This window comes from Schistocerca piceifrons, chromosome 4, assembly GCF_021461385.2.
Source record: "Schistocerca piceifrons isolate TAMUIC-IGC-003096 chromosome 4, iqSchPice1.1, whole genome shotgun sequence".
Taxonomy (NCBI): domain Eukaryota; kingdom Metazoa; phylum Arthropoda; class Insecta; order Orthoptera; family Acrididae; genus Schistocerca; species Schistocerca piceifrons.
This window is the reverse complement of record NC_060141.1, coordinates 748,751,363-748,823,451: the sequence shown is the minus strand read 5'-3', so window position 1 is coordinate 748,823,451 and position 72,089 is coordinate 748,751,363.

The following is a 72,089-nucleotide window of genomic DNA, read 5'->3' as shown; positions in this document are numbered from 1 at the left end:
CTTTACTTGTCATGCTTATTTGCCGAATTCGGCGTTTATACTTCTCTGACGGTGATACGATCCAGGTACGACACAAACTTTCAATGTCATAGATGCATCCAATGTTGCTTGAAGGGTATAGCTGTGTAATAAAGGCAGGAAACAAAGCCATGAATTCAGGGCTCCCAATCATCGACTACATCTCTTCTCTTCCCTAGGAACGGCTACATACGACTCATTCAGTAACACAATATTCAATTTTTACTGCCAATACCGAGGGTTAGCTGAGGCGGAAATGTTAGTCAGACGGCTATAGCGATAGAAAAGTAGTGCAACGGGGCCTTCATGACATACGAAAGTATGAGTCACTTCTGTACCCGAATAGGGATCACCACATAACGTGATCACCGACCATAAGAGCGACCCTAATCCAAAAATCTGTGTCAAGTTATTCCCACCCAACACTGTGTCTTTACTTGTCATGCTTATTTGCCGAATTCGGCGTTTATACCTGTCTGACGGTGATAGGATCCAGGTACGACACAAACATTCAATGTCATAGATGCATCCAATGTTGCTTGAAGGGTAAAGCTTTGTAATAAAGGCAGGAAACAAAGACATGAATTCAGGGCTCCCAATCATTGACTACATCTCTTCTCTTCCCTAGGAACGGCTTCATACGACTCATTCAATAACACAATATGCAGTTTTTACAACCTATAATGAGGGGGGCTAAGGCGGAAATTATAGTCAGACGGCAAAAGCGTTAGGAAAGTAGTGCAACGGGGCCATCATGACATACGAAAGTATGTGTCACTTCTGTACCCGAATAGGGATCCCCACATAACGTGATCACCGACCATAACAGCGACCCTAATCTAAAAGACTGTGTTAGCTTATTCCCGCCCAACCCTGTGTCTTTACTTGTCATGCTTATTTGCCGAATTCGGCGTTTATACCTGTCTGACGGTGATAGGATCCAGGTACGACACAAACTTTCAATGTCATAGATGCATCGAATGTTGCTTGAAGGGTATAGCTGTGTAATTTAGGCAGGAAACAAAGACATGAATTTAGGACTCCCAATCATCGACTACATCTCTTCCCTTCCCTAGGAACGGCTTCATACGACTCATTCAATAACACAATATTCAATTGTTACTGCCAATAATGAGGGGGCCTGAGGCGGAAATGTTATTCAGAAGGCTAAAGCGATAGGAAAGTAGTGCAACGGGGCCATCATGACATACGAAAGTATGTGTCACTTCTGTACCCGAATAGGGATCCCCACATAACGTGATCACCGACCATAACAGCGACCCTAATCTAAAGGACTGTGTCAACTTATTCCCACCCAACCCTGTGTCTTTACTTGTCATGCTTATTTGCCGAATTCGGCGTTTATACCTGTCTGACGGTGATAGGATCCAGGTACGACACAAACTTTCAATGTCATACATGCATCCAATGTTGCTTGAAGGGTAAAGCTGTGTAATAAACGCATGAAACAAAGACATGAATTCAGGGCTCCCAATCATCGACTACATCTCTTCTCTTCCCTAGGAACGGCTTCATACGACTGATTCAGTAACACAATATTCAATTTTTACTGCCAATACCGAGGGTTAGCTGAGGCGGAAATGTTAGTCAGACGGCTAAAGCGATAGAAAAGTAGTGCAACGGGGACTTCATAACATACGAAAGTATGTGTCACTTCTGTACCCGAATAGGGATCCCCACATAACGTGATCACCGACCATAAGAGCGACCCTAATCTAAAAAACTGCGTCAAGTTATTCCCACCCAACCCTGTGTCATAACGTGATCACCGACCATAACAGCGACCCTAATCTAAAAGACTGTGTCAAGTTATTCCCACCCAACCCTGTGTCTTTATTTGTCATGCTTATTTGCCGAATTCGGCGTTTATACCTGTCTAACGGTGATAGGATTCAGGTACGACACAAACATTCAATGTCATAGATGCATCCAATGTTGCTTGAAGGGTAAAGCTGTGTAATGAAGGCAGGAAACAAAGACATGAATTCAGGGCTCAAAAACATCGACTACATCTCTTCTCTTCCCTAGGAACGGCTTCATACCACTCATTCAGTAACACAATATTCAATTTTTACTGCCAATAATGAGAGGGCCTGAGGCGGAAATGTTATTCAGGAGGCAAAGGCGTTAGGAAAGTAGTGCAACGGGGCCATCATGACATACGAAAGTATGTGTCACTTCTGTACCCGAATAGGGATCCCCACATAACGTGATCACCGACCATAACAGCGTTCCTAGTCTAAAATACTGTATCAAGTTATTCCCACTCAACCCTGTGTCTTTACTTTTCATGCTTATTTGCCGAATTCGGCGTTTAATCCTGTCTGACGGTGATAGGATCCAGGTACGACACGAACTTTGAATGTCATAGATGCATCCAATGTTGCTTGAAGGGTAAAGCTGTGTAATGAAGGCAGGAAACAAAGACATGAATTCAGGACTCCCAATCATCGACTACATCTCTTCACTTTCCTAGGAACGGCTACATACGACTCATTCAATAACACAATATTCAATTTTTACTGCCAATAATGAGGGGGGGCTGAGGCGGAAATGTTATTCAGAAGGCTAAAGCGATAGGAAAGTAGTGCAACGGGGCCATCATGACATACGAAAGTATGTGTCACTTCTGTACCCGAATACGGATCCCCACATAACGTGATCACCGACCATAACAGCGACCGTAATCTAAAAGACTGTGTCAACTTATTCCCACCCAACCCTGTGTTTTTACTTGTCATGCTTATTTGCCGAATTCGGCGATTATACCTGTCTGACGGGGATAGGACCCAGGTACGACACAAACTTTCAATCTCATAGATGCATCCAATGTTGCTTGGAGAGTAAAGCTGTGTAATGGAGGCAGGAAAGAAAGACATGAATTCGGGGCTCCCAATCATCGACTACATCTCTTCTCTTCCCTAGGAACGGCTTCATACGACTCATTCAATAATACAATATTCAATTTTTACTGCCAATAATGAGGGGGGCTGAGGCGGAAATTTTAGTCAGAAGGCAAAAGCGTTAGAAAAGTAGTGCAACGGGGCCATCATGACATACGAAAGTATGTTTCATTTCTGTACCCGAATAGGGATCCCCACATAACTTGATCACCGATCATAACAGCGACCGTAATCTAAACTACTGTGTCAACTTATTCCCACCCAACCCTGTGTCTTTACTTGTCATGCTTATTTGCAGAATTTGGCGTTTATACCTGTCTGACGGTGATAGGACCCAGGTACGACACAAACTTTCAATGTCATAGATGCATCCAATGTTGCTTGGAGAGTAAAGCTGTGTAATGGAGGCAGGAAACAAAGACATGAATTCAGGGCTCCCGATCATCGGCTACATCTCTTCTCTTCCCCTAGGAACGGCTTCATACCACTCATTCAATAACACAATATTAAATTTTTACAGCCAATAATGAGTTGGGCTGAGGCGGAAATGTTCGTCAGAAGGCTAAAGTGTTAGGAAAGTAGTGCAACGGGGCCATCATGACATACGAAAGTATGTGTCACTTCTGTACCCGAATAGGGATCCCCACATAACGTGATCACCGACCATAACAGCGACCGTAATCTAAACTACTGTGTCAACTTATTCCCACCCAACCCTGTGTCTTTACTTGTCATGCTTATTTGCAGAATTTGGCGTTTATACCTGTCTGACGGTGATAGGACCCAGGTACGACACAAACTTTCAATGTCATAGATTCATCCAATATTGCTTGAAGAGTAAAGCTTTGTAATGGAGGCAGGAAACAAAGGGGCTCCCAATCATCTACTACATCTCTTCTCTTCCCTAGGAACGGCTTCATACGACTCATTCAGTAACACAATATTCAATTTTTACTGCCAATACCGAGGGTTAGCTGAGGCGGAAATATTAGTCAGACGGCTAAAGCGTTAGGAAAGTAGTGCAATGGGGCCTTCATGACATACGAAAGTATGTGTCACTTCTGTACCCGAATATGGATCCCCAAATAACGTGATCACAGAACCTAATAGCGTCCCTAATCTAAAAACTGTATCAAGTTAGTCCCACCCAACCCTGTGTTTTTACTTGTCATGCTTATTTGCCGAATTCGGCGTTTATACCTGTCTGGCGGTGATAGGATCCAGGTACGACCACAAACATTCAATGTCATAGATGCATCCAATGTTGCTTGAAGGGTAAAGCTGTGTAATGAAGGCAGGAAACAAAGACATGAATTCTGTGCTCCCAATCATCGACTACATCTCTTCTCTTCCCTAGGAACGGCTGCATACGACTCATTCAATAACACAATATTCAATTTTTACTGCCAATAATGAGAGGGGCTGAGGCGGAAATGTTATTCAGGAGGCAAAAGCGTTAGGAAAGTAGTGCAACGGGGCCATCATGACATACGAAAGTATGTGTCACTTCTGTACCCGAATAGGGATCCCCACATAACGTGATCACCGACCATAACAGCGTTCCTAATCTAAAAAACTGTATCAAGTTATTCCCACTCAACCCTGTGTCTTTACTTGTCATGCTTATTTGCCGAATTCGGCGTTTAATCCTGTCTGACGGTGATAGGATCCAGGTACGACACAAACATTCAATGTCATAGATGCATCCAATGTTGCTTGAAGGGTAAAGCTGTGTAATGAAGGCAGGAAACAAAGACATGAATTCAGGACTCCCAATCATCGACTACATCTCTTCACTTCCCTAGGAACGGCTACATACGACTCATTCAATAACACAATATTCAATTTTTACTGCCAATAATGAGGGGGGCTGAGGCGGAAATGTTATTCAGAAGGCTAAAGCGATAGGAAAGTAGTGCAACGGGGCCATCATGACATACGAAAGTATGTGTCACTTCTGTACCCGAATACGGATCCCCACATAACGTGATCACCGACCATAACAGCGACCGTAATCTAAAAGACTGTGTCAACTTATTCCCACCGAACCCTGTGTTTTTACTTGTCATGCTTATTTGCCGAATTCGGCGATTATACCTGTCTGACGGGGATAGGACCCAGGTACGACACAAACATTCAATGTCATAGATGCATCCAATGTTGCTTGAAGGGTAAAGCTGTGTAATGAAGGCAGGAAACAAAGACATGAATTCATGGCTCCCCAATCATCGTGTACATCTCTTCTCTTCCCTAGGAACGGCTTCATACGACTCATTCAATAACACAATATTCAAATTTTACTGCCAATAATGAGAGGGGCTGAGGCGGAAATGTTAGTCCGAAGGCTAAAGCGTTGGGAAAGTAGTGCAACGGGGCCATCATGACATACGAAAGTGTGTGTCACTTCTGTACCCGAATAGGGATCCCCACATAACGCGATCACCGACCATAACAGCGACCCTAATCTAAAAAACTGTGTCAAGTTATTCCCACCCAACCCTGTGTCTTTACTTGTCATGCTTATTTGCCGAATTCGGCGTTTATACCTGTCTGACGGTGATAGGATCCAGGTACGACACAAACATTCAATGTCATAGATGCATCCAATGTTGCTTGAAGGGTAAAGCTGTGTAATGAAGGCAGGAAACAAAGACATGAATTCATGGCTCCCAATCATCGTGTACATCTCTTCTCTTTGCTAGGAGCGGCTTCATACTACTCATTCAGTAACACAGTATTCAATTTTTACTGTCAATAATGAGGGGGGCTGAGGAGCAAATGTTAGTCAGAAGGCTAAAGCGATAGGAAAGTAGTGCAACGGGGCCTTCATGACATACGAAAGTATGTGTCACTTCTGTACCCGAATAGGGATCCCCACATAACGTGATCACCGACCATAACAGCGACCCTAAGCTAAAAGACTGTGTCAACTTATTCCCACCCAACCCTGTGTTTTTACTTGTCATGCTTTTTTGCCGAATTCGGCGTTTATACCTGTCTGACGGTGATAGGATCCAGGTACGACACAAACTTTCAATGTCATAGATGCATCCAATGTTGCTTGAAGGGTAAAGGTGTGTAATGAAGGCAGGAAACAAAGACATGAATTCAGGACTCCCAATCATCGACTACATCTCTTCTCTTCCCTAGGAACGTCTTCATACGACTCATTCAGTAACACAATATTCAATTTTTACAGCCAATAATGAGGGGGGCTGAGGCGCAAATGTTAGTCAGAAGGCTAAAGCGATAGGAAAGTAGTGCAACGGGGGCTTCAAGACATACAAAAGTATGTGTAACTTCTGTACCCGAATAGGGATCCCCACATAACGTGATCACCGACCATAACAGCGACCCTAATCTAAAAGACTGTGTCAACTTATTCCCACCCAACCTTGTGTTTTTACTTGTCATTGTTATTTGCCGAATTCGGTGTTTATACCTGTCTGACGGTGATAGGACCCAGGTACGACACAAACTTTCAATGTCATAGATGCATCCAATGTTGCTTGAAGAGTAAAGCTGTGTAATGGAGGCAGGAAACAAAGACTTGAATTCAGGGCTCCCAATCATCGACTACATCTCTTCTCTTCCCTAGGAGCGGCTTCATACCACTCATTCAATAACACAATATTCAATTTTTACTGCCAATAATGACAGGGGCTGTGGCGGAAATGTTAGTCATAAGGCTAAACCATTAGGAAAGTAGTGCAACGGGGCCATCATGACATACGAAATATGTGTCACTTCTGTACCCGAATAGGGATCCCCACATAACGTGATCATTGACCATAACAGCGACCCTAATCTAAGAAACTGTGTCAAGTTATTCCCTACGAACACTGTGTCTTTACTTGTCATGCTTATTTGCCAAATTCAGCGTTTATACCTGTCTGACGGTGATAGGACCCACGTGCGACACAAACTTTCAATGTCATAGATGCATCCAATGTTGCTTGAAGGGTAAAGCTGTGTAATGAAGGCAGGAAACAAAGACATGAATTCAGGACGCCCAATCATCGACTACATCTCTTCTCTTCCCTAGGAACGGCTACATACGACTCATTCAATAACACAATATTCAATTTTTACTGCCAAAAATGAGGGGGGCTGAGGCCGAAATCTTATTCAGAAAACTAAAGCGATAGGGAAGTAGTGCAACGGGGCCATCATGACATACGAAACTATGTGTCACTTCTGTACCCGAATACGGATCCCCACATAACGTGATCACCGGCCATAACAGTGACCCTAATCTAAAAGACTGTGTCAACTTATTCCCACCCAACCCTGTGTTTTTACTTGTCATGCTTATTTGCCGAATTCGGCGTTTGTACCTGTCTGACGGTGACAGGACCCAGGTACGACACAAACTTTCAATGTCATAGATGCATCCAATGTTGCTTAGAGAGTAAAGCTGTGTAATGGAGGCAGGAAACAAAGACATGAATTCAGGGCTCCCAATCATCGACTACATCTCTTCTCTTCCCTAGGAACGGCTTCATACGACTCATTCAATAACACAATATTCAATTTTTACTGCCAATAATGAGGGGCGCTGAGGCGGAAATGTTAGTCAGAAGGCAAAAGCGTTAGGAAAGTAGTGCAACGGGGCGATCATGACATACGAAAGTATGTGTCACTTCTGTACCCGAATAGGGATCCCCACATAACGTGATCACCGACCATAACAGCGACCCTAGTCTAAACGAATGTGTCAACTTATTCCCACATAACCCTGTGTCGTTACTTGTCATGCTTATTTGCCGAATTCGGCGTTTATACCTGTCTGACGGTGATAGGATACAGGTACGACACAAACTTTCAATTTCATAGATGCATCCAATGTTGCTTGAAGGGTAAAGCTGTGTAATGAAGGCAGGAAACAAAGTCATGAATTCAGGGCTCCCAATCATCGACTACATCTCTTCTCTTCCCTAGGAACGGCTTCATACGACTCATTCAATAACACAATATTAAATTTTTACAGCCAATAATGAGTTGGGCTGAGGCGGAAATGTTCGTCAGAAGGCTAAAGTGTTAGGAAAGTAGTGCAACGGGGCCATCATGACATACGAATGTATGTGTCACTTCTGTAGCCGAGTAGGGATCCCCACATAACGTGATCACCGACCATAACAGCGACCCTAATCTAAAAGACTGTGTCAACTTATTCCCACCCAACCCTGTGTCTTTACTTGTCATGCTTATTTGCCGAATTCGGCGTTTATACCTGCCTGACGGTGATAGGATCCAGGTACGACACAAACATTCAATGTCATAAATGCATCCAATGTTGCTTGAAGGGTAAAGCTGTGTAATGAAGGCAGGAAACAAAGACATGAATTCATGGCTCCCAATCATCGTGTACATCTCTTCTCTTTGCTAGGAGCGGCTTCATACTACTCATTCAGTAACACAGTATTCAATTTTTACTGTCAATAATGAGGGGGGCTGAGGAGCAAATGTTAGTCAGAAGGCTAAAGCGATAGGAAAGTAGTGCAACGGGGCCTTCATGACATACGAAAGTATGTGTCACTTCTGTACCCGAATAGGGATCCCCACATAACGTGATCACCGACCATAACAGCGACCCTAAGCTAAAAGACTGTGTCAACTTATTCCCACCCAACCCTGTGTTTTTACTTGTCATGCTTTTTTGCCGAATTCGGCGTTTATACCTGTCTGACGGTGATAGGATCCAGGTACGACACAAACTTTCAATGTCATAGATGCATCCAATGTTGCTTGAAGGGTAAAGGTGTGTAATGAAGGCAGGAAACAAAGACATGAATTCAGGACTCCCAATCATCGACTACATCTCTTCTCTTCCCTAGGAACGTCTTCATACGACTCATTCAGTAACACAATATTCAATTTTTACAGCCAATAATGAGGGGGGCTGAGGCGCAAATGTTAGTCAGAAGGCTAAAGCGATAGGAAAGTAGTGCAACGGGGCCTTCAAGACATACAAAAGTATGTGTAACTTCTGTACCCGAATAGGGATCCCCACATAACGTGATCACCGACCATAACAGCGACCCTAATCTAAAAGTCTGTGTCAACTTATTCCCACCCAACCCTGTGTCTTTACTTGTCAAGCTTATTTGCCGAATTCGGCGTTTATACTTGTCTGACGGTGATAGGATCCAGGTACGACACAAACATTCAATGTCATAGATGCATCCAATGTTGCTTGAAGGGTAAAGCTGTGTAATTGAGGCAGGAAACAAAGACATGAATTCAGGGCTCCCAATCATCGACTACATCTCTTCTCTTCCCTAGGAACGGCTGCATACGACTCATTCTATAACACAATATTCAATTTTTACTGCCAATACCGAAGGTTAGCTGAGGCGGAATTGTTAGTCAGACGGCTAAAGCGATAGGAAAGTAGTGCAACGGGGCCATCATGACATACGAAAGTATGTGTCACTTCTGTACCCGAATAGGGATCCCCACATAACGTGATCACCGACCATAACCGCGACCCTGATGTAAAAGACATTGTCAACTTATTTCCACCTAACCCTGTGTCTTTACTTGTCATGCTTATTTGCAGAATTCGGCGTTTATACCTGTCTGACGGTGATAGGATCCAGATACGACACAAACATTCAGTGTCAAAGATGCATCCTATGTTGCTTGAAGGGTAAAGCTGTGTAATGAAGGCAGGAAACAAAGACATGAATTCAGTGCCCCCAATCATCGACTACATCTCTTCCCTTCACTAGGAACGGCTTCATGCCACTCATTCAATAACACAAAATTCAATTTTTACTGCCAATAAAGAGAGGGGCTGAGGCGGAAATATTAGTCAGAAGGCTAAAGCGTTAGTAAGTAGTGCAACGGGGCCATCATGACATACGAAAGTATGTGTCACTTCTGTACCCGAATAGGGATCCCCACATAACGTGATAACCGACCATAACAGCGACCCTAATCTAAAAAACTGTGTCAAGTTATTCCCAACTAACCCTGTGTCTTTACTTGTCATGCTTATTTGCCGAATTCGCGTTTATGCCTGTCTGACTGTGACAGGATCCAGGTACGACACAAACTTTCAATGTCATAGATGCATCCAATGTTGCTTGAAGGGTAAAGCTGTGTAATGAAGGCAGGAAACAGAGACATGAATTCATGGCTCCCAATCATTGACTACATCTCTTCTCTTTCCTAGGAACGGCTTCATACGACTCATTCAATAACACAATATTCAATTTTTACTGCCAATACCGAGGGTTAGCTGAGGCGGAAATGTTAGTCAGACGGCTAAAGCGATAGAAAAGTAGTGCAACGTGGCCTTCATGACATACGAAAGTATGTGTCACTTCTGTACCCGAATAGGGATCCCCACATAACGTGATCACCGACCATAACAGCGACCCTAATCTAAAAAACTGAGTCAACTTATTTTCACCCAACCCTGTGTCTTTACTTGTCATGCTTATTTGCCGAATTCGGCGTTTATACCTGTCTGACAGTGATAGGATCCAGGTACGACACAAACTTTCAATGGCATAGATGCATCCAATGTTGCTTGAAGGGTAAAGCTTTGTAATGAAGGCAGGAAACAAAGACATGAATTCTGGGCTCCCAATCATTGACTACATCTCTTCTCTTCCCTAGGAACGGCTTCATACGACTCATTCAATAACACAAAATTCAATTTTTACAGCCAATAATGAGGGGGGCTGAGGCGGAAATGTTAGTCAGAAGGCAAAAGCGTTGGGAAAAAAAGTGCAACATGGCCATCATTACATACGAAAGTGTGTGTCACTTCTGTACCCGAATAGGGATCCCCACATAACGTGATCACCGACCATAACAGCGACCCTAATCTAAAAGACTGTGTCAACTTATTCCAACCCAACCCTGTGTCTTTACTTGTGATGCTTATTTGCCGAATTCGGCGTTTATACCTGTCTGACGGTGATAGGATCCAGGTACGACACAAACTTTAAATGTCATAGATGCATCCAATGTTGCTTGAAGGGTAAAGCTGTGTAATAAAGGCAGGAAACAAAGACATGAATTCAGGGCTCCCAATCATCGTCTAGATCTCTTCTCTTTCCTAGGAACGGCTTCATACGACTCATTCAATAACACAATATTCAATTTTTACTGTCAATAATGAAGGGGGGCTGAGGCGGAAATGTTAGTCAGAAGGCTAAAGTGTTAGGAAAGTAGTGCAACGGGGCCATCATGACATACGAATGTATGTGTCACTTCTGTAGCCGAGTAGGGATCCCCACATAACGTGATCACCGACCATAACAGCGACCCTAACATAAAAGACTGTGTCAACTTATTCCCACCCAACCCTGTGTCTTTACTTGTCATGCTTATTTGCCGAATTCGGCGTTTATACCTGCCTGACGGTGATAGGATCCAGGTACGACACAAACATTCAATGTCATAGATGCATCCAATGTTGCTTGAAGGGTAAAGCTGTGTAATGAAGGCAGGAAACAAAGACATGAATTCATGGCTCCCAATCATCGTGTACATCTCTTCTCTTCCCTAGGAACGTCTTCATGCGACTTATTCAGTAACACAATATTCAATTTTTACTGCCAATAATGAGGGGGGCTGAGGCGGAAATGTTAGTCGGAAGGCTAAAGCGATAGGAAAGTAGTGCAACGGGGCCTTCAAGACATACAAAAGTATGTGTCACTTCTGTACCCGAATAGGGATCCCCACATAACGTGATCACCGACCATAACAGCGACCCTAATCTAAAAGACTGTGTCAACTTATTCCCACCCAACCCTGTGTCTTTACTTGTCATGCTTATTTGCCGAATTCGGCCTTTATACGTGTCTGACGGTGATAGGATCCAGGTACGACACAAACTTACGAAGGCATAGATGCATCCAATGTTGCTTGAAGGGTAAAGATGTGTAATGAAGGCAGGAAACAAAGACATGAATTCATGGCTCCCAATCATCATCTACATCTCTTCTCTTTCCTAGGAACGGCTTCATACGACTCATTCAATAACACAATATTCAATTTTTACTGTCAATAATGAGTGGGGCCGAGGCGGAAATGTTAGTCAGACGGCTAAAGTGATAGGAAAGTAGTGCAACGGGGCCTTCATGGCATACGAAAGTATGTGTCACTTCTGTACCCGAATAGGCATGCCCACATAACGTGATCACCGACCATAACAGCGACCCTAATCTAAAAGACTGTGTCAAGTTATTCCCACCCAACCCTGTGTTTTTACTTGTCATTGTTATTTGCCGAATTCGGCGTTTATACCTGTCTGACGGTGATAGGATCCAGGTACGACACAAACTTTCAATGTCATAGATGCATCCAATGTTGCTTGAAGGGTAAAGCTGTGTAATGAAGGCAGGAAACAAAGACATGAATTCAGGACTCCCAATCATCGACTACATCTCTTCTCTTCCCTAGGAACGGCTTCATACGACTCATTCAATAACACAATATCCAATTTTTACTGCCAATAATGAGGGGGGCTGAGGCGGAAATGTTAGTCAGAAGGCTAAAGCGATAGGAAAGTAGTGCATCGGGGCCATCACGACATACGAAAGTATGTGTCATTTCTGTACCCCAATACGGATCCCCACATAACGTGATCACCGACCACAAAAGCTACCCTAATCTAAAAGACTGTGTTAACTTATTCCCACCCAACCCTGTGTCGATACTTGTCATGCTAATTTGCCGAATTCGGCGTTTATACCTGTCTGACGGTGATAGGATCCAGGTACGACACAAACTTTCAATGTCATAGATGCATCCAATTTTGCTTGAAGAGTAAAGCTGTGTAATGGAGGCAGGAAACAAAGACATGAATTCATGGCTCCCAATCATCGTGTACATCTCTTCTCTTCCCTAGGAACGGCTTCATACGACTCATTCAATAACACAATATTCAAATTTTACTGCCAATAATGAGAGGGGCTGAGGCGGAAATGTTAGTCCGAAGGCTAAAGCGTTGGGAAAGTAGTGCAACGGGGCCATCATGACATACGAAAGTGTGTGTCACTTCTGTACCCGAATAGGGATCCCCACATAACGCGATCACCGACCATAACAGCGACCCTAATCTAAAAAACTGTGTCAAGTTATTCCCACCCAACCCTGTGTCTTTACTTGTCATGCTTATTTGCCGAATTCGGCGTTTATACCTGTCTGACGGTGATAGGATCCAGGTACGACACAAACATTCAATGTCATAGATGCATCCAATGTTGCTTGAAGGGTAAAGCTGTGTAATGAAGGCAGGAAACAAAGACATGAATTCATGGCTCCCAATCATCGTGTACATCTCTTCTCTTTGCTAGGAGCGGCTTCATACTACTCATTCAGTAACACAGTATTCAATTTTTACTGTCAATAATGAGGGGGGCTGAGGAGCAAATGTTAGTCAGAAGGCTAAAGCGATATGAAAGTAGTGCAACGGGGCCTTCATGACATACGAAAGTATGTGTCACTTCTGTACCCGAATAGGGATCCCCACATAACGTGGTCACCGACCATAACAGCGACCCTAAGCTAAAAGACTGTGTCAACTTATTCCCACCCAACCCTGTGTTTTTACTTGTCATGCTTTTTTGCCGAATTCGGCGTTTATACCTGTCTGACGGTGATAGGATCCAGGTACGACACAAACTTTCAATGTCATAGATGCATCCAATGTTGCTTGAAGGGTAAAGGTGTGTAATGAAGGCAGGAAACAAAGACATGAATTCAGGACTCCCAATCATCGACTACATCTCTTCTCTTCCCTAGGAACGTCTTCATACGACTCATTCAGTAACATAATATTCAATTTTTACAGCCAATAATGAGGGGGGCTGAGGCGCAAATGTTAGTCAGAAGGCTAAAGCGATAGGAAAGTAGTGCAACGGGGCCTTCAAGACATACAAAAGTATGTGTAACTTCTGTACCCGAATAGGGATCCCCACATAACGTGATCACCGACCATAACAGCGACCCTAATCTAAAAGTCTGTGTCAACTTATTCCCACCCAACCCTGTGTCTTTACTTGTCAAGCTTATTTGCCGAATTCGGCGTTTATACTTGTCTGACGGTGATAGGATCCAGGTACGACACAAACATTCAATGTCATAGATGCATCCAATGTTGCTTGAAGGGTAAAGCTGTGTAATTGAGGCAGGAAACAAAGACATGAATTCAGGGCTCCCAATCATCGACTACATCTCTTCTCTTCCCTAGGAACGGCTGCATACGACTCATTCTATAACACAATATTCAATTTTTACTGCCAATACCGAAGGTTAGCTGAGGCGGAATTGTTAGTCAGACGGCTAAAGCGATAGGAAAGTAGTGCAACGGGGCCATCATGTCATACGAAAGTATGTGTCACTTCTGTACCCGAATAGGGATCCCCACATAACGTGATCACCGACCATAACCGCGACCCTGATGTAAAAGACATTGTCAACTTATTTCCACCTAACCCTGTGTCTTTACTTGTCATGCTTATTTGCAGAATTCGGCGTTTATACCTGTCTGACGGTGATAGGATCCAGATACGACACAAACATTCAGTGTCAAAGATGCATCCTATGTTGCTTGAAGGGTAAAGCTGTGTAATGAAGGCAGGAAACAAAGACATGAATTCAGTGCCCCCAATCATCGACTGCATCTCTTCCCTTCACTAGGAACGGCTTCATGCCACTCATTCAATAACACAAAATTCAATTTTTACTGCCAATAAAGAGAGGGGCTGAGGCGGAAATATTAGTCAGAAGGCTAAAGCGTTAGTAAGTAGTGCAACGGGGCCATCATGACATACGAAAGTATGTGTCACTTCTGTACCCGAATAGGGATCCCCACATAACGTGATAACCGACCATAACAGCGACCCTAATCTAAAAAACTGTGTCAAGTTATTCCCAACTAACCCTGTGTCTTTACTTGTCATGCTTATTTGCCGAATTCGCGTTTATGCCTGTCTGACTGTGACAGGATCCAGGTACGACACAAACTTTCAATGTCATAGATGCATCCAATGTTGCTTGAAGGGTAAAGCTGTGTAATGAAGGCAGGAAACCGAGACATGAATTCATGGCTCCCAATCATTGACTACATCTCTTCTCTTTCCTAGGAACGGCTTCATACGACTCATTCAATAACACAATATTCAATTTTTACTGCCAATACCGAGGGTTAGCTGAGGCGGAAATGTTAGTCAGACGGCTAAAGCGATAGAAAAGTAGTGCAACGTGGCCTTCATGACATACGAAAGTATGTGTCACTTCTGTACCCGAATAGGGATCCCCACATAACGTGATCACCGACCATAACAGCGACCCTAATCTAAAAAACTGTGTCAACTTATTTTCACCCAACCCTGTGTCTTTACTTGTCATGCTTATTTGCCGAATTCGGCGTTTATACCTGTCTGACAGTGATAGGATCCAGGTACGACACAAACTTTCAATGGCATAGATGCATCCAATGTTGCTTGAAGGGTAAAGCTTTGTAATGAAGGCAGGAAACAAAGACATGAATTCTGGGCTCCCAATCATTGACTACATCTCTTCTCTTCCCTAGGAACGGCTTCATACGACTCATTCAATAACACAAAATTCAATTTTTACAGCCAATAATGAGGGGGGCTGAGGCGGAAATGTTAGTCAGAAGGCAAAAGCGTTGGGAAAAAAAGTGCAACATGGCCATCATTACATACGAAAGTGTGTGTCACTTCTGTACCCGAATAGGGATCCCCACATATCGTGATCACCGACCATAACAGCGACCCTAATCTAAAAGACTGTGTCAACTTATTCCAACCCAACCCTGTGTCTTTACTTGTGATGCTTATTTGCCGAATTCGGCGTTTATACCTGTCTGACGGTGATAGGATCCAGGTACGACACAAACTTTAAATGTCATAGATGCATCCAATGTTGCTTGAAGGGTAAAGCTGTGTAATAAAGGCAGGAAACAAAGACATGAATTCAGGGCTCCCAATCATCGTCTAGATCTCTTCTCTTTCCTAGGAACGGCTTCATACGACTCATTCAATAACACAATATTCAATTTTTACTGTCAATAATGAAGGGGGGCTGAGGCGGAAATGTTAGTCAGAAGGCTAAAGTGTTAGGAAAGTAGTGCAACGGGGCCATCATGACATACGAATGTATGTGTCACTTCTGTAGCCGAGTAGGGATCCCCACATAACGTGATCACCGACCATAACAGCGACCCTAATCTAAAAGACTGTGTCAACTTATTCCCACCCAACCCTGTGTCTTTACTTGTCATGCTTATTTGCCGAATTCGGCGTTTATACCTGCCTGACGGTGATAGGATCCAGGTACGACACAAACATTCAATGTCATAGATGCATCCAATGTTGCTTGAAGGGTAAAGCTGTGTAATGAAGGCAGGAAACAAAGACATGAATTCATGGCTCCCAATCATCGTGTACATCTCTTCTCTTCCCTAGGAACGTCTTCATGCGACTTATTCAGTAACACAATATTCAATTTTTACTGCCAATAATGAGGGGGGCTGAGGCGGAAATGTTAGTCGGAAGGCTAAAGCGATAGGAAAGTAGTGCAACGGGGCCTTCAAGACATACAAAAGTGTGTGTCACTTCTGTACCCGATTAGGGATTCCCACATAACGTGATCACCGACCATAACAGCGACCCTAATCTAAAAGATTGTGTCAACTTATTCCCACCCAACCCTGTGTCTTTACTTGTCATGCTTATTTGCCGAATTCGGCCTTTATACGTGTCTGACGGTGATAGGATCCAGGTACGACACAAACTTACGAAGGCATAGATGCATCCAATGTTGCTTGAAGGGTAAAGATGTGTAATGAAGGCAGGAAACAAAGACATGAATTCATGGCTCCCAATCATCATCTACATCTCTTCTCTTTCCTAGGAACGGCTTCATACGACTCATTCAATAACACAATATTCAATTTTTACTGTCAATAATGAGTGGGGCCGAGGCGGAAATGTTAGTCAGACGGCTAAAGTGATAGGAAAGTAGTGCAACGGGGCCTTCATGGCATACGAAAGTATGTGTCACTTCTGTACCCGAATAGGCATGCCCACATAACGTGATCACCGACCATAACAGCGACCCTAATCTAAAAGACTGTGTCAAGTTATTCCCACCCAACCCTGTGTTTTTACTTGTCATTGTTATTTGCCGAATTCGGCGTTTATACCTGTCTGACGGTGATAGGATCCAGGTACGACACAAACTTTCAATGTCATAGATGCATCCAATGTTGCTTGAAGGGTAAAGCTGTGTAATGAAGGCAGGAAACAAAGACATGAATTCAGGACTCCCAATCATCGACTACATCTCTTCTCTTCCCTAGGAACGGCTTCATACGACTCATTCAATAACACAATATCCAATTTTTACTGCCAATAATGAGGGGGGCTGAGGCGGAAATGTTAGTCAGAAGGCTAAAGCGATAGGAAAGTATTGCATCGGGGCCATCACGACATACGAAAGTATGTGTCATTTCTGTACCCCAATACGGATCCCCACATAACGTGATCACCGACCATAAAAGCTACCCTAATCTAAAAGACTGTGTTAACTTATTCCCACCCAACCCTGTGTCGATACTTGTCATGCTAATTTGCCGAATTCGGCGTTTATACCTGTCTGACGGTGATAGGATCCAGTTACGACACAAACTTTCAATGTCATAGATGCATCCAATTTTGCTTGAAGAGTAAAGCTGTGTAATGGAGGCAGGAAACAAAGACATGAATTCATGGCTCCCAATCATCGTGTACATCTCTTCTCTTCCCTAGGAACGGCTTCATACGACTCATTCAATAACACAATATTCAAATTTTACTGCCAATAATGAGAGGGGCTGAGGCGGAAATGTTAGTCAGAAGGCTAAAGCGATAGGAAAGTAGTGCAACGGGGCCTTCATGACATACGAAAGTATGTGTCACTTCTGTACCCGAATAGGGATCCCCACATAACGTGATCACCGACCATAACAGCGACCCTAAGCTAAAAGACTGTGTCAACTTATTCCCACCCAACCCTGTGTTTTTACTTGTCATGCTTTTTTGCCGAATTCGGCGTTTATACCTGTCTGACGGTGATAGGATCTAGGTACGACACAAACTTTCGATGTCATAGATGCATCCAATGTTGCTTGAAGGGTAAAGGTGTGTAATGAAGACAGGAAACAAAGACATGAATTCAGGACTCCCAATCATCGACTACATCTCTTCTCTTCCCTAGGAACGTCTTCATACGACTCATTCAGTAACACAATATTCAATTTTTACAGCCAATAAAGAGGGGGGCTGAGGCGCAAATGTTAGTCAGAAGGCTAAAGCGATAGGAAAGTAGTGCAACGGGGCCTTCAAGACATACAAAAGTATGTGTAACTTCTGTACCCGAATAGGGATCCCCACATAACGTGATCACCGACCATAACAGCGACCCTAATCTAAAAGTCTGTGTCAACTTATTCCCACCCAACCCTGTGTCTTTACTTGTCAAGCTTATTTGCCGAATTCGGCGTTTATACTTGTCTGACGGTGGTAGGATCCAGGTACGACACAAACATTCAATGTCAAAGATGCATCCAATGTTGCTTGAAGGGTAAAGGTGTGTAATGAAGGCAGGAAACAAAGACATGAATTCATGGCTCCCAATCATCGTCTACATCTCTTCTCTTTCCTAGGAACGGCTTCATACGACTCATTCAATAACACAATATTCAATTTTTACAGCCAATAAAGAGGGGGGCTGAGGCGGAAATGTTAGTCAGAAGGCAAAGGCGTTAGGAAAGTAGTGCAACGGGAGATCATGACATACGAAAGTGTCACTTCTGTACCCGAATAGGGATCCCCACATAACGTGATCACCGACCATAACCGCGACCCTAATCTAAAAGACATTGTCAACTTATTTCCATCCAACCCTGTGTCTTTACTTGTCATGCTTATTTGCCGAATTCGGCGTTTATACCTGTCTGACGGTGATAGGATCCAGGTACGACACAAACATTCAATGTCATAGATGCATCCAATGTTGCTTGAAGGGTAAAGCTGTGTAATTGAGGCAGGAAACAAAGACATGAATTCAGGGCTCCCAATCATCGACTACATCTCTTCTCTTCCCTAGGAACGGCTGCATACGACTCATTCTATAACACAATATTCAATTTTTACTGCCAATACCGAAGGTTAGCTGAGGCGGAATTGTTAGTCAGACGGCTAAAGCGATAGGAAAGTAGTGCAACGGGGCCTTCATGACATACGAACGTATGTGTCACTTCTGTACCCGAATAGGGATCCCCACATAACGTGATCACCGACCATAACAGCGACCCTAATCTAAAAAACTGCGTCACGTTATTCCCTTCCAACCCTGTGTCTTTACTTGTCATGCTTATTTGCCGAATTCGGCGTTTATACCTGTTTGACAGTGATAGGATCCAGGTACGACACAAACTTTCAATGGCATAGATGCATCCAATGTTGCTTGAAGGGTAAAGCTTTGTAATGAAGGCAGGAAACAAAGACATGAATTCAGGGCTCCCAATAATTGACTACATCTCTTCTCTTCCCTAGGAACGGCTTCATACGACTCATTCAATAACACAAATTTCAATTTTTACAGCCAATAATGAGGGGGGCTGAGGCGGAAATGTTAGTCAGAAGGCAAAAGCGTTGGGAAAGTAGTGCAACATGGCCATCATTACATACGAAAGTGTGTGTCACTTCTGTACCCGAATAGGGATCCCCACATAACGTGATCACCGACCATAACAGCGACCCTAATCTAAAAGACTGTGTCAACTTATTCCAACCCAACCCTGTGTCTTTACTTGTGATGCTTATTTGCCGAATTCGGCGTTTATACCTGTCTGACGGTGATAGGATCCAGGTACGACACAAACTTTAAATGTCATAGATGCATCCAATGTTGCTTGAAGGGTAAAGCTGTGTAATAAAGGCAGGAAACAAAGCCATGAATTCAGGGCTCCCAATCATCGTCTAGATCTCTTCTCTTTCCTAGGAACGGCTTCATACGACTCATTCAATAACACAATATTCAATTTTTACTGTCAATAATGAAGGGGGGCTGAGGCGCAAATGTTAGTCAGAAGGCTAAAGCGATAGGAAAGTAGTGCAACGGGGCCATCATGACATACGAAAGTATGTGTCACTTCTGTACCCGAATAGGGATCCCCACATAACGTGATCACCGACCATAACCCCTACCCTAATCTAAATGACTGTGTCAACTTATTTTCACCCAACCCTGTGTCTTTACTTGTCATGCTTATTTGCCGAATTCGGCGTTTATACATGTCTGACGGTGATAGGATCCAGGTACGACACCAACTTTCAACGTCATAGATGCATCCAATGTTGCATGAAGGGTAAAGCTGTGTAATGAAGGCAGGAAACAAAGACATGAACTCAGGGCTCCCAATCATCGTCTACATCTCTTCTGTTTCCTAGGAACGGTTTCATGCGACTCATTCGATAACACAATATTCAATTTTTACTGTCAATAATGAGGGGGGCTGAGGCGCAAATGTTAGTCAGAAGGCTAAAGCGATAGGAAAGTAGTGCAACGGGGCCATCATGACATACGAAAGTATGTGTCACTTCTGTACCCGAATAGGGATCCCCACATAACGTGATCACCGACCATAACCGCGACCCTAATCTAAAAGACATTGTCAACTTATTTCCACCCAACCCTGTGTCTTTACTTGTCATGCTTATTTGCCGAATTCGGCGTTTATACCTGTCTGACGGTGAGGGGATCCAGGTACGACACAAACTTTCAATGTCATAGATGCATCCAATGTTGCTTGAAGGGTAAAGCTGTGTAATGAAGGAAGGAAACAAAGACATGAATTCATGGCTCCCAATCATTGACTACATCTCTTCTCTTTCCTAGGAACGGCTTCATACGACTGATACAATAACACAATATTCAATTTTTACTGCCAATACCGAGGGTTAGCTGAGGCGGAAATGTTAGTCAGACGGCTAAAGCGATATGAAAGTAGTGCAACGGGGCCATCATGACATACGAAAGTATGTGTCACTTCTGTACCCGAATAGGGATCCCCACATAACGTGATCACCGACCATAACAGCGACCCTAATCTAAAAAATTGCGTCACGTTATTCCCTTCCAACCCTGTGTCTTTACTTGTCATGCTTATTTGCCGAATTCGGCGTTTATACCTGTCTGACGGTGATAGGATCCAGGTACGACACAAACATTCAATGTCATAGATGCATCCAATGTTGCTTGAAGGGTAAAGCTGTGTAATGAAGGCAGGAAACAAAGACATGAATTCAGTGCTCCCAATCATCGACTACATCTCTTCTCTTCCCTAGGAACGGCTTCATACCACTCATTCAATAACACAAAATTCAATTTTTACTGCCAATAAAGAGACGGGCTGAGGCGGAAATGTTAGTCAGAAGGCTAAAGCGTTAGGAAAGTAGTGCAACGGGGCCATCATGAGATACGAAAGTATGTGTCACTTCTGTACCCGAATAGGGATCACCACATAACGTGATCACCGACCATAACAGCGACCCTAATCTAAAGACTATGACAAGTTATTGCCACCCAACCCTGTGTCTTTAGTTGTCTTGCTTATTTGCCGAATTCGGCGTTTATACCTGTCTCGCGGTGATAGGATCCAGGTACGACACAAACTTTCAATGTCATAGTTGCATCCAATGTTGCTTGAAGGGTAAAGCTGTGTAATGAAGGCAGGAAACAATAACATGAATTCAGGGCTCCCAATCATTGACTACATCTCTTGTCTTCCCTAGGAACGGCTTCATACGACTCATTCAAAAACACAATATTCAATTTTTACAGCCAATAATGAGGGGGGCTGAGGCGGAAATGTTAGTCAGAAGGCAAAAGCGTTAGGAAAGTAGTGCAACGGGGCCATCATGACATACGAAAGTATGTGTCACTTCTGTACCCGAATAAGGATCCCCACATACGTGATCTCCGACCATAACAGCAACCCTAATCTAAAAGACTGTGTCAACTTATTCCCACCCAAACCTGTGTCTTTACTTGTCATGCTTATTTGCCGAATTCGGCGTTTATACCTGTCTGTGGGTGATAGGATCCAGGGTTGACACAAACTTTCAATGTCATAGATGCATCCAACGTTGCTTGAAGAGTAAAGCTGCGTAATGAAGGCAGGAAACAAAGACATGAATTCAGGACTCCCAATCATCGACTACATCTCTTCTCTTCCCTAGGAACGGCTTCATACGAATCATTCAATAACACAATATTTAATTTTTACTGCCAATAATGAGGGGGCTGAACCGGAAATGTTAGTCAGAAGGCTAAAGCGATAGGAAAGTAGTGCAACGGGGCCATCATGAGATACGAAAGTATGTGTCACTTCTGTACCCGAATGGGGATCCCCACATAACGTGATCACCGACCATAACAGCGACCCTAATCTAAAAGACTTTCAACTTATTCCCACCCAACCCTGTGTCTTTACTTGTCATGCTTATTTGCCGAATTCGGTGTTTATACTTGTCTGACGGTGATAGGATCCAGGTACCACACAAACTTTCAATGTCATAGATGCATCCAATGTTGCTTGAAGGGTAAAGCTGTGTAATAAAGGCAGGAAACAAAGACATGAATTCAGGGCTCCCAATCATCGACTACATCTCTTCTCTTCCCTAGGAACGGCTTCATACGAATCATTCAATAACACAATATTTAATTTTTACTGCCAATAATGAGGGGGCTGAACCGGAAATGTTAGTCAGAAGGCTAAAGCGATAGGAAAGTAGTGCAACGGGGCCAGCATGAGATACGAAAGTATGTGTCACTTCTGTATCCGAATAGGGCACCCCACATAACGTGATCACCGACCATAACAGCGACCCTAATCTAAAAAACTATGTCAAGTTAGTCCCACCCAACCCTGTGTCTTTACTTGTCATGCTTATTTGCCGAATTCGGCGTTTATACTTGTCCGACGGTGAAAGGATCCAGGTACGACACAAACATTCAATCTCATAGATGCATCCGATGTTGCTTGAAGGGTGGAGCTGTGTAATGAAGGCAGGAAGCAAAGACATGAATTCAGGGCTCCCAATCATTGACTACATCTCTTCTCTTCCCTAGGAACGGCTTCATACGACTCATTCAATAACACAAAATTCAATTTTTACTGCCAATAAAGAGAAGGGCTGAGGCGGAAATGTTAGTCAGAAGGCTAAAGCGTTAGGAAAGTAGTGCAACGGGGCCATCATGACATACGAAAGTATGTGTCACTTCTGTACCCAAATGGGGATCCCCACATAACGTTATCACCGACCATAACAGCGACCCTAATCTAAAAGACAGTGTCACCTTATTCCCACCCAACTCTATGTTTTTACTTGTCGTGCTTATTTGCCGAATTCGGCGTTTATACCTGTCTGACGGTGATAGGATCCAGGTACGACACAAACTTTCAATGTCATAGATGCATCCAATGTTGCTTGAAGAGTAAAGCTGTGTAATGGAGGCAGGAAACAAAGACATGAATTCAAAGCTCCCAATCATCGACTACAACTCTTCTCTTCCCTAGGAACGGCTTCATACGACTCATTCAATAACACAATATTAAATTTTTACTGCCAATAATGAGGGGGGCTGAGGCGGAAATGTTAGTGAGAAGGCAAAAGCATTAGGAAAGTAGTGCAACGGGGCCATCATGACATACGAAAGTATGTGTCACATCTGTACCCAAATGGGGATCCCCACATAACGTTATCACCGACCATAACAGCGACCCTAATCTAAAAGACTGCGTCAACATATTCCCACCCAACCCTGTGTCTTTACTTGTCATGCTTATTTGCCGAATTCGGCGTTTATACCTGTCTGACGGTGATAGGATCCAGGTACGACACAAACCTTCAATGTAATAGATGCATCCAATGTTGCTTGAAGGGTAAAGCTGTGTAATGAAGGCAGGAAACAAAGACATGAATTCAGGGCTCCCAATCGTCGACTACATCTCTTCTCTTCCCTAGGAATGGCTTCATAAGACACATTCAATAACACAATATTCAATTTTTACTGCCAATAATGAGGGGGGCTGAGGCGGAAATATTAGTCAGAAGGGAAAAGCGTTAGGAAAGTAGTGCAACGGGGCCATCATGACATACGAAGGTATGTGTCACTTCTGTACCCGAATGGGGATCCCCACATAACGTGATCACCGACCATAACAGCGACCCTAATCTAAAAGACTGTGTCGACTTATTCCCACCCAACCCTGTGTCTTTACTTGTCGTGCTTATTTTTCGAATTCGGCGTTTATACCTTTCTGACGGTGATAGGATCCTGGTACGACACAATCTTTCAATGTCATAGATGCATCCAATGTTGCTTGAAGGGTGAACCTGTGTAATGAAGGCAGGAAACAAAGACATGAATTCAGGACTCCCAATCATCGACTACATCTCTTCTCTTCCCTAGGAACGGGTTCATACGACTCATTCAGTAACACAATATTCTATTTTTACTGCCAATACCGAGAATTAGCTGAGGCGGAAATGTTAGTCAGACGGCTAAAGCGATAGGAAGCTAGTGCAACGGGGCCCTCATGACATACGAAAGAATGTGTCACTTCTGTACCCGAATACGGATCCCCACATAACGTGATCACCGACCATAACAGCGACCCTAATCTAAAAGACTGTGTCAACGTATTCCCACCCAACCCTGTATTTTTACTTGTCATGCTTATTTGCCGAATTCGGCGTTTATATCTGTCCGACGGTGATTGGATCCAGTTGCGACACAAACTTTCAATGTCATAGATGCATCCAATGTTGCTTGAAGAGTAAAGCTGTGTAATGGAGGCAGGAAACAAAGACATGAATTCAGGGCTCCCAATCATCGACTACATCTCTTCTCTTCCCTAGAAACGGCTTCATACGACTCATTCAATAACACAATATTAAATTTTTACTGCCAATAATGAGGGGTGCTGAGGCGGAAATGTTAGTCAGAAGGCAAAAGCGTTAGGAAAGTAGTGCATCGGGGCCATCCTGACATACGAAAGTATGTGTCACATCTGTACCCGAATAGGGATCCCCACATAACGTGATCACCGACCATAACAACGACCCTAATCTAAAAGACTGTGTCAACTTAATCCCACCCAACCCTGTGTCTTTACTTGTCACGCTTATTTGCCGAATTCGGCGTTTATACTTGTCTGACGGTGATAGGATCCAGGTACGACACAAAATTTCAATGTCATAGATGCATCCAATGTTGCTTGAAGGGTAAAGCTGTGTAATAAAGGCAGGAAACAAAGACATGAATTCAGGGCTCCCAATCATCGACTACATCTCTTCTCTTCCCTAGGAACGGTTTCATACGACTCATTCAGTAACACAATATTCAATTTTTACTGCCAATACCGAGCGTGAGCAGAGGGGGAAATGTTAGTCAGACGGCTAAAGCGATAGAAAAGTAGTGCAACGTGGCCTTCATGACATACGAAAGTATGTGTCACTTCTGTACCCGAATTGGGATCTCCACATAACGTGATCACCGACCATAACAGCGACCCTAATCTAAAAAACTGTGTCAAGTTATTCCCACCCAACCCTGTATTTTTACTTGTCATGCTTATTTGCCGAATTCGGCGTTTATATCTGTCTGACGGTGATTGGATCCAGTTGCGACACAAACTTTCAATGTCATAGATGCATCCAATGTTGCTTGAAGAGTAAAGCTGTGTAATGGAGGCAGGAAACAAAGACATGAATTCAGGGCTCCCAATCATCGACTACATCTCTTCTCTTCTCTAGGAACGGCTTCATACGACTCTTTCAATAACACAATATTCAATTTTTACTGCCAATAATGAGGGTGCTGTGGCGGAAAGGTTAGTCAGAAGGCTAAAGCGTTAGGAAAGTAGTGCAACGGGGCCATCATGACATACGAAAGTGTGTGTCACCTCTGTACCCGAATAGGGATCCCCACATAACGTGATCACCGACCATAACAGCGACTCTAATCTAAAAGACTGTGTCAACTTATTCCCACCCAATTCTGTGATTTTACTTGTCATGCTTATTTGCCGAATTCGGCGTTTAAACCTGTCTGACGGTGATAGGATCCAGGTACGACACAAACTTTCAATGTCATAGATGCATCCAATGTTGCTTGAAGGGTAAAGCTGTGTAATAAATGCAGGAAACAAAGACAAGAATTCAGGGCTCCCAATCGTCGACTACATCTCTTCTCTCCCCTAGGAACGGCTTCATACGAATCATTCAATAACACAATATTTAATTTTTACTGCCAATAATGAGGGGGCTGAACCGGAAATGTTAGTCAGAAGGCTAAAGCGATAGGAAAGTAGTGCAACGGGGCCATCATGACATACGAAAGTATGTGTCACTTCTGTACCCGACTGGGGATCCCCACATAACGTGATCACCGACCATAACAGCGACCGTAATCTAAAAAACTGTATCAAGTTATTTCCACCCAACCCTGTGTCTTTACTTGTCATGCTTAATTGCCGAATTCGGCGTTTATACCTGTCTGACGGTGATAGTATCCAGGTACGACACAAACTCTCAATGTCATAGATGCATCCAATGTTGCTTGAAGGGTAAAGCTGTGTAATGAAGGCAGGAAACAGAGACATGAATTCAGTGTTCCCAATCATCGACTACATCTCTTCTCTTCCCTAGGAACAGCTTCATACCACACATTCAATAACACAATATTCAACTTTTACTGCCAATAATGAGAGGGGCTGAGGCGGAAATGTTAGTCAGAAGGCATAAGCGTTAGGAAAGTAGTGCAACGGGGCCATCATGACATACGAAAGTATGTGTCACTTGTGTACCCGAATGGGGATCCCCACATAACGTGATCACCGACCATAACAGCGACCCTAATCTAAAAGACTGTGTCAACTTATTCCCAACTAACCCTGTGTCTTTACTTGTCATGCTTATTTGCCGAATTCGGCGTTTATACCTGTCTGTGGGTGATAGGATCCAGGGTTGACACAAACTTTCAATGTCATAGATGCATCCAACGTTGCTTGAAGAGTAAAGCTGCGTAATGAAGGCAGGAAACAAAGACATGAATTCAGGACTCCCAATCATCGACTACATCTCTTCTCTTCCCTAGGAACGGCTTCATACGAATCATTCAATAACACAATATTTAATTTTTACTGCCAATAATGAGGGGGCTGAACCGGAAATGTTAGTCAGAAGGCTAAAGCGATAGGAAAGTAGTGCAACGGGGCCATCATGAGATACGAAAGTATGTGTCACTTCTGTACCCGAATGGGGATCCCCACATAACGTGATCACCGACCATAACAGCGACCCTAATCTAAAAGACTTTCAACTTATTCCCACCCAACCCTGTGTCTTTACTTGTCATGCTTATTTGCCGAATTCGGCGTTTATACTTGTCTGACGGTGATAGGATCCAGGTACGACACAAACTTTCAATGTCATAGATGCATCCAATGTTGCTTGAAGGGTAAAGCTGTGTAATGATGGCAGGAAACAAAGACATGAATTCAGGGCTCCCAATCATTGACTACATCTCTTCTCTTCCCTAGGAACGGCTTCATACGACTCATTCAATAACACAAAATTCAATTTTTACTGCCAATAAAGAGAAGGGCTGAGGCGGAAATGTTTGTCAGTAGGCTACAGCGTTAGGAAAGTAGTGCAACGGGGCCATCATGACATACGAAAGTATGTGTCACTTCTGTACCCAAATGGGGATCCCCACATAACGTTATCACCGACCATAACAGCGACCCTAATCTAAAAGACAGTGTCACCTTATTCCCACCCAACTCTATGTTTTTACTTGTCATGCTTATTTGCCGAATTCGGCGTTTATACCTGTCTGACGGTGGTAGGATCCAGGTACGACACAAACTTTCAATGTCATAGATGCATCCAATGTTGCTTGAAGAGTAAAGCTGTGTAATGGAGGCAGGAAACGAAGACATGAATTCAAAGCTCCCAATCATCGACTACAACTCTTCTCTTCCCTAGGAACGGCTTCATACGACTCATTCAATAACACAATATTAAATTTTTACTGCCAATAATGAGGGGGGCTGAGGCGGAAATGTTAGTGAGAAGGCAAAAGTATTAGGAAAGTAGTGCAACGGGGCCATCATGACATACGAAAGTATGTGTCACTTCTGTACCCAAATGGGGATCCCCACATAACGTTATCACCGACCATAACAGCGACCCTAATCTAAAAGACTGCGTCAACATATTCCCACCCAACACTGTGTCTTTACTTGTCATGCTTATTTGCCGAATTCGGCGTTTATACCTGTCTGACGGTGATAGGATCCAGGTACGACACAAACCTTCAATGTAATAGATGCATCCAATGTTGCTTGAAGGGTAAAGCTGTGTAATGAAGGCAGGAAACAAAGACATGAATTCAGGGCTCCCAATCGTCGACTACATCTCTTCTCTTCCCTAGGAATGGCTTCATAAGACACATTCAATAACACAATATTCAATTTTTACTGCCAATAATGAGGGGGGCTGAGGCGGAAATATTAGTCAGAAGGGAAAAGCGATAGAAAAGTAGTGCAACGGGGCCATCATGACATACGAAGGTATGTGTCACTTCTGTACCCGAATGGGGATCTCCACACAACGTGATCACCGACCATAACAGCGACCCTAATCTAAAAAACTGTGTCATGTTATTCCCACCCAACCCTGTATTTTTACTTGTCATGCTTATTTGCCGAATTCGGCGTTTATATCTGTCTGACGGTGATTGGATCCAGTTGCGACACAAACTTTCAATGTCATAGATGCATCCAATGTTGCTTGAAGAGTAAAGCTGTGTAATGGAGGCAGGAAACAAAGACATGAATTCAGGGCTCCCAATCATCGACTACATCTCTTCTCTTCCCTAGGAACGGCTTCATACGACTCATTCAATAACACAATATTCAATTTGTACTGCCAATAATGAGGGTGCTGTGGCGGAAAGGTTAGTCAGAAGGCTAAAGCGTTAGGAAAGTAGTGCAACGGGGCCATCATGACATACGAAAGTGTGTGTCACCTCTGTACCCGAATAGGGATCCCCACATAACGTGATCACCGACCATAACAGCGACTCTAATCTAAAAGACTGTGTCAACTTATTCCCACCCAATTCTGTGATTTTACTTGTCATGCTTATTTGCCGAATTCGGCGTTTATACCTGTCTGACGGTGATAGGATCCAGGTACGACACAAACTTTCATTGTCGTAGATGCATCCAATGTTGCTTGGAGAGTAAAGCTGTGTAATGGAGGCAGGAAAATAAGACATGAATTCAGGGCTCCCAATCATCGACTACATCTCTTCTCTTCGGTAGGAACGGCTTCATTCGAGTCATTCAATACCACAATATTCAATTTTTACTGCCAATAATGAGGGGGGCTGAGGCGGAAATGTTAGTCAGAAGGCTAAAGCGTTAGGAAAGTAGTGCAACGGGGCCATCATGACATACGAATGTATGTGTCACTTCTGTACCCGAATAGGGATCTCCACATAACGTGATCACCGACCATAACAGCGACCCTAATCTAAAAGACTGTGTCAACTTATTCCCACCCAACCCTGTGTCTTCACTTGTCATGTTTATTTGCCAAATTCGGCGTTTATACCTGTCTGACGGTGATAGGGTCCAGGTACGACACAAACTTTCAATATTATAGATGCATCCAATGTTGCTCTATGGGTAAAGCTGTGTAATGAAGGCAGGAAACAAAGACATGAATTCAGGGCTCCCAATCATCGACTACATCTCTTCTCTTCCCTAGGAATGGCTCCATAAGACACATTCAATAACACAATATTCACATTTTACTGCCAATAATGAGGGGGGGCTGAGGCGGAAATGTTAGTCAGAAGGCAAAAGCGTTAGGAAAGTAGTGCAACGGGGCCATCATGACATACGAAAGTATGTGTCACTTCTGTACCCGAATGGGGATCCCCACATAACGTGATCACCGACCATAACAGCGACCCAAATCCAAAAAACTAAGTCAAGTTATTCCCACCCAACCGTGTGTCTTTACTTGTCATGCTTATTTGCCGAATTCGGCATTTATACCTGTCTGACGGTGATAGGATCCAGGTACGACACTAACTTTCAATGTCATAGATGAATCCAATGTTGCTTGAAGGGTAAAGCTGTGTAATAAAGGCAGGAAACAAAGACATGAATTCAGGGCTCCCAATCATCGACTACATCTCTTCTCTCCCCTAGGAACGGCTTCATACGACTCATTCAATAACACAATATTCAATTTTTACTGCCAATAATGAGGGGGGCTGAGGCGGAAATGTTAGTCAGAAGGCAAAAGCGTTAGGAAAGTAGTGCAACGGGGCCATCATGATATACGAAAGTATGTGTCACTTCTGTACCCGAATGGGGATCCCCACATAACGTGATCACCGACCATAACAGCGACCGTAATCTAAAAAACTGTATCAAGTTATTTCCACCCAACCCTGTGTCTTTACTTGTCATGCTTAATTGCCGAATTCGGCGTTTATACCTGTCTGACGGTGATAGGATCCAGGTACGACACAAACTCCCAATGTCATAGATGCATCCAATGTTGCTTGAAGGGTAAAGCTGTGTAATGAAAGCAGGAAACAAAGACATGAATTCAGGGCTCCCAATGATCGACTACATCTTTTCTCTTCCCTAGGAATGGCTCCATAAGAGACATTCAATAACACAATATTCAATTTTTACTGCCAATAATGAGGGGGGCTGAGGCGAAATGTTAGTCAGAAGGCATAAGCGTTAGGAAAGTAGTGCATCGGCGCCATCATGACATACGAAAGTATGTGTCACTTCTGTACCCGAATGGGGATCCCCACATAACGTGATCACCGACCATAACAGCGACCCTAATCTAAAAGACTGTGTCAACTTATTCCTAACTAACCCTGTGTCTTTACTTGTCATGCTTATTTGCCGAATTCGGCGTTTATACCTGTCTGACGGTGATAGGATCCAGGTACGGCACTAACTTTCAATGTCATAGATGCATCCAATGTTGCTTGAAGGGTAAAGCTGTGTAATAAAGGCAGGAAACAAAGACATGAATTCAGGGCTCCCAATCATCGACTACATCTCTTCTCTTCCCTAGGAACGGCTTCATTCGTCTCATTCAATACCACAATATTCAATTTTTACTGCCAATAATGAGGGGGGCTGAGGCGGAAATGTTAGTCAGAAGGCTAAAGCGTTAGGAAAGTAGTGCAACGGGGCCATCATGACATACGAAAGTATGTGTCACTTCTGTACCCGAATAGGGATCTCCACATAACGTGATCACCGACCATAACAGCGACCCTAATCTAAAAGACTGTGTCAACTTATTCCCACCCAACCCTGTGTCTTCACTTGTCATGCTTGTTTACCGAATTTTGCGTTTATACTTGTCTGACGGTGATAGGATCCAGGTACGACACAACCTTTCAATGTCATAGATGCATCCAATGTTGCTTGAAGGGTAAAGCTGTGTAATGAAAGCAGGAAACAAAGACATGAAATCAGGACTCCCAATCATCGACTACATCTCTTCTCTTCCGTAGGAACGGCTTCATACGACTCATTCAATAACACAATGTTAAATTTTTACTGCCAATAATGAGGGGGGCTGAGGCGGAAATGTTAGTCTGAAGGCAAAAGCGTTAGGAAAGTAGTGCAACGGTGCCATCATGACATACGAAAGTATGTGTCACTTCTGTACACGAATATGGATCCCCACATAACGTGATCACCGACCATAACAGCGACCCTAATCTAAAAGACTGTGTCACGTAATTGCCACCCAACCCTGTGTCTTTACTTGTCATGCTTATTTGCCGAATTCGGCGTTTATACCTGTCTGACGGTGATAGGATCCAGGTACGACACAAACTTACAATGTCATAGATGCATCCAATGTTGCTTGAAGGTTAAAGCTGTGTAATAAATGCAGGAAACAAAGACAAGAATTCAGGGCTCCCAATCATCGACTACATCTCTTCTCTCCCCTAGAAACGGCTTCATACGACTCATTCAATAACACAATATTCAATTTTTACTGCCAATAATGAGGGGGGCTGAGGCGGAAATGTTAGTCAGAAGGCAAAAGCGTTAGGAAAGTAGTGCAACGGGGCCATCATGACATACGAAAGTATGTGTCACTTCTGTACCCGAATGGGGATCCCCACATAACGTGATCACCGACCATAACAGCGACCGTAATCTAAAAAACTGTATCAAGTTATTTCCACCCAACCCTGTGTCTTTACTTGTCATGCTTAATTGCCGAATTCGGCGTTTATACCTGTCTGACGGTGATAGGATCCAGGTACGACACAAACTCTCAATGTCATAGATGCATCCAATGTTGCTTGAAGGGTAAAGCTTTGTAATGAAAGCAGGAAACAAAGACATGAATTCAGGGCTCTCAATCATCGACTACATCTTTTCTCTTCCCTAGGAATGGCTCCATAAGACACATTCAATAACACAATATTCAATTTTTACTGCCAATAATGTGGGGGCTGAGGCGAAATGTTAGTCAGCAGGCATAAGCGTTAGGAAAGTAGTGCAACGGGGCCATCATGACATACGAAAGTATGTGTCACTTCTGTACCCTAATGGGGATCCCCACATAACGTGATCACCGACCATAACAGCGACCCTAATCTAAAAGACTGTGTCAACTTATACCCAACTAACCCTGTGTCTTTACTTGTCATGCTTATTTGCGAATTCGGCGTTTATACCTGTCTGACGGTGATAGGATCCAGGTACGACACTAACTTTCAATGTCATAGATGCATCCAATGTTGCTTGAAGGGTAAAGCTGTGTAATGAAAGCAGGAAACAAAGACATGAAATCAGGACTCCCAATCATCGACTACATCTCTTCTCTTCCCTAGGAACGGCTTCATACGACTCATTCAATAACACAATGTTAAATTTTTACTGCAATAATGAGGGGGGCTGAGGCGGAAATGTTAGTCTGAAGGCAAAAACGTTAGGAAAGTAGTGCAACGGGGCCATCATGACATACGAAAGTATGTGTCACTTCTGTACACGAATATGGATCCCCACATAACGTGATCACCGACCATAACAGCGACCCTAATCTAAAAGACTGTGTGAAGTAATTGCCACCCAATCCTGTGTCTTTACTTGTCATGCTTATTTGCCGAATTCGGCGTTTATACCTGTCTGACGGTGATAGGATCCAGGTACGACACAAACTTACAATGTCGTAGATGCATCCAATGATGCTTGAAGGTTAAAGCTGTGTAATAAATGCAGGAAACAAAGACAAGAATTCAGGGCTCCCAATCATCGACTACATCTCTTCTCTCCCCTAGGAACGGCTTCATACGACTCATTCAATAACACAATATTCAATTTTTACTGCCAATAATGAGGGGGCTGAGGCGGAAATGTTAGTCAGAAGGCAAAAGCGTTAGGAAAGTAGTGCAACGGGGCCATCATGACATACGAAAGTATGTGTCACTTCTGTACCCGAATGGGGATCCCCACATAACGTGATCACCGACCATAACAGCGACCCAAATCCAAAAAACTAAGTCAAGTTATTCCCACCCAACCGTGTGTCTTTACTTGTCATGCTTATTTGCCGAACTCGGCGTTTATACCTGTCTGACGGTGATAGGATCCAGGTACGACACAAACCTTCAATGTAATAGATGCATCCAATGTTGCTTGAAGGGTAAAGCTGTGTAATGAAGGCAGGAAACAAAGACATGAATTCAGGGCTCCCAATCGTCGACTACATCTCTTCTCTTCCCTAGGAATGGCTTCATAAGACACATTCAATAACACAATATTCAATTTTTACTGCCAATAATGAGGGGGGGCTGAGGCGGAAATATTAGTCAGAAGGGAAAAGCGATAGAAAAGTAGTGCAACGGGGCCATCATGACATACGAAGGTATGTGTCACTTCTGTACCCGAATGGGGATCTCCACACAACGTGATCACCGACCATAACAGCGACCCTAATCTAAAAAACTGTGTCAAGTTATTCCCACCCAACCCTGTATTTTTACTTGTCATGCTTATTTGCCGAATTCGGCGTTTATATCTGTCTGACGGTGATTGATCCAGTTGCGACACAAACTTTCAATGTCATAGATGCATCCAATGTTGCTTGAAGAGTAAAGCTGTGTAATGGAGGCAGGAAACAAAGACATGAATTCAGGGCTCCCAATCATCGACTACATCTCTTCTCTTCCCTAGGAACGGCTTCATACGACTCATTCAATAACACAATATTCAATTTTTACTGCCAATAATGAGGGTGCTGTGGCGGAAAGGTTAGTCAGAAGGCTAAAGCGTTAGGAAAGTAGTGCAACGGGGCCATCATGACATACGAAAGTGTGTGTCACCTCTGTACCCGAATAGGGATCCCCACATAACGTGATCACCGACCATAACAGCGACTCTAATCTAAAAGACTGTGTCAACTTATTCCACCCAATTCTGTGATTTTACTTGTCATGCTTATTTGCCGAATTCGGCGTTTATACCTGTCTGACGGTGATAGGATCCAGCTACGACACAAACTTTCATTGTCGTAGATGCATCCAATGTTGCTTGGAGAGTAAAGCTGTGTAATGGAGGCAGGAAAATAAGACATGAATTCAGGGCTCCCAATCATCGACTACATCTCTTCTCTTCGGTAGGAACGGCTTCATTCGAGTCATTCAATACCACAATATTCAATTTTTACTGCCAATAATGAGGGGGGCTGAGGCGGAAATGTTAGTCAGAAGGCTAAAGCGTTAGGAAAGTAGTGCAACGGGGCCATCATGACATACGAATGTATGTGTCACTTCTGTACCCGAATAGGGATCTCCACATAACGTGATCACCGACCATAACAGCGACCCTAATCTAAAAGACTGTGTCAACTTATTCCCACCCAACCTGTGTCTTCACTTGTCATGTTTATTTGCCAAATTCGGCGTTTATACCTGTCTGACGGTGATAGGGTCCAGGTACGACACAAACTTTCAATATTATAGATGCATCCAATGTTGCTCTATGGGTAAAGCTGTGTAATGAAGGCAGGAAACAAAGACATGAATTCAGGCTCCCAATCATCGACTACATCTCTTCTCTTCCCTAGGAATGGCTCCATAAGACACATTCAATAACACAATATTCACATTTTACTGCCAATAATGAGGGGGGCTGAGGCGGGAAATGTTAGTCAGAAGGCAAAAGCGTTAGGAAAGTAGTGCAACGGGGCCATCATGACATACGAAAGTATGTGTCACTTCTGTACCCGAATGGGGATCAGCACATAACGTGGTCACCGACCATAACAGCGACCCTAATCTAAAAGACTGCGTCAACTTATTCCCACCCAACCCTGTGTCTTTACTTGTCATGCTTATTGCCGAATTCGGCATTTATACCTGTCTGACGGTGATAGGATCCAGGTACGACACTAACTTTCAATGTCATAGATGAATCCAATGTTGCTTGAAGGGTAAAGCTGTGTAATAAAGGCAGGAAACAAAGACATGAATTCAGGGCTCCCAATCATCGACTACATCTCTTCTCTCCCCTAGGAACGGCTTCATACGACTCATTCAATAACACAATATTCAATTTTACTGCCAATAATGAGGGGGCTGAGGCGGAAATGTTAGTCAGAAGGCAAAAGCGTTAGGAAAGTAGTGCAACGGGGCCATCATGATATACGAAAGTATGTGTCACTTCTGTACCCGAATGGGGATCCCCACATAACGTGATCACCGACCATAACAGCGACCGTAATCAAAAAACTGTATCAAGTTATTTCCACCCAACCCTGTGTCTTTACTTGTCATGCTTAATTGCCGAATTCGGCGTTTATACCTGTCTGACGGTGATAGGATCCAGGTACGACACAAACTCCCAATGTCATAGATGCATCCAATGTTGCTTGAAGGGTAAAGCTGTGTAATGAAAGCAGGAAACAAAGACATGAATTCAGGGCTCCCAATCATCGACTACATCTTTTCTCTTCCCTAGGAATGGCTCCGTAAGAGACATTCAATAACACAATATTCAATTTTTACTGCCAATAATGAGGGGGGCTGAGGCGAAATGTTAGTCAGAAGGCATAAGCGTTAGGAAAGTAGTGCATCGGCGCCATCATGACATACGAAAGTATGTGTCACTTCTGTACCCGAATGGGGATCCCCACATAACGTGATCACCGACCATAACAGCGACCCTAATCTAAAAGACTGTGTCAACTTATTCCCAACTAACCCTGTGTCTTTACTTGTCATGCTTATTTGCCGAATTCGGCGTTTATACCTGTCTGACGGTGATAGGATCCAGGTACGACACTAACTTTCAATGTCATAGATGCATCCAATGTTGCTTGAAGGGTAAAGCTGTGTAATAAAGGCAGGAAACAAAGACATGAATTCAGGGCTCCCAATCATCGACTACATCTCTTCTCTTCCCTAGGAACGGCTTCATTCGTCTCATTCAATACCACAATATTCAATTTTTACTGGCAATAATGAGGGGGGCTGAGGCGGAAATGTTAGTCAGAAGGCTAAAGCGTTAGGAAAGTAGTGCAACGGGGCCATCATGACATACGAAAGTATGTGTCACTTCTGTACCCGAATAGGGATCTCCACATAACGTGATCACTGACCATAACAGCGACCCTAATCTAAAAGACTGTGTCAACTTATTCCCACCCAACCCTGTGTCTTCACTTGTCATGCTTGTTTACCGAATTTTGCGTTTATACTTGTCTGACGGTGATAGGATCCAGGTACGACACAACCTTTCAATGTCATAGATGCATCCAATGTTGCTTGAAGGTTAAAGCTGTGTAATAAATGCAGGAAACAAAGACAAGAATTCAGGGCTCCCAATCATCGACTACATCTCTTCTCTCCCCTAGAAACGGCTTCATACGACTCATTATATAACACAATATTCAATTTTTACTGCCAATAATGAGGGGGGCTGAGGCGGAAATGTTAGTCAGAAGGCAAAAGCGTTAGGAAAGTAGTGCAACGGGGCCATCATGACATACGAAAGTATGTGTCACTTCTGTACCCGAATGGGGATCCCCACATAACGTGATCACCGACCATAACAGCGACTGTAATCTAAAAAACTGTATCAAGTTATTTCCACCCAATTCTGTGTCTTTACTTGTCATGCTTAATTGCCGAATTCGGCGTTTATACCTGTCTGACGGTGATAGGATCCAGGTACGACACAAACTCTCAATGTCATAGATGCATCCAATGTTGCTTGAAGGGTAAAGCTTTGTAATGAAAGCAGGAAACAAAGACATGAATTCAGGGCTCTCAATCATCGACTACATCTTTTCTCTTCCCTAGGAATGGCTCCATAAGACACATTCAATAACACAATATTCAATTTTTACTGCCAATAATGAGGGGGGCTGAGGCGAAATGTTAGTCAGAAGGCATAAGCGTTAGGAAAGTAGTGCAACGGGGCCATCATGACATACGAAAGTATGTGTCACTTCTGTACCCTAATGGGGATCCCCACATAACGTGATCACCGACCATAACAGCGACCCTAATCTAAAAGACTGTGTCAACTTATACCCAACTAACCCTGTGTCTTTACTTGTCATGCTTATTTGCCGAATTCGGCGTTTATACCTGTCTGACGGTGATAGGATCCAGGTACGACACTAACTTTCAATGTCATAGATGCATCCAATGTTGCTTGAAGGGTAAAGCTGTGTAATGAAAGCAGGAAACAAAGACATGAAATCAGGACTCCCAATCATCGACTACATCTCTTCTCTTCCCTAGGAACGGCTTCATACGACTCATTCAATAACACAATGTTAAATTTTTACTGCCAATAATGAGGGGGGCTGAGGCGGAAATGTTAGTCTGAAGGCAAAAACGTTAGGAAAGTAGTGCAACGGGGCCATCATGACATACGAAAGTATGTGTCACTTCTGTACACGAATATGGATCCCCACATAACGTGATCACCGACCATAACAGCGACCCTAATCTAAAAGACTGTGTGAAGTAATTGCCACCCAATCCTGTGTCTTTACTTGTCATGCTTATTTGCCGAATTCGGCGTTTATACCTGTCTGACGGTGATAGGATCCAGGTACGACACAAACTTACAATGTCGTAGATGCATCCAATGATGCTTGAAGGTTAAAGCTGTGTAATAAATGCAGGAAACAAAGACAAGAATTCAGGGCTCCCAATCATCGACTACATCTCTTCTCTCCCCTAGGAACGGCTTCATACGACTCATTCAATAACACAATATTCAATTTTTACTGCCAATAATGAGGGGGGCTGAGGCGGAAATGTTAGTCAGAAGGCAAAAGCGTTAGGAAAGTAGTGCAACGGGGCCATCATGACATACGAAAGTATGTGTCACTTCTGTACCCGAATGGGGATCCCCACATAACGTGATCACCGACCATAACAGCGACCCAAATCCAAAAAACTAAGTCAAGTTATTCCCACCCAACCGTGTGTCTTTACTTGTCATGCTTATTTGCCGAACTCGGCGTTTATACCTGTCTGACGGTGATAGGATCCAGGTACGACACAAACATTCAATGTCACAGATGCATCCAATGTTGCTTGAAGGGTAAAGCTGTGTAATGAAGGCAGGAAACAGAGACATGAATTCAGTGCTCCCAATCATCGACTACATCTCTTCTCTCCCCTAGGAACAGCTTCATACCACACATTCAATAACACAATATTCAACTTTTACTGCCAATAACGAGAGGGGCTGAGGCGGAAATGTTAGTCAGAAGGCTAAAGCGTTAGGAAAGTAGTGCAACGGGGCCATCATGACATACGAAAGTATGTGTCACTTCTGTACCCGAATAGGGATCCCCACATAACGTGATCACCGACCATAACTGCGACCCTAATCTAAAAAACTGTATCAAGTTGTTTCCACCCAACCCTGTGTCTTTACTTGTCATGCTTATTTGCCGAATTCGGCGTTTATACCTGTGTGACGGTGATGGGATCCAGGTACGACACAAACTTTCAATGTCATAGATGCATCCAATGTTGCTTGAAGAGTAAAGCTGTGTAATGGAGGCAGGAAACGAAGACATGAATTCAAAGCTCCCAATCATCGACTACAACTCTTCTCTTCCCTAGGAACGGCTTCATACGACTCATTCAATAACACAATATTAAATTTTTACTGCCAATAATGAGGGGGGCTGAGGCGGAAATGTTAGTGAGAAGGCAAAAGCATTAGGAAAGTAGTGCAACGGGGCCATCATGACATACGAAAGTATGTGTCACTTCTGTACCCAAATGGGGATCCCCACATAACGTTATCACCGATCATAACAGCGACCCTAATCTAAAAGACTGCGTCAACATATTCCCACCCAACACTGTGTCTTTACTTGTCATGCTTATTTGCCGAATTCGGCGTTTATACCTGTCTGACGGTGATAGGATCCAGGTACGACACAAACCTTCAATGTAATAGATGCATCCAATGTTGCTTGAAGAGTAAAGCTGTGTAATGAAGGCAGGAAACAAAGACATGAATTCAGGGCTCCCAATCGTCGACTACATCTCTTCTCTTCCCTAGGAATGGCTTCATAAGACACATTCAATAACACAATATTCAATTTTTACTGCCAATAATGAGGGGGGCTGAGGCGGAAATATTAGTCAGAAGGGAAAAGCGATAGAAAAGTAGTGCAACGGGGCCATCATGACATACGAAGGTATGTGTCACTTCTGTACCCGAATGGGGATCTCCACACAACGTGATCACCGACCATAACAGCGACCCTAATCTAAAAAACTGTGTCAAGTTATTCCCACCCAACCCTGTATTTTTACTTGTCATGCTTATTTGCCGAATTCGGCGTTTATATCTGTCTGACGGTGATTGGATCCAGTTGCGACACAAACTTTCAATGTCATAGATGCATCCAATGTTGCTTGAAGAGTAAAGCTGTGTAATGGAGGCAGGAAACAAAGACATGAATTCAGGGCTCCCAATCATCGACTACATCTCTTCTCTTCCCTAGGAACGGCTTCATACGACTCATTCAATAACACAATATTCAATTTTTACTGCCAATAATGAGGGTGCTGTGGCGGAAAGGTTAGTCAGAAGGCTAAAGCGTTAGGAAAGTAGTGCAACGGGGCCATCATGACATACGAAAGTGTGTGTCACCTCTGTACCCGAATAGGGATCCCCACATAACGTGATCACCGACCATAACAGCGACTCTAATCTAAAAGACTGTGTCAACTTATTCCCACCCAATTCTGTGATTTTACTTGTCATGCTTATTTGCCGAATTCGGCGTTTATACCTGTCTGACGGTGATAGGATCCAGCTACGACACAAACTTTCATTGTCGTAGATGCATCCAATGTTGCTTGGAGAGTAAAGCTGTGTAATGGAGGCAGGAAAATAAGACATGAATTCAGGGCTCCCAATCATCGACTACATCTCTTCTCTTCGGTAGGAACGGCTTCATTCGAGTCATTCAATACCACAATATTCAATTTTTACTGCCAATAATGAGGGGGGCTGAGGCGGAAATGTTAGTCAGAAGGCTAAAGCGTTAGGAAAGTAGTGCAACGGGGCCATCATGACATACGAATGTATGTGTCACTTCTGTACCCGAATAGGGATCTCCACATAACGTGATCACCGACCATAACAGCGACCCTAATCTAAAAGACTGTGTCAACTTATTCCCACCCAACCCTGTGTCTTCACTTGTCATGTTTATTTGCCAAATTCGGCGTTTATACCTGTCTGACGGTGATAGGGTCCAGGTACGACACAAACTTTCAATATTATAGATGCATCCAATGTTGCTCTATGGGTAAAGCTGTGTAATGAAGGCAGGAAACAAAGACATGAATTCAGGGCTCCCAATCATCGACTACATCTCTTCTCTTCCCTAGGAATGGCTCCATAAGACACATTCAATAACACAATATTCACATTTTACTGCCAATAATGAGGGGGGCTGAGGCGGAAATGTTAGTCAGAAGGCAAAAGCGTTAGGAAAGTAGTGCAACGGGGCCATCATGACATACGAAAGTATGTGTCACTTCTGTACCCGAATGGGGATCAGCACATAACGTGGTCACCGACCATAACAGCGACCCTAATCTAAAAGACTGCGTCAACTTATTCCCACCCAACCCTGTGTCTTTACTTGTCATGCTTATTTGCCGAATTCGGCATTTATACCTGTCTGACGGTGATAGGATCCAGGTACGACACTAACTTTCAATGTCATAGAAGAATCCAATGTTGCTTGAAGGGTAAAGCTGTGTAATAAAGGCAGGAAACAAAGACATGAATTCAGGGCTCCCAATCATCGACTACATCTCTTCTCTCCCCTAGGAACGGCTTCATACGACTCATTCAATAACACAATATTCAATTTTTACTGCCAATAATGAGGGGGGCTGAGGCGGAAATGTTAGTCAGAAGGCAAAAGCGTTAGGAAAGTAGTGCAACGGGGCCATCATGATATACGAAAGTATGTGTCACTTCTGTACCCGAATGGGGATCCCCACATAACGTGATCACCGACCATAACAGCGACCGTAATCAAAAAACTGTATCAAGTTATTTCCACCCAACCCTGTGTCTTTACTTGTCATGCTTAATTGCCGAATTCGGCGTTTATACCTGTCTGACGGTGATAGGATCCAGGTACGACACAAACTCCCAATGTCATAGATGCATCCAATGTTGCTTGAAGGGTAAAGCTGTGTAATGAAAGCAGGAAACAAAGACATGAATTCAGGGCTCCCAATCATCGACTACATCTTTTCTCTTCCCTAGGAATGGCTCCGTAAGAGACATTCAATAACACAATATTCAATTTTTACTGCCAATAATGAGGGGGGCTGAGGCGAAATGTTAGTCAGAAGGCATAAGCGTTAGGAAAGTAGTGCATCGGCGCCATCATGACATACGAAAGTATGTGTCACTTCTGTACCCGAATGGGGATCCCCACATAACGTGATCACCGACCATAACAGCGACCCTAATCTAAAAGACTGTGTCAACTTATTCCCAACTAACCCTGTGTCTTTACTTGTCATGCTTATTTGCCGAATTCGGCGTTTATACCTGTCTGACGGTGATAGGATCCAGGTACGACACTAACTTTCAATGTCATAGATGCATCCAATGTTGTTTGAAGGGTAAAGCTGTGTAATAAAGGCAGGAAACAAAGACATGAATTCAGGGCTCCCAATCATCGACTACATCTCTTCTCTTCCCTAGGAACGGCTTCATTCGTCTCATTCAATACCACAATATTCAATTTTTACTGGCAATAATGAGGGGGGCTGAGGCGGAAATGTTAGTCAGAAGGCTAAAGCGTTAGGAAAGTAGTGCAACGGGGCCATCATGACATACGAAAGTATGTGTCACTTCTGTACCCGAATAGGGATCTCCACATAACGTGATCACTGACCATAACAGCGATCCTTAATCTAAAAGACTGTGTCAACTTATTCCCACCCAAACCTGTGTCTTCACTTGTCATGCTTGTTTACCGAATTTTGCGTTTATACTTGTCTGACGGTGATAGGATCCAGGTACGACACAACCTTTCAATGTCATAGATGCATCCAATGTTGCTTGAAGGTTAAAGCTGTGTAATAAATGCAGGAAACAAAGACAAGAATTCAGGGCTCCCAATCATCGACTACATCTCTTCTCTCCCCTAGAAACGGCTTCATACGACTCATTAATAACACAATATTCAATTTTTACTGCCAATAATGAGGGGGGCTGAGGCGGAAATGTTAGTCAGAAGGCAAAAGCGTTAGGAAAGTAGTGCAACGGGGCCATCATGACATACGAAAGTATGTGTCACTTCTGTACCCGAATTGGGATCCCCACATAACGTGATCACCGACCTTACAGCGACTGTAATCTAAGAAACTGTATCAAGTTATTTCCACCCAATTCTGTGTCTTTACTTGTCATGCTTAATTGCCGAATTCGGCGTTTATACCTGTCTGACGGTGATAGGATCCAGGTACGACACAAACTCTCAATGTCATAGATGCATCCAATGTTGCTTGAAGGGTAAAGCTTTGTAATGAAAGCAGGAAACAAAGACATGAATTCAGGGCTCTCAATCATGGACTACATCTTTTCTTCTTCCCTAGGAATGGCTCCATAAGACACATTCAATAACACAATATTCAATTTTTACTGCCAATAATGAGGGGGGCTGAGGCGAAATGTTAGTCAGAAGGCATAAGCGTTAGGAAAGTAGTGCAACGGGGCCATCATGACATACGAAAGTATGTGTCACTTCTGTACCCTAATGGGGATCCCCGACATAACGTGATCACCGACCATAACCAGCGACCCTAATCTAAAAGACTGTGTCAACTTATACCCAACTAACCCTGTGTCTTTACTTGTCATGCTTATTTGCCGAATTCGGCGTTTATACCTGTCTGACGGTGATAGGAATCCAGGTACGACACTAACTTTCAATGTCATAGATGCATCCAATGTTGCTTGAAGGGTAAAGCTGTGTAATGAAAGCAGGAAACAAAGACATGAAATCAGGACTCCCAATCATCGACTACATCTCTTCTCTTCCCTAGGAACGGCTTCATACGACTCATTCAATAACACAATGTTAAATTTTTACTGCCAATAATGAGGGGGGCTGAGGCGGAAATGTTAGTCTGAAGGCAAAAACGTTAGGAAAGTAGTGCAACGGGGCCATCATGACATACGAAGTATGTGTCACTTCTGTACACGAATATGGATCCCCACATAACGTGATCACCGACCATAACAGCGACCCTAATCTAAAAGACTGTGTCAAGTAATTGCCACCCAACCCTGTGTCTTTACTTGTCATGCTTATTTGCCGAATTCCGCGTTTATACCTGTCTGACGGTGATAGGATCCAGGTTCGACACAAACTTACAATGTCGTAGATGCATCCAATGTTGCTTGAAGGTTAAAGCTGGTGTAATAAATGCAGGAAACAAAGACAAAGATTCAGGGCTCCCAATCATCGACTACATCTCTTCTCTCCCCTAGGAACGGCTTCATACGACTCATTCAATAACACAATATTCAATTTTTACTGCCAATAATGAGGGGGGCTGAGGCGGAAATGTTAGTCAGAAGGCAAAAGCGTTAGGAAAGTAGTGCAACGGGGCCATCATGACATACGAAAGTATGTGTCACTTCTGTACCCGAATGGGGATCCCCGCATAACGTGATCACCGACCATAACAGCGACCCAAATCCAAAAAACTAAGTCAAGTTATTCCCACCCAACCGTGTGTCTTTACTTGTCATGCTTATTTGCCGAACTCGGCGTTTATACCTGTCTGACGGTGATAGGATCCAGGTACGACACAAACATTCAATGTCATAGATGCATCCCAATGTTGCTTGAAGGTAAAGCTGTGTAATGAAGGCAGGAAACAGAGACATGGAATTCAGTGCTCCCAATCATCGACTACATCTCTTCTCTCCCCTAGGAAACAGCTTCATACCACACATTCAATAACACAATATTCAACTTTTACTGCCAATAACGAGAGGGGCTGAGGCGGAAAATGTTAGTCAGAAGGCTAAAGCGTTAGGAAAGTAGTGCAACGGGGCCATCATGACATACGAAAGTATGTGTCACTTCTGTACCCGAATAGGGATCCCCACATAACGTGATCACCGACCATAACTGCGACCCTAATCTAAAAACTGTATCAAGTTGTTTCCACCCAACCCTGTGTCTTTACTTGTCATGCTTATTGCCGAATTCGGCTTTTATACCTGTGTGACGGTGATGGGATCCAGGTACGACACAAACTTTCAATCTCATAGATGCATCCAATGTTGCTTGAAGGGCAAAGCTGTAAAATGAAAGCAGGAAACAAAGACATGAATTCAGGGCTCCCAATCATCGACTACATCTTTTCTCTTCCCTAGGATGGGCTCCATAAGACACATTCAATAACACAATATTCAATTTTTACAGCCAATAATGAGGGGGCTGAGGCGGAAATGTTAGTCAGAAGGCATAAGCGTTAGGAAGTGGTACAACGGGGCCATCATGACATACGAAAGTATGTGTCACTTCTGTACCCGAATGGGGATCCCACATAACGTGAATCACCGACCATAACAGCGACCCTAATCTAAAAGGACTGTGTCAACTTATACCCACCCAACCCTGTGTCTTTACTTGTCATGCTTATTTGCCGAATTCGGCGTTATACCTGTCTGACGGTGATAGGATCCAGGTACGACACTAACTTTCAATGTCATAGATGCATCCAATGTTGCTTGAAGGGTAAAGCTGTGTAATAAAGGCAGGAAACAAAGACATGAATGCAGGGCTCCCAATCATCGACTACATCTCTTCTCTTCCCTAGGAACGGCTTCATTCGACTCATTCAATAACACAATATTCAATTTTTACTGCCAATAGTGAGGGGGGCTGAGGCGGAAATGTTAGTCAGAAGGCTAAAGCGTTAGGAAAGTAGTGCAACGGGTACATCATGACATACGAATGTATGTGTCACTTCTGTACCCGAATAGGGATCTCCACATAACGTGATCACCGACCATAACAGCGACCCTAATCTAAAAGACTGTGTCAACTTATTCCCACCCAACCCTGTGTCTTCACTTGTCATGCTTATTTGCCGAATTCGGCGTTTATACTTGTCTGACGGTGATAGGATCCAGGTACGACACAAACTTTCAATGTCATAGATGCATCCAATGTTGCTTGCAGGGTAAAGCTGTGTAATAAAGGCAGGAAACAAAGACATGAATTCAGGGCTCCCAATCATCGACTACATCTCTTCTCTTCCCTAGGAACGGCTTCATTCGACTCATTCAATAACACAATATTCTATATTTACTGCCGATAATGAGGGGGGCTGAGGCGGAAATGTTAGTCAAAAGGCTAAGGCGTAGGAAAGTAGTGCAACGGGGCCATCATGACATACGAAAGTATGTGTCACTTCTGTACCCGAATAGGGATCCCCACATAACGTGATCACCGACCATAACAGCGACCCTAATCTAAAAGATTGTGTCAACTTATTCCCACCCAACCCTGTGTCTTTACTTGTTATGCTTATTTGCCGAATTCGGCGTTTATACTTGTCTGATGTTGATAGGATCCAAGTACGACACAAACTTTCAATGTCATAGATGCATCCAATTTTGCTTGAAGGCTAAAGCTGTGTAATAAAGGCAGGAAACAAAGACATGAATTCAGGGCTCCCAATCATCGACTACATCTCTTCTCTTCCCTAGGAACGGCTTCATACGACTCATTCAATAACACAATATTCAATTTTTACTGCCAAAAATGAGGGGGGCTGAGACGGAAATGTTAGACAGAAGGCAAAAGCGTTAGAAAAGTAGTGCAACGGGGCCATCATGACATACGTAAGTATATGTCACTTCTGTACCCGAATAGGGATCCCCACATAACGTGATCACCGACCATTACAGCGCCCCTAATCTAAAAGACTGTGTCGAGTTATTCCCACCCAACCCTGTGTCTTTACTTGTCATGCTTATTTGCCGAATTCGGCGTTTATACCTGTCTGACTTTGATAGGATCCAGGTAAGACACAAACATTCAATGTCATAGATGCATCCAATGTTGCTTGAAGGGTAAAGCTGTGTAATGAAGGCAGGAAACAAAGACATGAATCCAGGGCTACCAATCATCGACTACATCTCTTCTCTTCCCTAGAAACGGCTTCATACGACTCATTCAGTAACACAATATTCAATTTTTACTACCAATACCGAGGGTTAGCTGAGGCGGAAATGTTAGTCAGATGGCTAAAGCGATAGGAAAGTAGTGCAACGGGGCCTTCATGACATACGAAAGTATGTGTCACTTCTGTACCCGAATACGGATCCCCACATAACGTGATCACCGACCATAACAGCGACCCTAATCTAAAAGACTGTGTCAACTTATTCCCACCCAACCCTGTGTTTTTACTTGTCATGCTTATTTGCCGAATTCGGCGTTTATATCTGTCTAACGGTGATTGGATCCAGGTACGACACAAACTGTCAATGTCATAGATGCATCCAATGTTGCTTGAAGAGTAAAGCTGAGTAATGGAGGCAGGAAACAAAGACATGAATTCAGGGCTCCCAATCATCGACTACATCTCTTCTCTTCCCTAGGAACGGCTTCTTACGACTCATTCAATAACACAATATGCAATTGTTACTGCCATTAATATGGGGGGCTGAGGCGGAAATGTTAGACGGAAGGCAAAAGCGTTAGGAAAGTAGTGCAACGGGGCCATCATGACATACGAAAGTATGTGTCACTTCTGTACCCGAACAGGGATACCCACATAACGTGATCACCGACCATAACAGCGACCCTAATCTAAAAGACTGTGTCAAGTTATTCCCTCCCAACCCTGTGTCTTTACTTGTCATGCTTATTTGCCGAATTCGGGGTTTATACTTGTCTGACGGTGATAGGGTCCAGGTACGACACAAACTTTCAATGTTATAGATGCATCCAATGTTGCTTGAAGGGTAAAGCTGTGTAATAAAGGCAGGAAACAAAGACATGAATTCAGGGCTCCCAATCATCGACTACATCTCTTCTCTTCCCTAGGAACGGCTTCATACGACTCATTCAGTAACACAATATTCAATTTTTACTGCCAATACCAAGGGTTAGCTGAGGCGGAAATGTTAGTCAGACGGCTAAAGCGATAGAAAAGTAGTGCAACGGGGCCTTCATGACATACGAAAGTATGTGTCACTTCTGTACCCGAATAGGGATCCCCACATAACGTGATCACCGACCATAACAGCGACCCTAATCGAAAAAACTGTGTCAAGTTATTCCCACCCAACCCTATGTCTTTATTTGTCATGCTTATTTGCCGATTTCGGCGTTTGTTCCTGTCTGACGGTGATAGGATCCAGGTACGACACAAACTTTCAGTGTCATAGATGCAGCCAATGTTGCTTGAAAGGTAAAGCTGTGTAATGAAGGCAGGAAACAAAGACATGAGTTCAGGACTCCCAATCATCGACTACATCTCTTCTCTTCCCTAGGAACGGCTTCATACGACTCATTCAATAACACAATATGCAATTGTTACTGCCAATAATATGGGGGGCTGAGGCGGAAATGTTAGTCGGAAGGCAAAAGCGTTAGGAAAGTAGTGCAACGGGGCCATCATGACATACGAAAGTATGTGTCACTTCTGTACCCGAACAGGGATACCCACATAACGTGATCACCGACCATAGCAGCGACCCTAATCTAAAAGACTGTGTCAAGTTATTCCCTCCCAACCCTGTGTCTTTACTTGTCATACTTATTTGCCGAATTCGGCGTTTATACTTGTCTGACGGTGATAGGGTCCAGGTACGACACAAACTTTCAATGTTATAGATGCATCCAATGTTGCTTGAAGGGTAAAGCTGTGTAATAAAGGCAGGAAACAAAGACATGAATTCAGGGCTCCCAATCATCGACTACATCTCTTCTCTTCCCTAGGTACGGCTTCGTACGACTCATTCAGTAACACAATATTCAATTTTTACTGCCAATACCAAGGGTTAGCTGAGGCGGAAATGTTAGTCAGACGGCTAAAGCGATAGAAAAGTAGTGCAACGGGGCCTTCATGACATACGAAAGTATGTGTCACTTCTGTACCTGAATACGGATCCCCACATAACGTGATCACCGACCATAACAGCAACCCTAATATAAAAGACTGTGTCAACTTATTCCCACGCAACTCTGTGTTTTTACTTGTCATGCTTATTTGCCGAATTCAGCGTTTATACCTGTCTGACGGTGATAGGATCCAGGTACGACACAAACTTTCAATGTCATAGATGCATCCAATGTTGCTTGAAGAGTAAAGCTGTGTAATGGAGGCAGGAAACAAAGACATGAATTCAGGACTCTCAATCATCGACTACATCTCATCTCTTCCCTAGAAACGGCTTCATACGAATCACTTAATAACACAATATTCAATTTTTACTGCCAACAATGAGGGGAGCTGAGGTGGAAATGTTAGTCAGAAGGCTAAAACGATAGGAGAGTAGTGCAACGGGGCCATCATGACATACGAAAGTATGTGTCACTTCTGTACCCGAATAGGGATCCCCACATAACGTGATCACCGACCATAACAGCGAATCTAATCTAAAAGACTGTGTCAACTTATTCCCACCCAACCCTGTGTCTTTACTTGTCATGCTTATTTGCTGAATTCGGCGTTTATACCTGTCTGACGGTGATAGGATCCAGGTACGACACAAACTTTCAGTGTCATAGATGCATCCAATGTTGCTTGAAGGATAAAGCTGTGTAATGAAGGCAGGAAACAAAGACGTGAATTCAGGGCTCCCAATCATCGACTACATCACTTCTCTTCCCTAGGAACGGCTTCATACGACTCAATCAATAACACAATATTCAATTTTTACTGCCAATAATGAGGGGGCTGAGGCGGAAATGTTGGCCAGAAGGCAAAAGCGTTAGGAAAGTAGTGCAACGGGGCTTCATGACATATGAAAGTATGTGTCACTTCTGTACCCGAATAGGGATCCCCACATAACGTGATCCCCGACCATATCAGCGACCCTAATCTAAAAGACTGTGTCAATTTATTCCCTCCCAACCCTGTGTTTTTACTTGTCATGCTTATTTGCCGAATTCGGCGTTTATACCTGTCTGACGGTGATCGGATCCAGGTACGACACAAACTTTCAATGTCATAGATGCATCCAATGCTGCTTGAAGAGTAAAGCTGTGAAATGGAGGCAGGAAACAAAGACATGAATTCAGGGCTCCCAATCATCGACTACATCTCTTCTCATCCCTAGGAACGGCTTCATACGACTCATTCAATAACACAATATTCAATTTTTACTGCCAATAATGAGGGGGGCTGAGGCGGAAATGTTAGTCAGAAGGCTAAAGCGTTAGGAAAGTAGTGCAACAGGGCCATCATCGCATACGAAAGTATGTGTCACTTCTGTACCAGAATAGGGATCCCCACATAACGTGATCACCGACCATAACAGCGACCCTAATCTAAAAGACTGTGTCAAATTAATCCCACCCAACCCTGTGTCTTTACTTGTCATGCTTATATGCCGAATTCGGCGTTTATACCTGTCTGACGGTGATAGGATCCAGGTACGACACAAACTCTCAATGACATAGATGCATCCAATGTTGCTTGAAGGGTAAAGCTGTGTAATGAAGGCAGGTAACAAAGCCATGAATTCAGGACTCCCAATCATCGTCTACATCTCTTCTCTTCCCTAGGAACGGCTTCATACGACTTATTCGGTAACACAATATTCAATTTTTACTGCCAATACCAAGGATTAGCTGAGGCGGAATTGTTAGTCAGACGGCTAAAGCGATAGAAAAGTAGTGCCACGGGGCCTCCTTGACATACGAAAGTATGTGTCACTTCTGTACCCGAATAGGGATCCCCACATAACGTGATCACCGACCATATCAGCGACCCTAATCTAAAAGACTGTGTCAACTTATTCCCACCCAACCCTGTGTTTTTACTTGTCATGCTTATTTGCCGAATTTGTCGTTTATACCTGTCTGACGGTGATCGGATCCAGGTACGACACAAACTTTCAATGTCATAGATGCATCCAATGTTGCTTGAAGAGTAAAGCTGTGAAATGGAGGCAAAAAACAAAGACATGAATTCAGGGCTCCCAATAATCGACTACATCTCTTCTCATCCCTTAGGAACGGCTTCATATGACTCATTCAATAACACAATATTCAATTTTTACTGCCAATAATGAGAGAGGCTGAGGCGGAAATGTTAGTCAGAAGGCTAAAGCGTTAGGAAAGTAGTGCAACGGGGCCATCATGACATACGAAAGTATGTGTCACTTCTGTACCAGAATAGGGATCCCCACATAACGTGATCACCGACCATAACAGCGACCCTAATCTAAAAGACTGTGTCAACTTATTCCCACCCAACCCTGTGTCTTTACTTGTCATGCTTATTTGCCGAATTCGGCGTTTATACTTCTCTGACGGTGATAGGATCCAGGTACGACACAAACTTTCAATGTCATAGATGCATCCAATGTTGCTTGAAGGGTAAAGCTGTGTAATAAAGGCAGGAAACAAAGACATGAATTCAGGGCTCCCAATCATCGACTGCATCTCTTCTCTTCCCTAGGAACGGCTTCATACGACTCATTGAGTAACACAATATTCTATTTTTACTGCCAATACCAAGGGTTAGCTGAGGCGTGAATGTTAGTCAGACGGCTAGAGCGATAGAAAAGTAGTGCAACGGGGCCTTCATGACATACGAAAGTATGTGTCAGTTCTGTACCCGAATAGGGATCCCCACATAACGTGATCACCGACCATAATAGCGACCCTAATCTAAGTGACTGTGTCAACTTATTCCCACCCAACCCTGTGTCATTACTTGTCATGCTTATTTGCCGAATTCGGCGTTTATACCTGTCTGACGGTGATAGGATCCAGGTACGACACAAACTTTCAATGTCATAGATGCATCCAATGTTGCTAGAAGGTTAAAGCGGTGTAATGGAGGCAGGAAACAATGACATGAATTCAGGACTCCCAATCATCGACTACATCTCTTCTCCTCCCTAGGAACGGCTTCATACGAGTCATTCAATAACACAATATTCAATTTTTACTGCCAATAATGAGAGGGGCTGAGGCGGAAATGTTAGTCAGAAGGCTAAAGCGTTAGGAAAGTAGTGCAACGGGGCCATCATGACATACGAAAGTATGTGTCACTTCTGTACCCGAATAGGGATCCCCACATAACGTGATCACCGACCATAACAGCGACCCTAATCTAAAAGACTGTGTCAACGTATTCCCACCCAACCCTGTGTCTTTACTTGTCCTGCTTATTTGCCGAATTCGGCGTTTATACTTCTCTGACGGTGACAGGATCCAGGTACGACACAAACTTTCAATGTCATAGATGCATCCAATGTTGCTTGTAGGGTAAAGCTGTGTAATAAAGGCTCGAATCAAAGACATGAATTCAGGGCTCCCAATCATCGACTACATCTCTTCTCTTCCCTAGGAACGGCTTCATACGACTCATTCAATAACACAATATTCAATTTTTACTGCCAATAATGAGGGAGGCTGAGGCGGAAATGTTAGTCAGAAGGTTAAAGCGATAGGAAAGTAGTGCAACGGGCCCATCGTGACATACGAAAGTATGTGTCACTTCTGTACCCGAATAGGGATCCCCACATAACGTGATCACCGACCATATCAGCGACCCTAATCTAAAAGACTGTGTCAACTTATTCCCACCGAACCCTGTGTTTTTACTTGTCATGCTTATTTGCCGAATTCGGCGTTTATACCTGTCTGACGCTGATCGGATCCAGGTACGACACAAACTTTCAATGTCATAGATGCATCCAATGTTGCTTGAAGGGTAAAGCGGTGTAATGGAGGCAGGAAACAAAGACATGAATTCAGGACTCCCAATCATCGACTACATCTCTTCTCTTCCCTAGGAACGGCTTCATACGAGTCATTCAATAACACAATATTCAATTTTTACTGCCAATAATGAGAGGGGCTGAGGCGGAAATGTTAGTCAGAAGGCTAAAGCGTTAGGAAAGTAGTGCAACGGGGCCATCATGACATACGAAAGTATGTGTCACTTCTGTACCCGAATAGGGATCCCCACATAACGTGATCACCGACCATAACAGCGACCCTAATCTAAAAGACTGTGTCAACTTATTTCCACCCAACCCTGTGTTTTTACTTGTCATGCTTATTTGCCGAATTCGGCGTTTATACCTGTCTGACGCTGATCGGATCCAGGTACGACACAAACTTTCAATGTCATAGATGCATCCAATGTTGCTTGAAGAGTAAAGCTGTGAAATGGAGGCAGCAAACAAAGACATGAATTCAGGGCTCCCAATCATCGACTACATCTCTTCTCTTCCCTAGGAACTGCTTCATACCACTCATTCAATAACACAATATTCAATTTTTACTGCCAATAATGAGGGAGGCTGAGGGGGAAATGTTAGTCAGAAGGCTAAAGCGTTAGGACAGTCGTGGAACGGGGCCATCATGACATACGAAAGTATGTGTCACTTCTGTACCCGAATAGGGATCCCCACATAACGTGATCACCGACCATAAGAGCGACCCTAATCTAAAAAACTGTGTCAAGTTATTCCCACCCAACCCTGTGTCTTTACTTGTCATGCTTATATGCCGAATTCGGCGTTTATACCTGTCTGACGGTGATAGGATCCAGGTACGACACATACTTTCAATGTCACAGATGCATCCAATGTTGCTTGAAGGGTAAAGCTGTGTAATAAAGGCAGGAAACAAAGACATGAATTCAGGGCTCCCAATCATCGACTACATCTCTTCTCTTCCCTAGGAACGGCTTCATACGACTCATTCGGTAACACAATATTCAATTTTTACTGCCAATACCAAGGGTTAGCTGAGGCGGAAATGTTAGTCAGACGGCTAAAGCGATAGAAAAAGAGTGCCACAGGGCCTTCATGACATACGAAAGTATGTGTCACTTCTGTACCCGAATAGGGATCCCCACATAACTTGATCACCGACCATATCAGCGACCCTAATATAAAAGACTGTGTCAACTTATTCCCACCCAACCCTGTGTTTTTACTTGTCATGCTTATTTGCCGAATTCGGCGTTTATACCTGTCTGACGGTGATCGGATCCAGGTACGACACAAACTTTCAATGTCAATGATGCATCCAATGTTGCTTGAAGAGTAAAGCTGTGAAATGGAGGCAGGAAACAAAGACATGAATTCAGGGCTCCCAATCATCAACTACATCTCTTCTCTTCCCTAGGAACGGCATCATACGACTCATACAATAACACAATATTCAATTTTTACTGCCAATAATGAGGGGGGCTGAGGCGGAAATGTTAGTCAGAAGGCTAAAGCGTTAGGAAAGTAGTGAAACGGGGCCATCATGACACACGAAAGTATGTGTCCGTTCTGTACCCGAATAGGGATCCCCACATAACGTGATCACCGACCATAACAGCGACCCTAATCTAAAAGACTGTGTCAACTCATTCCCACCCAACCCTGTGTCTTTACTTGTCATGCTTATTTGCCGAATTCGGCGTTTATACTTCTCTGACGGTGATAGGATCCAGGTACGACACAAACTTTCAATGTCATAGATGCATCCAATGTTGCTTGTAGGGTAAAGCTGTGTAATAAAGGCTCGAATCTAAGACATGAATTCAGGGCTCCCAATCATCGACTACATCTCTTCTCTTCCCTAGGAACGGCTTCATACGACTCATTCAGTAACACAATATTCAATTTTTACGGGCAATACCAAGGGTTAGCTGAGGCGGAAATGTTAGTCAGACGGCTAAAGCGATAGAAAAGTAGTGCAACGGGGCCTTTATGACATACGGAAGTATATGTCACTTCTGTACCCGAATAGGGATGCCCACATAACGTGGTCACCGACCATAACAGCGATCCTAATCTAAAAGACTGTGTCAACTTATTCCCACCCGGCCTTGTGTCTTTACTTGTCATACTTATTTGCCGAATTCGGCGTTTGTTCCTGTCTGACGGTGATAGGATCCAAGTACGACACAAACTTTCAATGTCATAGATGCATCCAATATTGCTTGAAGGGTAAAGCTGTGTAATGAAGGCAGGAAACAAAGACATGAATCCAGGGCTCCCAATCATCGACTGCATCTCTTCTCTTCCCTAGGAACGGCTTCATACCACTCATTCAATAACACAATATTCAATTTTTACCGCCAATAATGAGGGAGGCTGAAGCGGAAATGTTAGTCAGAAGGCTAAAGCGTTAGGACAGTAGTGCAACGGGGCCATCATGACAAACGAAAGTATGTGTCACTTCTGTACCCGAATAGGGATCCCCACATAACGTGATCACCGACCATAAGAGCGACCCTAATCTAAAAAACTGTGTCAAGTTATTCCCACCCAACCCTGTGGCGTTACTTGTCATGCTTATATGCCGAATTCGGCGTTTATACCTGTCTGACGGTGATAGGATCCAGGTACGACACAAACTTTCAGTGTCATAGATGCATCCAATGTTGCTTGAAGGGTAAAGCTGTGTAATGAAGGCAGGAAACAAAGACATGAATTGAGTGCTCCCAATCATCGACTACATCTCTTTTCTTCCCTAGGAACGGCTTCATACGACTCATTCAATAACACAATATTCAATTTTTACTGCCAATAATGAGGGAGGCTGAGGCGGAAATGTTAGTCAGAAGGTTAAAGCGATAGGAAAGTAGTGCAACGGGCCCATCATGACATACGAAAGTATGTGTCACTTCTGTACCCGAATAAGGATCCCCACATAACGTGATCACCGATCATATCAGCGACCCTAATCTAAAAGACTGTGTCAACTTATTCCCACCGAACCCTGTGTTTTTACTTGTCATGCTTATTTTCCGAATTCGGCGTTTATACCTGTCTGACGCTGATCGGATCCAGGTACGCCACAAACTTTCAATGTCATAGATGCATCCAATGTTGCTTGAAGGGTAAAGCGGTGTAATGGAGGCAGGAAACAAAGATATGAATTCAGGACTCCCAATCATCGACTACATCTCTTCTCCTCCCTAGGAACGGCTTCATACGAGTCATTCAATAACACAATATTCAATTTTTACTCCCAATAATGAGAGGGGCTGAGGCGGAAATGTTAGTCAGAAGGCTAAAGCGTTAGGAAAGTAGTGCAACGGGGCCATCATGACATACGAAAATATGTGTCAGTTCTGTACCCGAATAGGGATCCCCACATAACGTGATCACCGACCATAACAGCGACCCTAATCTATAAGACTGTGTCAACTCATTCCCACCCAACCCTGTGTCTTTACTTGTCATGCTTATTTGCCGAATTCGGCGTTTATCCTTGTCTGACGGTGATAGGATCCAGGTACGACACCATCATTCAATGTCATAGATGCATCCAATGTTGCTTGAAGGGTAAAGCGGTGTAATGGAGGCAGGAAACAAAGACATGAATTCAGGGCTCCCAATCATCGACTACATCTCTTCTCTTCCCTAGGAACGGCTTCATACGACTCATTCAGTTACACAATATTCAATTTTTACTGCCAATACCAAGGGTTAGCTGAGGCGGAAATGTTAGTCAGACGGCTAAAGCGATGGAAAAGTAGTGCAACGGGGCCTTCATGAGATACGAAAGTATGTGTCACTTCAGTACCCGAATACGGATCCCCATATAACGTGATCACCGACCATAACAGCGCACCTAATCTAAAAGACTGTGTCAACTTATTCCCACCCAACCCTGTGTCTTTACTTGTCATGCTTATTTGCCGAATTCGGCGTTTATACCTGTCTGACGGTGATAGGATCCAGGTACGACACAAACTTTCAATGTCATAGATGCACCCAATGTTGCTTGGAGGGTAAAGCTGTGTAATGAAGGCAGGAAACAAAGACATGAATTCAGGACTCCCAATCATCGACTACATCTCTTCTCTTCCCTAGGAACGGCTTCATACGACTCATTCAATAACACAATATTCAATTTTTACTGCCAATAGAGAAAGGGATTGAGGCGGAAATGTTAGTCAGAAGGCTAAAGCGTTAGGAAAGTAGTGCAACGGGGCCATCATCACATACGAAAGTATGTGTCACTTCTGTACCAGAATAGGGATCCCCACATAACGTGATCACCGACCATAACAGCGACCCTAATCTAAAAGAATGTGTCAACTTATTCCCACCCAACCCTGTGTCTTTACTTGTCATGCTTATATGCCGAATTCGGCGTTTATACCTGTCTGACGGTGATAGGATCCAGGTACGACACAAACTCTCAATGACATAGATGCATCCGATGTTGCTTGAAGGGTAAAGCTGTGTAATGAAGGCAGGTAACAAAGCCATCAATTCAGGACTCCCAATCATTGTCTACATCTCTTCTCTACCCTAGGAACGGCTTCATACGACTCATTCGGTAACACAATATTCAATTTTTACTGCCAATACCAAGGGTTAGCTGAGGCGGAAATGTTAGTCAGACGGCTAAAGCGATAGAAAAGTAGTGCCACGGGGCCTCCTTGACATACGAAAGTATGTGTCACTTCTGTACCCGAATAGGGATCCCCACATAACGTGATCACCGACCATATCAGCGACCCTAATCTAAAAGACTGTGTCAACTTATTCCCACCCAACCCTGTGTTTTTACTTGTCATGCTTATTTGCCGAATTTGGCGTTTATACCTGTCTGACGGTGATCGGATCCAGGTACGACACAAACTTTCAATGTCATAGATGCATCCAATGTTGCTTGAAGAGTAAAGCTGTGAAATGGAGGCAGGAAACAAAGACCTGAATTCAGGGCTCCCAATAATCGGCTACATCACTTCTCATCCCATAGGAACGGCTTCATATGACTCATTCAATAACACAATATTCAATTTTTACTGCCAATAATGAGAGGGGCTGAGGCGGAAATGTTAGTCAGAAGGCTAAAGCGTTAGGAAAGTAGTGCAACGGGGCCAGCATGACATACGAAAGTATGTGTCACTTCTGTACCAGAATAGGGTTCCCCACATAACGTGATCACCGACCATAACAGCGACCCTAATCTAAAAGACTGTGTCAACTTATTCCCACCCAACCCTGTGTCTTTACTTGTCATGCTTATTTGCCGAATTCGGCATTTATACTTCTCTGACGGTGATAGGATCCAGGTACGACACAAACTTTCAATGTCATAGATGCATCCAATGTTGCTTGAAGGGTAAAGCTGTGTAATAAAGGCAGGAAACAAAGACATGAATCCAGGGCTCCCAATCATCGACTACATCTCTTCTCTTCCCTAGGAGCGGCTTCATACGACTCATTGAGTAACACAATATTCAATTTTTACTGCCAATACCAAGGGTTAGCTGAGGCGGGAATGTTAGTCAGAAGGTTAAAGCGATAGGAAAGTAGTGCAACGGGCCCATCATGACATACGAAAGTATGTGTCACTTCTGTACCCGAATAGGGATCCCCACATAACGTGATCACCGATCATATCAGCGACCCTAATCTAAAAGACTGTGTCAACTTATTTCCACCGAACCCTGTGTTTTTACTTGTCATGCTTATTTGCCGAATCCGGCGTTTATACCTGTCTGACGCTGATCGGAACCAGGTACGACACAAACTTTCAATGTCATAGATGCATCCGATGTTGCTTGAAGGGTAAAGCGGTGTAATGGAGGCAGGAAACAAAGACATGAATTCAGGACTCCCAATCATCGACTATATCTCTTCTCCTCCCTAGGAACGGCTTCATACGAGTCATTCAATAACACAATATTCAATTTTTACTGCCAATAATGAGAGGGGCTGAGGCGGAAATGTTAGTCAGAAGGCTAAAGCGTTAGGAAAGTAGTGCAACGGTGCCATCATGACATACGAAAATATGTGTCACTTCTGTACCCGAATAGGGATCCCCACATAACGTGATCACCGACCATAACAGCGTCCCTAATCTATAAGACTGTGTCAACTTATTCCCACCCAACCCTGTGTCTTTACTTGTCATGCTTATTTGCCGAATTCGGCGTTTATACCTGTCTGACGGTGATAGGATCGAGGTACGACACAAACTTTCAATGTCATAGATGCACCCAATGTTGCTTGGAGGGTAAAGCTGTGTAATGAAGGCAGGAAACAAAGACATGAATTCAGGACTCCTAATCATCGACTACATCTCTTCTCTTCCCTAGGAACGGCTTCATACGACTCATTCAATAACACAATATTCAATTTTTACTGCCAATAGAGAAGGGGATTGAGGCGGAAATGTTAGTCAGAAGGCTAAAGCGTTAGAAAAGTGGTGCAACGGGGTCATCATGACATACGAAAGTATGTGTCACTTCTGTACCCGAATAGGGATCCCCACATAACGTGATCCCCGACCATATCAGCGACCCTAATCTAAAAGACTGTGTCAACTTATTCGCTCCCAACTCTGTATTTTTACTTGTCATGCTTATTTGCCGAATTCGGCGTTTATACCTGTCTGACGGTGATAGGATCGAGGTACGACACAAACTTTCAATGTCATAGATGCACCCAATGTTGCTTGGAGGGTAAAGCTGTGTAATGAAGGCAGGAAACAAAGACATGAATTCAGGACTCCCAATCATCGACTACATCTCTTCTCTTCCCTAGGAACGGCTTCATACGACTCATTCGGTAACACAATATTCAATTTTTACTGCCAATATCAAGGGTTAGCTGAGGCGGAATTGTTAGTCAGACGGCTAAAGCGATAGAAAAGGAGTGCCACGGGGTCTCCTTGACATACGAAAGTATGTGTCACTTCTGTACCCGAATAGGGATCCCCACATAACGTGATCACCGACCATATCAGCGACCCTAATCTAAAAGACTGTGTCAACTTATTCCCACCCAACCCTGTGTTTTTACTTGTCATGCTTATTTGCCGAATTTGTCGTTTATACCTGTCTGACGGTGATCGGATCCAGGTACGACACAAACTTTCAATGTCATAGATGCTTCCAATGTTGCTTGAAGAGTAAAGCTGTGAAATGGAGGCAGGAAACAAAGACATGAATTCAGGGCTCCCAATAATCGACCACATCTCTTCTCATCCCTTAGGAACGGCTTCATATGACTCATTCAATAACACAATATTCAATTTTTACTGCCAATAATGAGAGGGGCTGAGGCAGAAATGTTAGTCAGAAGGCTAAAGCGTTAGGAAAGTAGTGCAACGGGGCCATCATGACATACGAAAGTATGTGTCACTTCTGTACCAGAATAGGGATCCCCACATAACGTGATCACCGACCATAACAGCGACCCTAATCTAAAAGACTGTGTCAACTTATTCCCACCCAACCCTGTGTCTTTACTTGTCATGCTTATTTGCCGAATTCGGCGTTTATGCTTCTCAGACGGTGATAGGATCCAGGTACGACACAAACTTTCAATGTCATAGATGCATCCAATGTTGCTTGAAGGCTAAAGCTGTGTAATAAAGGCAGGAAACAAAGACATAAATTCAGGGCTCGCAATCATGGACTACATCTCTTCTCATCCCTAGGAACGGCTTCATACGACTCATTCAGTAACACAATATTCAAATTTTACTGCCAATACCAAGAGTTGACTGAGGCGGATTTGTTAGTCAGACGGCTAAAGCGATAGAAAAGTAGTGCAACGGGGCCTTCATGACATACGAAAGTATGTGTGAGTTCTGTACCCGAATAGGGATCCCCACATAACGTGATCACCGACCATAACAGCGACCCTAATCTAAAAGACTGTGTCAACTTATTCCCACCCGACCCTGTGTCTTTACTTGTCATACTTATTTGCCGAATTCGGCGTTTGTTCCTGTCTGACGGTGATAGGATCCAGGTACGACACAAACTTTCAATGTCATAGATGCATCCAATGTTGCTTGAAGGGTAAATGTGTGTAATGAAGGCAGGAAACAAAGACATGAATTCAGTGCTCCCAATCATCGACTACATCTCTTCTCTTCCCTAGGAACGGCTTCATACGACTCATTCAATAACACAATATTCAATTTTTACTGCTAATAATGAGGGGGGCTGAGGCGGAAATTTTAGTCAGAAGGCTAAAGCGATAGGAAAGTAGTGCAACAGGGCCATCATGACATACGAAAGTATGTGTCACTTCTGTACCCGAATAGGGATCCCCACATAACGTGATCACCGACCATATCAGTGACCCTAATCTAAAAGACTGTGTCAACTTATTCCCACCCAACCCGGTGTCTTTACTTGTCATGCTTATTTGCCGAATTCGGCGTTTATACTTGTCTGACGGTGATAGGATCCAGGTACGACACAAACTTTCAATGTCATAGATGCATCCAATGTTGCTTGAAGGGTAAACCTGTGTAATGAAGGCAGGAAACAAAGACATGAATTCAGGACTCCCAATCATCGACTACATCTCTTCTCTTCCCTAGGAACGGCTTCATACGACTCATTCAGTAACACAATATTCAATTTTTACTGCCAATACCAAGGGTTAGCTGAGGCGGAAATGTTAGTCAGAAGGCTAAAGCGTTAGGAAAGTAGTGCAACGGGGCCATCATGACATACGAAAGTATGTGTCACTACTGTACCCGAATACGGATCCCCACATAACGTGATCACCGACCATAACAGCGACCCTAATCTAAAACACTGTGTCAACTTATTCCCACCCAACTCTGTGTTTTTACTTGTCATGCTTATTTGCCGAATTCAGCGTTTATACCTGTCTGACGGTGATAGGATCCAGGTACGACACAAACTTTCAATGTCATAGATGCATCCAATGTTGCTTGAAGAGTAAAGCTGTGTAATGGAGGCAGGAAACAAAAGACATGAATCCAGGGCTCCCAATCATCGACTACATCTCTTCTCTTCCCTATGAACGGCTTCATACGACTCACTCAATAACACAATATCCAATTTTTACTGCCAATAATGAGGGGGGCTGAGGCGGAAATGTTAGTCAGAAGGCAAAAGCGTTAGGAAAGTAGTGCAACGGGGCCATCATGACATACGAAAGTATGTGTCACTTCTGTACCCGACTACGGATCCCCACATAACGTGATCACCGACCATAACAGCGACCCTAATCTAAAAGACTGTGTCAACTTATTCCCACCCAACTCTGTGTTTTTACTTGTCATGCTTATTTGCCGAATTCGGCGTTTAAACCTGTCTGACGGTGATTGGATCCAGGTACGACACAAACTTTCAATGTCATAGATGCATCCAATGTTGCTTGAAGGGTAAAGCGGTGTAATGGAGGCAGGAAACAAAGACATGAATTCAGGACTCCCAATCATCGACTACATCTCTTCTCCTCCCTAGGAACGGCTTCATACGAGTCATTCAATAACACAATATTAAATTTTTACTGCCAATAATGAGAGGGGCTGAGGCGGAAATGTTAGTCAGAAGGCTAAAGCGTTAGGAAAGTAGTGCAACGGGGCCATCATGACATACGAAAGTATGTGTCACTTCTGTACCCGAATACGGATCCCCACATAACGTGATCACCGACCATAACAGCGACCCTAATCTAAAAGACTGTGTCAACTTATTCCCACCCAACTCTGTGTTTTTACTTGTCATGCTTATTTGCCGAATTCGGCGTTTATATCTGTCTGACGGTGATTGGATCCAGTTGCGACACAAACTTTCAATGTCATAGATGCATCCAATGTTGCTTGAAGAGTAAAGCTGTGTAATGGAGGCAGGAAACAAAGACATGAATTCAGGGCTCCCAATCATCGACTACATCTCTTCTCTTCCCTAGGAACGGCTTCATACGACTCATTCAATAACACAATATTCAATTTTTACTGCCAATAATGAGGGTGCTGTGGCGGAAAGGTTAGTCAGAAGGCTAAAGCGTTAGGAAAGTAGTGCAACGGGGCCATCATGACATACGAAAGTGTGTGTCACCTCTGCACCCGAATAGGGATCCCCACATAACGTGATCACCGACCATAACAGCGACTCTAATCTAAAAGACTGTGTCAACTTATTCCCACCCAATTCTGTGAGTTTACTTGTCATGCTTATTTGCCGAATTCGGCGTTTATACCTGTCTGACGGTGATAGGATCCAGGTACGACACTAACTTTCATTGTCGTAGATGCATCCAATGTTGCTTGGAGAGTAAAGCTGTGTAATGGAGGCAGGAAAATAAGACATGAATTCAGGGCTCCCAATCATCGACTACATCTCTTCTCTTTCCTAGGAACGGCTTCATACGACTCATTCAATAACACAATATTCTTTTTTATTGCCAATAATGAGGGGGGCTGAGGCGGAAAATTTAGTCAGAAGGTAAACGCGTTAGGAAAGTAGTTCAACGGGGCCTTCATGACATACGAAAGTATGTGTCACTTCTGTACCCTAATAGGGATCCCCACATAACATGATCACCGACCATAACAGCGACCCTATTCTAAAAGACTGTGTCAGGTAATTCCCACCCAACCCTGTGTCTTTACTTGTCATGCTTATTTGCCGAATTCGGCGTTTAAACCTGTCTGACGGTGATAGGATCCTGGTACGACACAAACTTTCAATGTCATAGATGCATCCAATGTTGCTTGAAGGGTAATGCTGTGTAATAAATGCAGGAAACAAAGACAAGAATTCAGGGCTCCCAATCATCGACTACATCTCTTCTCTTCCCTAGGAACGGTTTCATACCACACATTCAATAACACAATATTCAACTTTTACAGCCAATAATGAGAGGGGCTGAGGCGGAAATGTTAGTCAGAAGGCATAAGCGTTAGGAAAGTAGTGCAACGGGGCCATCATGACATACGAAAGTATGTGTCACTTGTGTACCCGAATGGGGATCCCCACATAACGTGATCACCGACCATAACAGCGACCCTAATCTAAAAGACTGTGTCAACTTATTCCAACCCAATCCTGTGTCTTTACTTGTCATGCTTATTTGCCGAATTCGGTGTTTATACCTGTCTGTGGGTGATAGGATCCAGGTACGACACAAACTTTCAATGTGATAGATGCATCCAATGTTGCTTGAAGGGTAAAGCTGTGTAATGACGGCAGGAAACAAAGACATGAATTCAGGGCTCCCAATCATTGACTACATCTCTTCTCTTCCCTAGGAACGGCTTCATACGACTCATTCAATAACACAAAATTCAATTTTTACTGCCAGTAAAGAGAAGGGCTGAGGCGGAAATGTTAGTCAGAAGGCTAAAGCGTTAGGAAAGTAGTGCAACGGGGCCATCATGACATACGAAAGTATGTGTCACTTCTGTACCCAAATGGGGATCCCCACATAACGTTATCACCGACCATAACAGCGACCCTAATCTAAAAGACAGTGTCACCTTATTCCCACCCAACTCTATGTTTTTACTTGTCATGCTTATTTGCCGAATTCGGCGTTTATACCTGTCTGACGGTGGTAGGATCCAGGTACGACACAAACTTTCAATGTCATAGATGCATCCAATGTTGCTTGAAGAGTAAAGCTGTGTAATGGAGGCAGGAAACGAAGACATGAATTCAAAGCTCCCAATCATCGACTACAACTCTTCTCTTCCCTAGGAACGGCTTCATACGACTCATTCAATAACACAATATTAAATTTTTACTGCCAATAATGAGGGGGGCTGAGGCGGAAATGTTAGTGAGAAGGCAAAAGCATTAGGAAAGTAGTGCAACGGGGCCATCATGACATACGAAAGTATGTGTCACTTGTGTACCCAAAAGGGGATCCCCACATAACGTTATCACCGACCATAACAGCGACCCTAATCTAAAAGACTGCGTCAACATATTCCCACCCAACACTGTGTCTTTACTTGTCATGCTTATTTGCCGAATTCGGCGTTTATACCTGTCTGACGGTGATAGGATCCAGGTACGACACAAACCTTCAATGTAATAGATGCATCCAATGTTGCTTGAAGGGTAAAGCTGTGTAATGAAGGCAGGAAACAAAGACATGAATTCAGGGCTCCCAATCGTCGACTACATCTCTTCTCTTCCCTAGGAATGGCTTCATAAGACACATTCAATAACACAATATTCAATTTTTACTGCCAATAATGAGGGGGGCTGAGGTGGAAATATTAGTCAGAAGGGAAAAGCGTTAGGAAAGTATTGCAACGGGGCCATCATGACATACGAAAGTATGTGTCACTTCTGTACCCGAATGGGGATCCCCACACAACGTGATCACCGACCATAACAGCGACCCTAATCTAAAAGACTGTGTCAACTTATTCCCACCCAACCCTGTGTCTTTACTTGTCGTGCTTATTTTTCGAATTCGGCGTTTATACCTGTCTGACGGTGATAGGATCCTGGTACGACACAATCTTTCAATGTCATAGATGCATCCAATGTTGCTTGAAGGGTGAAGCTGTGTAATGAAGGCAGGAAACAAAGACATGAATTCAGGACTCCCAATCATCGACTACATCTCTTCTCTTCCCTAGGAACGGCTTCATACGACTCATTCAGTAACACAATATTCAATTTTTATTGCCAATACCGAGCGTGAGCAGAGGGGGAAATGTTAGTCAGACGGCTAAAGCGATAGAAAAGTAGTGCAACGTGGCCTTCATGACATACGAAAGTATGTGTCACTTCTGTACCCGAATTGGGATCTCCACATAACGTGATCACCGACCATAACAGCGACCCTAATCTAAAAAACTGTGTCAAGTTATTCCCACCCAACCCTGTATTTTTACTTGTCATGCTTATTTGCCGAATTCGGCGTTTATATCTGTCTGACGGTGATTGGATCCAGTTGCGACACAAACTTTCAATGTCGTAGATGCATCCAATGTTGCTTGAAGAGTAAAGCTGTGTAATGGAGGCAGGAAACGAAGACATGAATTCAAAGCTCCCAATCATCGACTACAACTCTTCTCTTCCCCAGGAACGGCTTCATACGACTCATTCAATAACACAATATTAAATTTTTACTGCCAATAATGAGGGGGGCTGAGGCGGAAATGTTTAGTGAGAAGGCAAAAGCATTAGGAAAGTAGTGCAACGGGGCCATCATGACATACGAAAGTATGTGTCACTTCTGTACCCAAATGGGGATCCCCACATAACGTGATCACCGACCATAACAGCGACCCTATTCTAAAAGACTGTGTCAGGTAATTCCCACCCAACCCTGTGTCTTTACTTGTCATGCTTATTTGCCGAATTCGGCGTTTAAACCTGTCTGACGGTGATAGGATCCAGGTACGACACAAACTTTCAATGTCATAGATGCATCCAATGTTGCTTGAAGGGTAATGCTGTGTAATAAATGCAGGAAACAAAGACAAGAATTCAGGGCTACCCAATCATCGACTACATTCTCTTCTCTTCCCTAGGAACGGTTTCATACCACACATTCAATAACACAATATTCAACTTTTACAGCCAATAATGAGAGGGGCTGAGGCGGAAATGTTAGTCAGAAGGCATAAGCGTTAGGAAAGTAGTGCAACGGGGCCATCATGACATACGAAAGTATGTGTCACTTGTGTACCCGAATGGGATCCCCACATAACGTGATCACCGACCATAACAGCGACCCTAATCTAAAAGACTGTGTCAACTTATTCCAACCCAATCCTGTGTCTTTACTTGTCATGCTTATTTGCCGAATTCGGTGTTTATACCTGTCTGTGGGTGATAGGATCCAGGTACGACACAAACTTTCAATGTGATAGATGCATCCAATGTTGCTTGAAGGGTAAAGCTGTGTAATGACGGCAGGAAACAAAGACATGAATTCAGGGCTCCCAATCATTGACTACATCTCTTCTCTTCCCTAGGAACGGCTTCATACGACTCATTCAATAACACAAAATTCAATTTTTACTGCCAGTAAAGAGAAGGGCTGAGGCGGAAATGTTAGTCAGAAGGCTAAAGCGTTAGGAAAGTAGTGCAACGGGGCCATCATGACATACGAAAGTATGTGTCACTTCTGTACCCAAATGGGGATCCCCACATAACGTTATCACCGACCATAACAGCGACCCTAATCTAAAAGACAGTGTCACCTTATTCCCACCCAACTCTATGTTTTTACTTGTCATGCTTATTTGCCGAATTCGGCGTTTATACCTGTCTGACGGTGGTAGGATCCAGGTACGACACAAACTTTCAATGTCATAGATGCATCCAATGTTGCTTGAAGAGTAAAGCTGTGTAATGGAGGCAGGAAACGAAGACATGAATTCAAAGCTCCCAATCATCGACTACAACTCTTCTCTTCCCTAGGAACGGCTTCATACGACTCATTCAATAACACAATATTAAATTTTTACTGCCAATAATGAGGGGGGCTGAGGCGGAAATGTTAGTGAGAAGGCAAAAGCATTAGGAAAGTAGTGCAACGGGGCCATCATGACATACGAAAGTATGTGTCACTTCTGTACCCAAAAGGGGATCCCCACATAACGTTATCACCGACCATAACAGCGACCCTAATCTAAAAGACTGCGTCAACATATTCCCACCCAACACTGTGTCTTTACTTGTCATGCTTATTTGCCGAATTCGGCGTTTATACCTGTCTGACGGTGATAGGATCCAGGTACGACACAAACCTTCAATGTAATAGATGCATCCAATGTTGCTTGAAGGGTAAAGCTGTGTAATGAAGGCAGGAAACAAAGACATGAATTCAGGGCTCCCAATCGTCGACTACATCTCTTCTCTTCCCTAGGAATGGCTTCATAAGACACATTCAATAACACAATATTCAATTTTTACTGCCAATAATGAGGGGGGCTGAGGTGGAAATATTAGTCAGAAGGGAAAAGCGTTAGGAAAGTATTGCAACGGGGCCATCATGACATACGAAAGTATGTGTCACTTCTGTACCCGAATGGGGATCCCCACACAACGTGATCACCGACCATAACAGCGACCCTAATCTAAAAGACTGTGTCAACTTATTCCCACCCAACCCTGTGTCTTTACTTGTCGTGCTTATTTTTCGAATTCGGCGTTTATACCTGTCTGACGGTGATAGGATCCTGGTACGACACAATCTTTCAATGTGATAGATGCATCCAATGTTGCTTGAAGGGTAAAGCTGTGTAATGACGGCAGGAAACAAAGATATGAATTCAGGGCTCCCAATCATTGACTACATCTCTTCTCTTCCCTAGGAACGGCTTCATACGACTCATTCAATAACACAAAATTCAATTTTTACTGCCAGTAAAGAGAAGGGCTGAGGCGGAAATGTTAGTCAGAAGGCTAAAGCGTTAGGAAAGTAGTGCAACGGGGCCATCATGACATACGAAAGTATGTGTCACTTCTGTACCCAAATGGGGATCCCCACATAACGTTATCACCGACCATAACAGCGACCCTAATCTAAAAGACAGTGTCACCTTATTCCCACCCAACTCTATGTTTTTACTTGTCATGCTTATTTGCCGAATTCGGCGTTTATACCTGTCTGACGGTGGTAGGATCCAGGTACGACACAAACTTTCAATGTCATAGATGCATCCAATGTTGCTTGAAGAGTAAAGCTGTGTAATGGAGGCAGGAAACGAAGACATGAATTCAAAGCTCCCAATCATCGACTACAACTCTTCTCTTCCTAGGAACGGCTTCATACGACTCATTCAATAACACAATATTAAATTTTTACTGCCAATAATGAGGGGGGCTGAGGCGGAAATGTTAGTGAGAAGGCAAAAGCATTAGGAAAGTAGTGCAACGGGGCCATCATGACATACGAAAGTATGTGTCACTTCTGTACCCAAAAGGGGATCCCCACATAACGTTATCACCGACCATAACAGCGACCCTAATCTAAAAGACTGCGTCAACATATTCCCACCCAACACTGTGTCTTTACTTGTCATGCTTATTTGCCGAATTCGGCGTTTATACCTGTCTGACGGTGATAGGATCCAGGTACGACACAAACCTTCAATGTAATAGATGCATCCAATGTTGCTTGAAGGGTGAAGCTGTGTAATGAAGGCAGGAAACAAAGACATGAATTCAGGGCTCCCAATCGTCGACTACATCTCTTCTCTTCCCTAGGAATGGCTTCATAAGACACATTCAATAACACAATATTCAATTTTTACTGCCAATAATGAGGGGGGCTGAGGTGGAAATATTAGTCAGAAGGGAAAAGCGTTAGGAAAGTATTGCAACGGGGCCATCATGACATACGAAAGTATGTGTCACTTCTGTACCCGAATGGGGATCCCCACACAACGTGATCACCGACCATAACAGCGACCCTAATCTAAAAGACTGTGTCAACTTATTCCCACCCAACCCTGTGTCTTTACTTGTCGTGCTTATTTTTCGAATTCGGCGTTTATACCTGTCTGACGGTGATAGGATCCTGGTACGACACAATCTTTCAATGTCATAGATGCATCCAATGTTGCTTGAAGGGTGAAGCTGTGTAATGAAGGCAGGAAACAAAGACATGAATTCAGGACTCCCAATCATCGACTACATCTCTTCTCTTCCCTAGGAACGGCTTCATACGACTCATTCAGTAACACAATATTCAATTTTTATTGCCAATACCGAGCGTGAGCAGAGGGGGAAATGTTAGTCAGACGGCGAAAGCGATAGAAAAGTAGTGCAACGTGGCCTTCATGACATACGAAAGTATGTGTCACTTCTGTACCCGAATTGGGATCTCCACATAACGTGATCACCGACCATAACAGCGACCCTAATCTAAAAAACTGTGTCAAGTTATTCCCACCCAACCCTGTATTTTTACTTGTCATGCTTATTTGCCGAATTCGGCGTTTATATCTGTCTGACGGTGATTGGATCCAGTTGCGACACAAACTTTCAATGTCGTAGATGCATCCAATGTTGCTTGAAGAGTAAAGCTGTGTAATGGAGGCAGGAAACGAAGACATGAATTCAAAGCTCCCAATCATCGACTACAACTCTTCTCTTCCCCAGGAACGGCTTCATACGACTCATTCAATAACACAATATTAAATTTTTACTGCCAATAATGAGGGGGGCTGAGGCGGAAATGTTAGTGAGAAGGCAAAAGCATTAGGAAAGTAGTGCAACGGGGCCATCATGACATACGAAAGTATGTGTCACTTCTGTACCCAAATGGGGATCCCCACATAACGTTATCACCGACCATAACAGCGACCCTAATCTAAAAGACTGCGTCAACATATTCCCACCCAACACTGTGTCTTTACTTGTCATGCTTATTTGCCGAATTCGGCGTTTATACCTGTCTGACGGTGATAGGATCCAGGTACGACACAAACCTTCAATGTAATAGATGCATCCAATGTTGCTTGAAGGGTAAAGCTGTGTAATGAAGGCAGGAAACAAAGACATGAATTCAGGGCTCCCAATCGTCGACTACATCTCTTCTCTTCCCTAGGAATGGCTTCATAAGACACATTCAATAACACAATATTCAATTTTTACTGCCAATAATGAGGGGGGCTGAGGTGGAAATATTAGTCAGAAGGGAAAAGCGTTAGGAAAGTATTGCAACGGGGCCATCATGGCATACGAAAGTATGTGTCACTTCTGTACCCGAATGGGGATCCCCACACAACGTGATCACCGACCATAACAGCGACCCTAATCTAAAAGACTGTGTCAACTTATTCCCACCCAACCCTGTGTCTTTACTTGTCGTGCTTATTTTTCGAATTCGGCGTTTATACCTGTCTGACGGTGATAGGATCCTGGTACGACACAATCTTTCAATGTCATAGATGCATCCAATGTTGCTTGAAGGGTGAAGCTGTGTAATGAAGGCAGGAAACAAAGACATGAATTTAGGACTCCCAATCATCGACTACATCTCTTCTCTTCCCTAGGAACGGCTTCATACGACTCATTCAGTAACACAATATTCAATTTTTATTGCCAATACCGAGCGTGAGCAGAGGGGGAAATGTTAGTCAGACGGCTAAAGCGATAGAAAAGTAGTGCAACGTGGCCTTCATGACATACGAAAGTATGTGTCACCTCTGTACCCGAATAGGGATCCCCACATAACATGATCACCGACCATAACAGCGACTCTAATCTAAAAGACTGTGTCAACTTATTCCCACCCAATTCTGTGATTTTACTTGTCATGCTTATTTGCCGAATTCGGCGTTTATACCTGTCTGACAGTGATAGGATCCAGGTACGACACAAACTTTCATTGTCGTAGATGCATCCAATGTTGCTTGGAGAGTAAAGCTGTGTAATGGAGGCAGGAAAATAAGACATGAACTCAGGGCTCCCAATCATCGACTACATCTCTTCTCTTCGGTAGGAACGGCTTCATTCGAGTCATTCAATACCACAATATTCAATTTTTACTGCCAATAATGAGGGGGGCTGAGGCGGAAATGTTAGTCAGAAGGCTAAAGCGTTAGGAAAGTAGTGCAACGGGGCCATCATGACATACGAATGTATGTGTCACTTCTGTACCCGAATAGGGATCTCCACATAACGTTATCACCGACCATAACAGCGACCCTAATCTAAAAGACTGTGTCAACTTATTCCCACCCAACCCTGTGTGTGGTGTCACCGCCAGACACCACACTTGTTAGGTGGTAACTTAAATCGGCCGCGGTCCATGTAGTACATGTCGGACCCGCGTGTCGCCACTGTGATCGCAGACCTAGCGCCACCACCAAGGCAGGTCTCGTGATACGAGAGTGGACTCGACCCCAGTTGTACGAGGACCAAGCTACCGCCCAGTTGTACGCGAACCTAGCTATCGCCCAGTTGTACGAAGCCTTTCTCTCTCATTAGCCGAGAGACACAATAGCCATCAGAAGTTAAGGGCTACGAACTAGCAAGGAGCCATTTGTATCAGTGCCTATAGCGTACGAGTATTCCAGAGAGATGTATTCCAAGAATAAATAAAAGTTAAGTAAAAAGCATCTACATACTTTTCTTCGTATTCATTTATAAGTTCTCATGTTCCAGACTTCACGCCCGTCTGCTTATTGCCGTTCGTGCCCTATCGGCCACAGCATTAGTCTAGCGTGCCTTTCTTTTGGCTACTACCGTGTGGCGTAACAGTCTTGTTACGTCACTACACTGTGTCTTCACTTGTCATGTTTATTTGCCGAATTCGGCGTTTATACCTGTCTGACGGTGATAGGGTCCAGGTACGACACAAACTTTCAATATTATAGATGCATCCAATGTTGTTCTATGGGTAAAGCTGTGTAATGAAGGCAGGAAACAAAGACATGAATTCAGGGCTCCCAATCATCGACTACATCTCTTCTCTTCCCTAGGAATGGCTCCATAAGACACATTCAATAACACAATATTCACATTTTACTGCCAATAATGAGGGGG